Below are 72,089 nucleotides of genomic sequence, written 5' to 3' on the forward strand. Positions count from 1 at the left end.
AAAGATAAAAATAAAAGACAAATGCAACATTATTGTTGTCCTCAGACTTGGTAGGCAGCTGCATACAGATGGAATATTGTGGTTGATGAGAAGGAAGAGAGGCAGAATTTTACTGAATAAAAAAATTTAGAAAGTGAAGGGGAACTAAAAAGCCTCCTGAGGGTGAAAGACGAGGGTGAAAAAGCTGGCTAAAAATTCAACATTCAAAAAACTAATATCATGGCATCTGGTCCCATCACTTCATGGCAAATAGAAAGGGAAAATGTGGAAGCAGTAACAGATTTTATTTTCTTGGGCTCCAAAATCACCGCAGACAGTGACTGCAGCCATGAAATTAAAAGACACTTGCTCCTTGGAAGGAAAGCTATGGCAAACCTAGACAGCATATTAAAAAGCGAAGACACCACTTTGCTGACAAAAGTCTGTATAGTCAAAAACTGTGGTTTTTCCAATATTCTTGTATGGATGTGAGAGTTGGACCATAAAGAAAGCTGAGCCCCAAAGAATTGATGCTTTTGAACTGCGGTGCTGGAGAAGACTCTTGAGAGTCCCTTGGACTGCAAGATCAAACCAGTCAATCCTAAAGGAAATCAACCTTGAATATTCATTGAAAGGACTGATGCTGAAGCTGAAGCTTCCAATACTTTGGCCTGATGTGAAGAGTTGACTCATTGGAAAACACCCTGATGCTGGGAAAGATTGAAGGCAAAAGGAGAAGAGGGTGGCAGAGGATGAGGTGTTTAGATAGCACCACCAACTCAATGAACATAAATCTGAGCAAACTCCAGGAGATAACGAAGGACAGGGAAGCCTGGTTTGCTGCAGTCCATGGGGTCACAAAGAGTTGAATATGACTAGTGACTGAACAACAACAAAAAAATACATATTACTCAGAGATTCTTAAATGTGAGAGTAAAAATACCCCCAAACAATAGAGAGATAAGGGTAAAAGAAGAGATCAACTGTAATAATTCATTAATCCTTTCATTCATTCAACCTGGATGATTTTCAAAACATTTATCAACTAGTATGGCACAATGGGCTTCCCAAGGGGCACTAGTGGTAAAGAACCCGCCTGCCAATTCAGGAGACATAAGAGACTCAGGTTTGATCCCTGGATCAGGAAGATCCCCTGGAGGATGGCATGGCAACCCACTCCAGTATTCTTGCCTAGAGAACCTCATGGACAGAGAACCCCAGTGGGCTAGTCTATAGAGTTGCAAAGAGTTGGACACAACTGAAGTGACTTAGTATGCCTGTATGCACACATGGTATAATCAGAACATATAGTCTTGCCAATCAGAAGAGATATAGCTATAAGCAAATGGTACAATGTCATGGACACCTGTTACATGTGTGCTAACCACCTACCATTCCTGCATTCAGTAACTGAGTCATAAGAACAGTGTGTGAAAAAAACATATGGAATACTTCTCACCACATAAACTCTCACTTTATGTGACATCTTAGGTCCAAATTACTGTTAATAAAATTGCAAGACTGTATCTTTTCTCTTTTAAGAAAAACTTTGAAATTTGCATTTAATTTTAAAAATGCATTTTACTATAAACATTTGGCTTTATCCTACATTAGATTTGTTTCAAATAACCACAAGTTGTTCATACCAAGTTTCCCCAAGTTTCTTGGGCCACATCCAATAACTTTAAGTGTTTCTCACTGCTCTGCATACACGAGAATGATTTTCTCTTGCCTTTATACACAAAATACAACAAACAGGTATTAAATCTGTGAGGTCTCAACAGTTTTTTCATAGAAATTTTAACCCATTGTTCCACTGTTCTCTAGCATTTATCACTCCTCAGGAGAATTCTGAGCCAGCCAAAACTTTATTCCTTTGCAAGTAAACATTATATGCATTGAGATTTCTCTCTTCATCATCACTTTTCCAGTAAATAAGTAGGTGTGATTCTCTCTTTTTAGGCTTTAATTCTTTTTCATTTTTATTCCTTTCAGGAAACTTTTCCACTTTTATGTCTCTATTATTGCTTCAATTTCTCTAACCTTTATTTATGCTATTCCTTTGTTTCTCAAAACACTATAGTTCCTATTAACAAATAGTTTTCTAAAGTGCACATTGAATAGTTTGCAGATACACAAGCCTCAGCGCCCTTCCTTCCTTTTCTTGGCACTGCCACGATTCTTCCATTGGCTTCACGTTGTCATGGCAGATGTTGCTGAGGTGGTGGTGGTGGTTGCTTTCATCGTAAAATGAGAAGCAGTCTGTCCAGACGGCATGTTTGTCAACAGATAGGTTTGGTTTGTTCTTTTTCTATTTCCTTGACTTTACTCATTACACATATGGACACTGCTCAAATCCCCTCTCTGGGATCTGAAATGAAGGGCATGTTGATGTACGTGGTCATGGCTGGTAGATGGTAGATTGGGGATAAGGACACAGATCTTTTGACTCCATCCTTTTTCCTAATGCTACATCATAAAAAGAGTCAAATGTACCAAGATATGACATTGTGATAAAGCAGTGATGCTGATATCACAAATATATTTCCATGAGAGTGCGTATGTAAATAAACACATATAATTCATACTGACAGTCTACTCTATGCTCCTATTCTATAAGAGAGGAGGATTCAAAATAACACTTAAGCCAAAGATAATACAGTAAAATATATTGTTACCTTGATGGTGTAAACAAAGGGCTCGGTACAGCTTATCTAAAGAGTAATTCAAAGAGCACTCTATACAAAGGAAACTGAAGGACTTCTTACTTGTTCATGATACATATTTGATAATCCTCATCCCTTTGCCTTTCTTATTTGCCCAAAAAGAGCCTGCAGAATTATGTAACTGCAAAATGAAATGCAGCATGAAGCATGATTTTCCATTTTATGCCATCCACTGATTAAGTGATCCAGTTTATAGCAATGTCAACAGTCATTAAGAAAAGTCAGATTAGTTCATATAAAAACAAACTAGGGAAATGAATAAACAGCATTTAGAACCTGCTGATACTTAATAAGGGAATTTTATAATTAAATTAAAAACTAATTCACCTATAAATAATGATATTAGTAGTAAACAAAATTCTCACACTGCAGCATTTTTCTTGATTTCTTCTCTGGCCCTTCAATGGCATGATTTTAAAGTATATATATTTATAATCTTAACTCTTTAGGCATCATTGTCATATATGATCACTTTAAATGGTTCAACTTTATGGGAAAAAGTCTGAAAGTCACTCTCTGATACCATAGCCCTGCTCCTCAGAGGCTTGCTAAATAACTGATAAGCAATAGATTGTTAAAATGCCAATTAGCATGACCTCACAGTCCCTTTAAAAGTTTAAATGCAAGTTTCTATCATTTAATTGTAGAAAGATTACTAGATTTTTGTATCTGATTCTGTTACCTAACAACCCATCAAAAATTTGCTCCTTGATTCTAAGCAGATTATTTAGCTTATGTTTTTTCAGTTTGAATAGACATAAAATAATTCAAAGAAATTCCCCTCAAAATTATGTAGGCAAAAATCTCTTAGATTCAAATCCATTGATTTTTAATTATGTTTTGTTCTTTGTTTTTAATATAAAATATTAATAATATAAACCAAAGGAAATTTAGAGACTTTTACAAATTATGAATAAATTATCAGCAGTGCTTCCATCATTCAAAAATAATCATGGTTAACACAGACATTTACTGTGATTTTACCATATTCAGAATACTGTGGGACTTCTCTGGAGGCCCAGTGGTAATACTCCATGCTCCAAATGCACGGGTCCCAGGTTCAATGCCTGGTCAGGGAACTAGATCCCACATGCTGCATCTGAAAATCATGCATACCACAACAAAGATCCCACATGCTTTACCTAAGACTCAGTGCAGCCAAATTAAAAAAAAAAGAATATGGTGCTAAGTGCTAATAAATATGGCAGTGAGCAGGGACCAATCCTTGCCCTCATGGAAACTATTAAAAACAGTGTGATAGGAAAGAACAACGCTGAACAAAGTAGTTGAAAATTTGATCAACAGTCCCAAGGTAGTGGTTCTGGATACTTTGGTGCATTCAATCAAAGATTTAGACAATCTATGATTTAGAAAAGGGCTCCCTAAGGAACTGATGCTCTCTCCTCCCACCCGAAGGTAAGCTCCATACAGGCAAAGATCTGCTCACCACAATTCCTAGCACATGGGCGGCAAGATTAGATGAGAAACAACTCTTCAAATAGGTGGGATGGATGAGAGATAAAAGGGGAAGGAAAATGACAAGTTAACAAGTTCACTGAAGGGAGGTTTACAGAAGTCTTACTTGAAAACATCTACTTTCTCTGTGAAGTAGGGAACTTAATCTGCTGAAAATTTAAGAATTGGGAAAAGAAAATGTCAGAGGTCTGAAGGAAAGGGAGAAAGTATAAAACAATTGTAGAGGGCTAGAGTTTCAGCTGCTGAGGAAACTGGTAAGCATAGACCAGAGGAGGTTGGTAACCACAAATATACATTGACATCAGTGGGATCAGTTTGTGGCTTTTTTACTCACAGGACTAGAAAGTGAAAGTGAAAGTCACTCAGTCCTGTCCAACTCTTTGTGACCCCATGGACTATACAGTCCATGGAATTCTCCAAGCCAGAATACTGGAGTAGGCAACCTTTCCCTTCTCCAGGGGATCTTGCCAACCCAGGGGTTGAACCCAGGTCTCCTGCAAAGGTGAGTGCAAAAGAAGCAAAGCCGTTGGGCTCATCTAGGGTTTGGGTTTTGCCCCAAGAGACACATTCTAAGGACACTGGACGGGAGAATATAATGTGCTTCAGGTTTATCTAGTCTGTGGCATGTATCAGTAGCTTATTTCCTTTTGTTAATATGAGTATTATTCCATTGTATGTACATCCTATAGTTTATCTATTCATCAGTTAAGAGACATTTGGACTGTCTCTATTTTCGAACTATTATAAAAAAAAAATGCCACTATGAACATCTTCATACAAGCCTTTCCTTGGATGGATACATAGGAGTGGAACTTTCAGGACATCTGGAAAATGTATGCTGAATCCATGGAATTGTTTTTCAGAATGGCTACACCACTTTTCATTCCCACCAGTAATTAAGCCCCTTATCTTACAAGGCTACTGTTTTTCAGTAGTCATGTATTGATGTGAGAGTTGGACTCTAAGGAAAGCTGAGCACCGAAGAATTGATGCTTTTGAACTGTAGTATTGGAGAAGATTCTTGAGAGTCCCTTGGACTGCAAGGAGATCCAACCAGTCCATCTTAAAGGAAATCAGTCCTGAGTGTTCATTGGAAGGACTGATATTGAAGCTGAAACTCTAATACTTTGACACCTGATGGGAAGAGCTGACTCAGTGGAAAAGACCCTGATGCTGGGAAAGACTGAAGGTAGGAGGAGAACGGGACAACAGAGGATGAGATGGTTGGATGGCATCACCAACTCAATTGACATGAGTTTGGGTAACTCCGCGAGTTGGTAATGGACAGGGAGGCCTCACGTGCTGCAGTCCATGAGGTCACAAGGAGTCGGACATGACTGAGCTACTGAACTGAACTGATCTGATCTTACCAGGGAATTTTACTTTGGGACAGTGAGTTCTTTTGACCCACAAACTCAAATGGTTTTCCAGTGAGTAAAAAAATTTTAAAGCAACTTATTTTCCATTGATATTGTTGGTCTTTTGGATTACAGCCATTCTAGAGGGTGATATCTCATTGTGGTTTTAATTTGTACTTTTCCAATGGCAATTTAATGTGTGTCTTGGGACATCTACACTCTTTGCTTTGTTGGGATGGCTCCATTTTTAATTTAGTTCCTTGTTCTAACATCTCATCAATTAACTCTTCTCCCCAGATCTCATGTTTTCTTTAACTCATATAGTAAAGCACATCTCTGTTTCCTGCCAAAAATTATTCTCAAGAGTATTTTTCTTTGCTCCTTTCTATTTCATTTTTCTTATTTTAATTTTTTATAATCATTTAATCATTTGTCATACTCTCTTCTGTTTTGTTTTGCTTTGTTTCTATCCTTGAATAAGGATAACTTCAACCTGAGCTGTTCTTTACCCTAACATGATCTGGTTAATTTTTCCCTAAGTCCCATCCCTAGACACCATTACATTTCTCTTAAATCCTAAAATGAAGAAAAGTTCCATAAACTAGTCACCAGAGGAGGAGATCTGGGGCTGTGGGAAACCTCAGCAGTTATCCTGATAATCACTCCTTTGTTGAGAACCACAGCCACCTCTCCATGTCTGCATCTCTGCTTCTGTACTCATTCTTCCTCACATTACTGACTGTCATTTTTTTGGGTAACGTTCTCATTAGTGAAGAGTCATGCCAAGCAAAGGCCTGATACCTGCTGACTTCCTATTTGGTCTGCTGACATTACTGTTTGAGCCCCACCAGAGCCACTTCCAAATGGTACTGACCTATCGTGAGAAAAGGAGCTCCAGGTGACATGGCCCTCACTAGTGAGTCTTCCTTTATTCATGAAATGTATCCATCTTATCCAGGATTGTCACTGAAGGCACAATGAGTCCCTTTGATCTACAAGCTCAGGGGGCTTCCAGTGTGTGAAAAATTCTTAAAGCAATTTATTTTTCATTTGTTCAGACCTTTTTATAAGGTAATTATTCATATTTTAATATCTGCTCTGTTTTCCATTCCTATGACTTCTCTGTCATCTTCACATTTCCATATCCTTTTCTCCATATTCCCAAAAAAGCAATTCAAAATTGTCTTCCACATATCTTACATAACTTTCTAAAATCTCTTTTGCCTCGTGTGTTCCTAATTTTCATTTTAAATCTGAGGTTATGTTTTAATTTAATTAAACTCTAAGCCAGGTCTTTATTTCTATATGCCTTTCAAGAAGCTCTCTGTTCATCTGAATAGGCTATCTCATCATACTGTCTTTCATCTTTCATCATAAACTTGATGAAACACTACACATTGAGTTAATCCCATGAACAGATGCTATCAAATACTTTATAAATCCCATAAAAAATCTTTATCAACAAGTTTGTTTCCTCTCTGACATTTTCATTTTTACCATCCTATTTTTTGAAGAATTCAGTATTGGTTTTCCTTTACCTGCTAATACTGGAATGAAAAGAGGCCTGCCAAGGCCCAGGTTTCCCTTCACTGCCCATCTGGTTGTTGTTGTCTTCAATCTTAAGCACGAATTCTGTTTTACACAGCTTCACATAACAGTTCTATGCACAAATGGCAGCTGCAGCAAAGGAATTTCATGGGTCTCTTCTCCCTGTGTTTGCTTACACAGCTGTGACAGAGGCCAGCTTTCTTTTAAGAGCTTTACGCTTAGCCTGGCCTGTGTGTCAATTACATGGCTTGACCCTCAAAGGCCTCCCTCCTGGACCTGTTGCTGGGTGCCAAAGCCCTGCTGCGCCGCCTGCCCTGCGCCTGATTTAGCCGCTGGATGGACCCTAGGGTTGCTTTCAAGTGTCGTTGCTCCAGGACAGCAAGAGGGATTCCAAGCAGTTCATTCCCTTTCAACAACCCAACTCACTCGTTCCTCCTCACCCCAAAAACGGCATATAAGCACATTTCTACCAGCTGCTACTGTCTTAGAATGTATAGTGGTGAGTCAGCCTTTAGTTTTTCTTCATCTTCAATCCTTTTTTAACTCCCCAAAGCTGGAACAATTTGTTTGCTCTAAATTTATTCAGTCCCTTAAACTGTATTGATGGTTACTTATCCCATTCCACCAACCAACTAGAGACTCTCAGTACTCCTTTCATGTAATAAATTTGACACTGACATACGCATAAAGCACACACATGCACACATTCAGAGCATACACACAATTGCACATCATTCCATCAAAGTCAAGAACATAATAAGCTAAGTGAAGAGAAGTCGCTCAGTCATGTCCAACTCTTTGCAACCCCATGGACTGTAGCCTACCAGGATCCTCAGTCCATGGGATTTTCCAGGCAAGAATACTGGAGTGGGTCTATCACAATTATCAATGTTTGTGACATTCAATGCAATTAGGCAGGTAAACAAAATCAGCAGTGCAAGTATTTGCAAAACTGAGGTCTATTACCTGTTTGCGGTAGGTCTACCTGACGAATGCAAGAAAAGCAATGGTAAACTATAGGACCTGACACAAGAGTTCATTTAGATCATGATTTAAAACATGTGATGACTATTTTGACTTTGTTTGATCATCTGAAATAGGGTCTGTGTGTGTGTCCGTGTGTGTCTGTGTACACACACACGTAGAACAAGACCATCAAAGTGTCAATAGTGGTTGTCTCTGGCTGATAAGATTTCAAATGCTTGTTTTTTCCTTATCTATATTTTCCAAATTTTATACAGTCAACATGAATCATTTTCATAGTAAACAGATAAGTTTTTCAATGGTGAAATGACATAAAAGTGCCCATCTATATTTGCCACACCTTTCCTATGAATCTCCTTAGTGAATATTTAGGAATAGGTTAAGAAATCCATTCTTGAAATTATAACTTATGTAAAAATGATTATGTTTTATGACAAGGCCTTTAACAAAGTACATCTGAAGAATAAAACCAGACAAGCACAAATACAACTTGAAAAATGAAAGCAAGTATAAAGAACTAAAATCCTTTACAAAGACTGGCATATAATGAAATTCAGGTTTCAATAACAGAAAACAATTTCAAGGCAAGATGTGTACATTAACGTTGAGTTGGGATGAAATGCAAATGAGCCCAGCAGCTCTGTAGAGCCTCTCTTCTGCCCTCCTGATTTCCTTTCTCTCTTGTCCCTGAATAGCCTCGGAAAACACCGCACATCCTGAGTGTTCAACAAATATTGAAGAAGATAAAATAACTTTCCAAAGGTCATTCAGCTATTTTCCAGAAGTTAATACCAGGACAGATACCACCTGGTAGAAAGTTCTCCAAATAAATTTTCCAACTTTTAAGCTCACAATTATTTGTCAGACTATACCGAGTGCTCTTAGTATTTATACACACTTCAGCTAATATATTTTTATAGCATCCTAAGAGGTAAATGGGGCTTCCCAGTTGGCATTAGTGGTAAGTAATACACCTGTCAAAACAGGAGACATAAGAGACATGGGTTCAATCACTGGTCTGGGAAGATTCCCTGGAGGAGGACGTGGCAACCCACTCCAATATTTTTGCCTGAAGAATCCTATGGAAAGAGGAGCCTGACAGGTTATAGTCCATTGGGTTGCAAAGAGTTGGACATGACTGAAGCAACTTAGCATGCACGAAAGGTGAATATATACTCTCAAGTTGGAGATGAAGACTCTTAATGCTCATTAGAGTAAAGGGTTTTCCTCAAGTGAAGAGCAGGGTGAACAAAGCTGTCTGGTCTAACAAGTGAACAAAGTCGGGGCAGGGACAGTTGCTGTCACCAGGTGAGAATGATGTTAGAAAGGAAGTGGCTGATAGCATTGCTGAACAAGACCCAAGAGCTATGCTAGATGCCAGGGACACCATTGTTTTTTTACAAAGTAAAAATTCAGGCTTTTACCTTCATGGTGTTTACAGACTAGCTGGAAAAAATAAGCATTAAGTCAATGATCTCTTAGAACTTATTTTAATAGTGAAAGGGTCTATAACAGAAAAGCACAGGTGAAGAGGAGTTATCTGGGTAAAGAGTGTAGGTAAGAACATTCTAGGTAGATGGCACAACAGGCCTGAACACTCTGAGACAGAAAAAAGCCAGATGACCAACAGAATGAACAAAAGCCATGAGTGTGAGTGGATGGTGAACAAGAGCAGATAGTCCTAACAGATGAGGCTGGAGGGATAGGCAGGACCAGATGGAACCTGTAAGGCATGTTAAGGATTATTTTTATCTTTACCCAAGGAGCAAAGTGGGCTTAAATAATGGAGTGGCAAAACACAATTTCTCTTTTGAAAAGACTGCACTGCCTACACTGTGGTAAAAAGACTGAAAGTGTGAAAGTATTAGTCACTCAGTCGTGTCCAACTCTTTGAGACCCCATGGACTGTAGCCCACCAGGCTCCTCTGTCCATGGAATTATCCAGGCAAGAATACTGGAGTGGGTTGCCACTTCCTTCTCCAGGGGATCCTCCCCACCAGGGATCAAACCTGGGTCTCCCGCAGTGCAGGCAGACTCTTTACCAACTGCATCACCAGGGAAGCCTAGTAAAAAGATTAGAGGGAAGCAAAAGTGAATGGAGTGTCATGGATAACTCATATGTGCTTCACTGTACTTTCTTTCTCAGTTAACAAGTCCCCCCAAATTCCTTCAAGTTATTTCCCCTGTAACATTCTTCACCTTGGAGTTTGAATGGGATTCATCCTTCCTTAACTTTTAGTGTAAGCATCCAATGAGCAGAATCCATCCTTTTGACTACAATAATTGATTCAGGGGAAAAAAGTGACCCAAATTGGGGGTATGAATTATGGGAGGTGGGTATTTCTAAAGACTACCGGGAAGGAAGTTTTGTCACTCTTCTATGGGAGCTACTGGGAGAAATGTTTTCCCTTCCCAATGACCATGAACAAAGAAGCATGGGAATCTCCTGGCAGTCCCTTATTTGACAGAGTGATCCAATTTGAGGAGGAAGAATGCATAGGAGAAAGGAGAAACTGAAAGAAACTAGGATTTTGGTGACCCTGCTGACATACTCAATCAAGCCTTGCCCAAAGCCAACCCTAACTCTAGCCTTTTCGATTACATAAGGTAGTGAAAGTCCTTTATTGTTCAGGCTGTTTTCTAATCAGTGTCTCCAAAAGATTCTTTCTGGAGTTCTCTTCTAGGTGGGTGAATTCCAGGACAGAGTTACCATTAGCATGGGCTAGGGTTGTAGCAGTAAATGTGAGTAAATGTAATGAATCTGAGATTTATTTAAGAGACGCAGTCACCAGAATTTGTAATAAGAGGTTTGAGAAAGAAGTGTTAAGGATGATGGCTAGCTTTCTGGGTGGTGAACAGTGGTGGTATTTCCTGAATTCAGGGCCACTGAGGAGGGAATAGGCTTTGGGTTGGGTTCAGAGTTGAAACAGATAAGCAGAACTTTGTACACGTTGAATCTGAGGATCCTATGAGCTATCCAAATGGAAATGGCATAGGCAGTTTAACAAAGCACATATAAAAGAAATAATACGATAATACTACCCAACAAGTATTTTCTACCTCCATTTCTCACTCTCCTTCAAACAGATATAAAAGAGCAAGTCTATTTAAACTCCTCTAGTCAGCCTATTATCAGCCGCAGATATAATAGAAGAGTAATAAGAAAAAAGAGAGCAAGATATTATTTGCTTAACAGAAGAGGCAAAGGAGAGTCTTTCCCATTTTGTGAAAATGATAGAAATGCTAACAAAAGTGGGAATTGGGGGTGAGCTATAACATCTTCGGTTGATAGAGTAGGATCATGAAGGAAAAGACCTGAGAACAATAGTAAATTGATGATTCAGAATCATTTCACTTAACAACAATGCGAAGAAGTCTTTCCAGTCCATTAAAACATTTCAATGTATGTGAGGTCTGAACATGGCCAGGCAGGGGTAAAAATGTGCTGTGGTGAGCCTTGCTTGTTGAAGAAATAGCTTTGAGAATCCTAGTGAAGCAGACTCCATATGCAATGGGGCAGATGGCAGGGGAGGAGGTTAAACACCCCAAACTGGCAAACAGAGCCACTGGTGTCTATGGTTTCTTTTTCCTTTTTTTGTATCTGAATCCAAGATATTTTGATGTGGGAAGTAGAAAGGAAAGTACCTGAGTTTTGTTGTGATACACTCTTCAAAGCAGCATTTCTGGACCCTAAGTTTTCTCCCTAATAATGCAATTGATTTAAGGAATTAAATAATATACAAGGAAACTTTTTTCTGAGAAAATTATGTGATGGGAATAAAATGTTTTGGCAATCTTAACTGTATGTGAAGTGAAGTCACTCAGTTGTGTCTGACTCTTTGTGACCCCATGGACTGTAGCCTACCAGGCTCCTCTGTCCATGGAATTTTCCAGGCAAGAGTACTGGAGTGGGTTGCCATTTCCTTCTCCAGGGAATCTTCCCGACCCAGGGATTGAACCTGGTCTCCCGCACTGCAGGCAGACGCTTTACCATCTGAGCCACCAGGAAGCCCATGGAGGAAGGCAAATTCCCCTTTAAAGAAGAAAGGATACCCATTTGAAAAGAACAGTCTGAAATTGTTTTAAAAAATAGGAATAAGATTGCAATGGAAAAGGATGTGAAAGGACCAAAGTGCAACATCGGAATTAAGTTCAGCTCTGGAGGCAGTTAAGAGCAGAATCAATACTTCAGAAAATAGAATCAATGATGCGGAAGACAAACTTGAAAATTTTTCAACAAATGTAAAGGGAAAAGTGAAGCTAAGAAAATTAAAAATATGAGCATATGAGGAAGGCAAGCCAAAGAAACTGACTGACTAATGTAAGGAAAAGGGAATGATTTCAGTGGATTTCTAGGGGCTTCCAGAATCAAGAGAGGGCTGGAAATCCTGGGTCAGAAGCAGACAGGACTAAGGGATCTTCAGAGGGTAAAGATGGAAGAACTTTGGTCTACCTGTGGACAGAAGAGGTTCTGGGGCCAGCTGACAAGAGACCACCACCCACTGGCTCTATGCCACTTGCTCAAGTTGCAAAGTCCCAGGAGAGGGCATCCAAGTGTCCAAACTTGGAAAAATGACTTAAAAACAAAGCAATATTTCCTGGATCCTTAAATAAGTTCCCCTACACTGTAAGTTCCTTAAGGGTCAAGGCCAAATAATATATAAAATATAAACCATATGCACAGTCCCATCATACTTAAAATAGTGGGTTTTGCTTTTAAAGGAGCTACTCAATAAATACTTGTTGAATGAACATCTAAACCATGTAGACACTAAATAGATTGTACTTATATAGAGCATATTTTCAGAAAACTTAATGATGCAACATTAAAAATAATTCCTTCAACACTGTCTCATTCAATTATTCACAAATTCCCATTACTTCCTTGTCTAAGAGATCCCTCAATTTTACGCCTTTCTCTTCATTCTCATTTTCACCATCATAGTCCAGACCCTCAGTCTCACTCACCTTAACTACAGTGATGAATCTAGTAACTGATCCTCAGCGAGGCTGCCACATAGAAACCACAGGCATGCATTTAAACTTTTTAAGTTATTTTATCTGTTTATGCTTAAAACATTTCACTGACTCTTTCCCGGTGGCTCAGCTGGTAAAGAATCTGCCTGCTAATGCAGGAGATGTGGATTTGATCCCTGGGTCAGGAAGATCCCCTGGAGAAGGAAATGGCAATCCACTCCAGTATGCTTGCCTGAAAAACTCCATAGACAGAGGAGCCTGGCGGGCTACAGTTCATGAGGTCTCAAACACTCAGACACAACTGAGCAAGCACCCATACACACACACAAATGATTTTATCTGTTTCTGCTTAAAACATTTCAATGACTCATATTACCTACTTGAACCCACCCACACTTCCTGGCACAGCCACATAACCTATCACACAAATGTGTGCACACACACATACACAGAGGTACAACTTTTCAGCTTCTGTCAGCAAATCCTAAAAATTCTCTCCCTTCTCAAGTTCTGATACCTTTTGCCTGAACTGTACCTCCATTATTTGCAGCCTACTATCCACCTGCAATAGACTCACATATCCTTTACGACCCAGCTGCCCTAAGGTTTATGAGTCTGTACTCCACTGGAATCCTGTGAGCTTTGAAAGTGAGAACTATGTCTAATTCACTTTTTGATTCTCTCATACCTATCACAATTCCTGGCACATAGAAAGCCATCAGCAGAAGTTTTTTAATATATTAATTAATTAACTAATACAGGCACAGAGGTAGTTCATGATCATTGCTTCTATGACTTTCCCCAAAGTGTGAGCAAGCTACAACACTACTAAGACTGCCCATCACTGAGCTCTTGAAATCCATAGGGTAGATCTTAAAACAGAAAAAAACTACGTCTAACACAGAATTTCCTTTTTTAAGTGCTCTGGATTTACTTGATATGTATACACAAAACTGATTTGGACACAGTTGTATAAGACAGTTTGAGTGTTATTCTAAATACAGTGACTTCACACAACAACCACAGACTAATGATTGAAGATAATGTATAACTCACTGGCAAATGACAAATAAAAGCCAAGAGAGAAATTGGATTTTACTTCTCTCCAATGTTGAGATTCAATTCATAAGGTTTGTAGCTGAAAGTGATAGATATGCTCTTAGAGTCATTTATGCATCATTATCAGGCTCTCTGAATAACAATTTTCTAAAAGGAGGAGGTAGTGCTTGGTCTCAATATAAATAAAAATACAACAGTAGATTTATGGCTTTGAACAAACCTATCATTCAAACAAACAAACAAAAAGATGTATTGGAGATAGTTCTATATGCGGAATGAAACTCCAGAATTCCTGCTTTGCTCTTTATTGCCTGTTTGGCTTGGCTGCAAATTAAACTTCCTAAGCTTCAGAGATATCTATTTTATCCACCACACAGGATTATTAGGAAGGAAATCAACCCTGAACATTCACTGAAAGGGCTGATACTGAAGCTAAAAGTCTAATACTTAGGTCACCTGATGCGAAGAGCTGACTCACTGGAAAAGACCCTGATGCTAGAGAGACTGAAGGCAAAAGGAGAAGGAGGTGACAGGGGATGAGATGGTTGGATGGCATCATCAACTCAATGGACGTGAGTTTGAGCAAACTCTGGGAGATAGTGAAGGACAGAGAAGCCTAATGTGCTACCGTCCATGGGGTTGCAAGAGGCAGACACAACTGAGCAACTGGACAACAGGATTATTATAAGATACAGAGGCTTATTTTCGTTCTGAGCCACTGTTTACCAGTTGCTCACCAAATTCCCTTTTGTCACAGCAGCATAGGTGGGGGGGACAATCTTCTTCCAGGTAGGGCAGCAGAGTGGGGAGGACCACGGGCTCTAGAATCAGATTCCCTGTCCTGGCTCCCAGGTGTTACTGGACAAACCTTGACAACCTTCTTTCACTCCCCCACCAAGCCTCAGTCCCCTCATCTGTAACATGGCAATCATCCTCTGTATTATTTCCTATTGCTTCCATAATGAATTACTACAAACTTAATGGCTTAAAACAACATAAATTTATTACATTACAATTCTGAAAGTTAAAAGTCTGAAGTGGGTCTCACTGAGCTAAAATCAAGAGGTAAGCAGTTAGATCTTCTGGAGACCTAGAAAAGATTTTGGGGAGAATCAATTTCCTTGCCTTTCCCAGCTTCTAGAAGTTCCTTGCATTTCCTTGGCTCATGGTTCCCCCACCCCCTCACCTTCAAAGCCAGAAGTATAATCTCTCTCTGACCCTGCTTCTGTCTTCTCATATTTTTCTCTGATCACACCAGGGAAAGTTTTTATATTTTTAAAGATCTATGTGACTCTATTGGGCCTGCCCAGGTAGTCCAAAATGATCTCCTTGTCTCAAGGTCCTTCATTTAACCACTTCTGTAAAGTCCCTTTGACCGAGTAAGGTACTGTATTCACAGGCTCCAGAGACTAGGACACAGAAGTCTTAGGGGGCCATTTTTCAGCCTACCACAGTCATCCTCAGAGGATTACAGTAAAGACTAGATAAGTTAGCCTATGTGAAGTATTTAGAACAGTGTCTGGCATATGGAAAACATTATATCTGTGTTAGATATTGTTGTTGCGACTATTACTATCACAATGTTTAGTCCCTTCTAGGCAGTTAGCTAAACAGAGATGTAGACAAGGGGAAGCAGGGAGACAAACACAGCTCCAAAATAAATTGCTACAATACTGCTGAATTTCGCTCAGAAATAAGCAGATGAGGCCCACGGCCATGCCTCTCCAGCAGTGAGGTGCACATGAATCTGGCAATTTTCCAAGTAAAAAGAAGAAAGGACATTGACTGCTCACCCAGCCAGACACAGAAGGTTGAGGCTGCATAACATCAACTCGTAAGAACCTAACATGTGGAGGGGAGAACAAGATGACAGAGGAGTAGGTGGACGTGGAGTACATCTCTCTCCACGGAAAAGTCAGGAATAAATACACCTTCAGTCAGAGACATTCATGCAGAACACCAGCTGAGAATGGACAGGAGTACCTGACCAGAGGAAAAGAATATACAGAACCATGCAAAATCAGTAGGATGAAGGAACTAGGAGGGAAAACAGGAGTGTTAGTAGGACTGGACTTGCCCTTGGCAGGTGGGGGAACTGAAGCAAGGGTCCAATCCCCACATCGGGGCAACTGTCTGAGTCAGAGGAGAAACATTTAAGGCTAAGGGTGAAACAGTTGATCTGTGGCAGCCACGATGGAATAAGAATCAGACAGTCCATGCCGCAGCCATACATACCCTGGACAGGGACACAGGTGCCCCAGAAGGCGCAGCAGCTAGGAGCTGGAGTTTAGGGATTGCGGAGCAATCCCAGGGCGAGGGCTGCTGTTGGCCTCAGAGAGATGGATTGAGGGGAGGTGAGAGAGGAGACTGTAATGGGAAATGCCTGAGGAGGAAAGCCGCGCAGCCATGGAAGAAAAGCAATACTGCTGAGGGGGTGGAGCCATCACCATAGCCTCTCCCCCCACACACCAGCATCAGCACCTGAACAACAGAGAGGCTGGCCCATCAAACCCCAGACACACTCAACTACAAGGCAGGACGCCACCCAGGGTGATCCTTTAAGTATCTGATGCAACGATCTACAGGGTAGAACCCCAGCCATGGGGGCCCCTCTATGTGCCTGACACACGGAACAAGAGAGAAGGACCCCAGGCAAGGGAGTGCCTGAAAGGGCAGAGCTACGGAGAAAGACTGGCCAAAGAGGCCTTCTGATCACCAGCTACAAGAGGCTCGAAAGGAAGACTCTGATAGGGCCACGACTCCTGCGGTGGAGGCAGTCCATGTCCCTGCACACTTGGCACCGCCAGGGTCCCCGCAAGCCAAGCAGCTGTGCCATCTTCAAGCTCAACTCTCACTGGTTTTTTAGCCACAGCTAAAAAAAAGTCTTGCATCACTGCACCTGCAGGGCCGCTTCCGTCATGTCCCACTCTTTGTGATCCTGACTGTGGCCTGCCAGGCTTCTCTGTCAGGGGGTTCTCCAGGCAAGAATACTGGAGCATATTGGTCAACACTGGTTGCCATACCCTTCTAGAGCACTATATTTCCTGCTTCCCAAGCCACCAACTCCCCTGAGGACCTGGTCCTGCCAAAACCCCTGAGACCCAAGTAGCTGTACCACCTCCACACCTGGACCTCACAAGGGAAGACTCAAGTCTTCCAGGGTAGCCTCAGGAGCAAACCTCAGTGGACAATCCACATGCAGAGGTGGAAATAAAGCCACAATTGAAACCCAGGGGCAGTGTGGCAAAGGAAGAAGACCCGAAATCTTCCCACCAGCTGTTCAAGCTGCAGATTAAATCCACATGATCAACTAGGCAGATTCCATGTCTGTGGAATGTATAACATGATACTGAGAGCTGCGACAAAAGACAATGCATTAATTCTGACAGCTGTGAACATTGGAGGCAGGACCACACAGGAGTAGGACCAGATTAGAATCGGAGCTGCCCCACAGCAGGTCCAGAGATAAGCACAGTGTTGGAGGGCATCCTGGGGAGGTGAGATGGACTGTGACTCCCAGCGAGGGAAAGGGCTCTGACAGCAGCGACTCAAGAAAAATATTTGTTATTCATATGTTTTGACTTGTTCTGTAGAATCTTTTGGATTTTTTTCTTTTTTTTTACCCTTTTTTAAAATTCCCCCCCTGTTGTAGTTGCTGATTTTATTGGCACTATGAAACCTAATTAACCTTTTGAGCTTTTTTTTCCCTCAGTCACATTTTTTACTGCTGTTATAAACCTCTGCCTCTACATTGGGCTTTTGCAGTTCTGTGGAGTTTTCCTTTTTTTCTCTCTTTTTCTAATTTTAATTTTTTATTATTTTATCTACATTTATTTCTTTGTTTGCTTTTCTGACTTTTCTTTTCCCCTTCCAGTTAAACTTTCATGTATATAAATCTTTACCTCTATTTACTTTGCATATCTATTCTTTCCTTCTTTTCTTTCTTCCCTTTCCTCTCAACGTATTTCTTAGTTTTCTTTCATTGCTTTATTTCCCAATTGGCATCTTGCTTTGGTTTTGTTTTCCAGTTTGTGCTTTAGTAAGTTTTGTTCTTACTGGTAGATATAATTTTTGGTTTCCTTTGTTCACCGGGTCAATCTAATGTATTTTATTTTTGTTGGACTGTTGATTTTGTTTATGGGTATATATGTATATGTATATATTCAGTCACACTTTTTATTGTTGTTATAAACCTCTGCCTCTACATTGGACTTTTGCAATTCTGTGGAACTTTCCTCTTTTTTTCCGTTTTTCTTTCTTCTTCCATTTCTTTTCTTTCTATATTTTACATTTTTAATTTTTAATACTTTTAAATGCATTATATTTTTTCTATGTTTAATCCTTTGTTTGCCTTTCCTACAGTTCTTTTATCTGTAATGTATGTAAATCTTCTTCATCTACTTCTATTTAACTTTGGGTATCTGCTCTTTCTTTCCTTTCCTCTCAACATAGTTATTAGTTTTCTTTTTATTGCTTTATACCCAGCTTGGCACCTTTCTTTAGTTTTATTTTCCAGTTGGTGCTTTAGTTAATTTTCTTCTTAACTGGTAGATATAAATTTTTATTTCCTTCATTCTCTGCGTCAATCTACTGTACTTTATTTTGGGTGGACTGTTCTGACTAGCTCATGGGTGTATATGTATATGGGTATATTCCATTATTTTACTTATTATTTGCCTGATTTTGTAACTGCCATTTGTCTGGGGTTCATTATTGGTTTCTTGTTTAATCTCATTTAATGCCATAACAAATCACTTGTGGAATCTTTGTTCCTGACCAGCAATCAAGCCCTGAGCCTCTGGAGAGGGAACACTGACTCCAAGACCCTAGACACCAGAGAACTAACCCCAGGGGGCATCAAATAGTGAGAACTCACACAAAGGAGACCACTTGAATACAAGACCTGACATCACCCAACCACCAGTGGCACCCTGTGCAGGACGCCTCATCTAAACAACAAACAAAACAAAAATACAAACCCAGCATCAGCACACAGGATTACCACCTCACTCAGCCTTGCCCATCAGAGGAAAAACAAACAAAAACTCAACATAAACCTCACCCTATACAAAGCCTACACAAACCACTGGACCAACCTTAGGAGGGCAGAAACCAAAAGGAAGAAAGAATTCGACCTTGAAGCCTGGGAAAAGAAGACCTCAAATACAATAAGTTAAAAAAGTATAATGAAAAGACAGGGAAATACTACACAAATGAAAGAACAAACTAGAAACACAGAAGTCCAAATAAATGAAGAGGAAATAGGCAAACTACCTGAAAAAGAATTCAGAATAATGATAGCACAGATGATCAAAAACCTTGAAAACAGAATGGAGAAAATGCAAGAATCAATTAACATAGACCTAGAAGAATTAAAGAATAAACACACAGAGACAAACAACACAATTACTGAAATTTAAAATACTCTAGAAGGAATCAACAGCAGAATATCTGAAGCAGAATGAATCAGTGAGCTGGAAGATAAAATGGTGGAAATGACTTCTGAAGAGCAGAATAAAGTAAAAAGAATGAAAAGAACTGAGGATAGTCTCAGAGACTGCTGGGACAATATCAAATGCACCAACATTAGAATTATAGGGGTCCCAGAAGAACAAGAGAAAAAGAAAGGGTATGAGAAAATTTTTTAAGAGATTATAGTTGAAAATTTCCCCAACATGGAAAAGGAAATAGAAAATCAAGTCCAAGAGGCACAAGGAGTACCAAACAGGATAAACCCAAGGAGAAAAATGCCAAGACACATACTAATGAAACTAAAAAGACTAAACACAAAGAAAAAATATTAAAAGTAGCAAGGGAGAAACAACAAGTAACATACAAGGGGAACCCCATATGCTTAACTACTGATCTTTCAGGAGAAACTCTGCAGGCCAGAAGGGAATGGCTGGATATATTTAAAATACTGAAAGGGAAAATTCTACAACCAAGATTATAGTACCTGGCAAGGATCTTATTCAAAATTGATGGAAAATGAAAGAGCTTTTCAGACAAGCAAAAGTTAAGAGAACCAGTACCACCAAACCAGCTTTACAATAAACGTTAAAGGGACTTATATATTTAAGAAATACAAGAGAAGAAAAAAGATCTAAAAAATCAACCCCAAACAATTAAGAAAATGGCAATAGGAACATATATATCAATAATTACTTTAAATGTAAATGGATTAAATGTGCCAACCAAAAGACACAGACTGGCTGAATGGATACAAAAACAAGACCCACATATACTCTGTATACAAGAAACCCACTTCAGACCTCAAGACACATAGAGACTGATAGTGAGAGGATGGAAATATATATTCCATTCAAATGGAAAGCAAAAGAAAGCTGGAGTAGCAATCCTCAATTCAGACAAAACAGACCTTAAAGTAAAGAAGATTACAAGAGATAAGGAAGGACACTACATAATGATCAAGGGATCAATCCAAGAGGAAGACATGACAATTGTAAATATCTATGCACTCAACATAGGAGCACGTCAATACAAAAGACAAACACTAACAGACATAAAAGGAGAAATTGACAGTAACACAATAATAGTAGGAGACTTTAACACCCCACTCACACCAATGCACAGATCATCAAAACAGAAAATTAATAAGGAAACACAAGTCTTAAATGATACATCAGATGAGATGGATCTCATTGATAGTTTCAGGGCATTCCATCCAAATGTACAAGGATACACCTTCTTTTCAAGTGCACATGGAATATTCTCCATGATAGATCACATCTTGTGTCACAAATCAAACCTCAGTAAATTTAAGAAAGTTGAAATCGTATCAGTCATCTTCTCCAACCACAGTGCTATGAGACTAGACATCAATTACAAGAAAAAAAACTGTAAGAAACACAAACACATGGAGATTAAACAAGTTTCTAAATAACCAACAGGTTACTGAAGAAATCAAAAGGGAAGTCAAAAAATTTCTAGAAACAAATGATAATGAAAACACAACAACTCAAAACCTATGGGATGCAGCAAAAGCAGTTCTAAGAGGGAAGTTTATAGCAATACAATCCTATCTCAAGAGAAAAAAAAAACACAGAATAGACAACCTAACTTTATACCTAAAACAACTGGAAAAAGAACCACAAAACCCCAAGATTAGTAGAAGGAAAGAAATCATAAAGATCTGAGCAGAAATAAATGAAAAAGAAATTAAAGGAACAATAGTAAAGATTAATAAAATGAAAAGCTGTTTCTTCGAGAAGATAAACAAAATTGACAAGACTTTAGCCAGACTCATCAAGAAAAAAAGAGAGAAGAATCAAATCAACAAAATTAGAAATGAAAAATGAGAGGTTATAACAGACAATGCAGAAATACAAAGGATTGTAAGAGAGTATTATGAACAACTACATGGCAATAAAATAGATAACCTGGAAGAAATGGACAGAGTCTTAGAAAAGTTTAATCTTCCAAGACTGAATGAGAAAGAAATAGAAATTATGAATAATCCAATCACAAGCACTGAAATTGAAGCTGTGATCAAAAATCTCCCCAAATACAAAGCCCAGGACCAGATAGCTTCACAGGAGAATTCTATCAAACATTTCGAGAAGAGCTAATGCCTATCCTTCTAAAATGCTTTCAAAAAATTGTAGAGCAAGGAACATTTCCAAACTCATTCTACAAGGCCACCATCACCCTGATACCAAAACCAGACAAAGACAACACAAAAATAGAAAACTACAGGCCAATATCACTGATGAACATAGATGCAAAAATTCTCAACCAAACTTTAGCCAACAGAATTCAGCAACACATCAAACAGCTCATATACCACGATCAAGTTGGGTTTAATCCAGGAATGCAAGGATTCTTCAATATATGCAAGTCAAACAAAGTGATGCACCATATTAACAAATTGAAAGATAAAACCCATCTGATCATCTCAATTGATGCAGAATAAGCTTTTGACAAATTTCAGCACCCATTTATGATTAAAACACTCCAAAAAATGGGCATAGAAGGAACCTACCTCAATATAGTAAAGGCCATATATGATAAGTCTACAGCAAATGTTATTCTCAATGGTGAAAAACTGAAAGCATTCCCCCTAAGATAAAGAACAAGACAAGGGTGTCCACTTTCACCACTAATATTCAATATAGTTCTGGAAGTCCTAGCTACAGCAATCAGAGATGAAAAAGAAATCAAAGGAATCCAGATCAGAAAAGAAGAAGAAAAGCTGTCACTGTTTGCAGATGACATGATCTTGTACACAGAAAATCCTAAAGATAATATCAGAAAATTACTAGAGCTAATCAGTGAATTTAGCAAAGTTGCAGGATACAAAATCAATACACAGAAATCATTTGCATTTCTATACACTAACAATGAAAAATCTGAAAGAGAAATTTAGGAATCAATCCCATTCACCATTGCAACAGAAAGAATTAAATATCTAGGAATAAACTTACCTAAGGAGACAAAAGAACTAAACACAGAAAATTATGACACTAATGAAAGAAATTAAAGATGACATAAACAGATGGAGAAATATGGAATCAATAGTGTGAACATGACTACACTATCAAATACCATCTACAGATTCAATGTGATCCCTATCAAATTACCAACGGCATTTTTCACAGAATTAGAACAAAAAATTTCACAATTCATATGGAAACACAAAAGACCCTGAACAGCCAAAGCATTTCATTCTTTCTGAGAAAGAAGAATGGAGCTGGAGGACTCCAATCAATCTTCCTGACTTCAGATTATACTACAAAGCTACAGCCATCAAGACAGTATGGTACTGGCACAAAAACAGAAATATAGACCAATGGAACAAGATAGAAATCCCAGAAATAAACCCATGCACCTATGGGTACCTTATTTTTGACAAAGGAGGCAGGAATATACAATGGGGCAAAGACAGCCTCTTCAATAAATATTGCCAGGAAAACTGGACAGCTACATGTAAAAGAATGAAATTAGAGCACTTCTTAACACCATACACAAATATAAACTCAAAATGGATTAAAGACCTAAAGGTAGGATAAGAAACTATAAAACTCTTAGAGGAAAACATAGGCAGAACACTCGATGATATAAATCAAAGCAAGATCCTCCATGACCCACCTCCCAGAGTAATGGAAATAAAAACAAAAGTAAACAAGTGGGACCTGATTAAATTTAAAAGCTTTTGCACAGCAAAGGAAGCTATAACTAAGGTGAAAAGACAACTATCAGAATGGGAGAAAATAATAGCAAATGAAACAACTGACGAAGGATTAATTTCCAAAATGTACAAGCGGCTCAGACAACCTAATGCCAGAAAAACAAACAACCCAATCAAAAAGTGGGTAAAAGACCTAAACAGGCTTTTCTCCAAAGAAGACATACAGATGGCTAATAAACACATGAAAAGATGCTCAACATTGCTCATTATTAGAAAAATGCAAAGCTAAACCACAATGAGACATGACCTCACACCAGTCAGAAAGGCCATCATCAAAAAGTCTGCAAATAATACATGGTAGAGAAGGTGTGGAGAAAATGGAATGCTCTTGCACTGTTGGTGGGAATATAAATTGATACAGCCACTATGGACGATGGTATGGGATTCCTTAAAACACTAGGAATAAAACCACCATATGACTCAACAATCCCACTCCTAGGCATATGCCCTGAGGAAACAAAAATTGAAAAAGACACATGCACCCCACTGTTCATTGCAGCACTATTTACAATAGCTAGAACATGGATGCAACCTAGATGTCCATCGACAGATGAATGGATAAGGAGGTTGTGGTACATATACATAATGGAACATTACTCAGTCATAAGAAAAACACATTTGATCAGTTCTGATGAGGTGGATGAACCTAGAGCCTATTGTACAGAGTGAAGTGAGTCAGAAAGAGAAAGATAAATATCATATTCTAATGCATATATACGGAATCTAGAAAAATGGTACTGAAGAATTCATTTACAAGGCATCAGTGGAGAAACAGACAGAGAGAATAGACTTATGGACATGGGGAGAGGGAAGGAGAGGATGAGATATATGGAAAGAGTTACACAGAAACTTAAATTACCATATGTAAAATAGATAGCCAAAGGGAATTTTCTGTATGGCTCAGGAAACTCAAACAGGGTCTCTGTATTTACCTAGAGGAGTAGGATGGGGAGGGAGATGGGAGGGAGGTTCAAAAGGGAGGTGATATATGTATACCTATGGCTGATTCATGTTGAGGTTTGTCAGAAAAACAACAAAATTCTGTAAAGAAATTATCCTCCAACAAAAAAAATTAATTAAAAAAAAAAAAATCTAACCTGTGCCCAGAGGATCACTTCCTCATGTGTAATTTATCCCATGATTCCTTAAGTTGATCACTGATGCTCATCTTCAGAATAAAGTGGAAAGGAATAAACATTTATCTAGTACCTACTTTATCACTGTATTATGCCATGTATTTTACAAACAGTATTTCATTAAGTCTTTATACCACCCTGGGAAGTTGGTATTGCCATTCCCAGTTTTTAGAGGGAAAGTTAAATTTAGGAGAGAGCAAATAATTTGCCCACAACCTCAGAGATTTGTAATTGGCCAAGATGTGTTCCCAGTGTAGGTATGTATGTCTGGTCTGTCTTATTTGACTGCAATGCCCATGCTGATTCCACTGCCCGAATCTCCTCATAGGCACAAATTGTGTGTAGAGACACATCTTCCCGAGTTTTGACAGAAAGAAGATAGCAGTGAATTCGGCAAAATCATAGCAGCTGGGAGTCACTTTAGTGCCTCCAGAACAAGAAGTGTGACCAGTTTACCTCTGACATCCCTGTAGGGCAGGGTTCCTTAATCTCCATATTATTGACACTAGGGTTCAGATAATCCTCTGTTGTGGAGAAGGAAATGGCAACCCACTCTAGTAGTCTTGCCTGGAGAATCCCATGGAAAAAGGAGCCTGGCAGACTACAGTCCACAGAGTTGAAAAGAGTCGGACATGACAACAACAACAATCTTGAGTTGTGAAGGGCCATTCTGTGAATCTCTGGATTTTTATCAGTGTCCTTGAACTCCCAGGATCCTTGAACCACTGAGCAGATGCGGGCAGCACCCCACCACAGCTGCTACACAAAAAAACACCCCAGCCATTGTCAACTGTTAGCTCAGGGACAAAATGACCTCCCACGCCCAGAAACAATGCTCTAGGGCTAACATCACGCAATTCTGAGAACTGCAACACAAGAAAGGAATACAATTGCTAAATATACACAGTCTAGGTCACCATTAGTCTGAGCCCAATTAAGAACTGAACCTAGAGTAAAAATTAAGAGCTTTGATTCTGCTCTCCTGGCCTCTCTATGGGACAGTGAGCTGAATACTGAATTCCAAATGGTGATCGTTCCACACAGCAAAACCATGTTTTCTTTCTTTTTATAGCCATATTAATATCTGTCAAGCAAATTAATTAGAGAACTCATGGATCAGAATTCTTTTTTTATAATGTTATTTTACAACGAATATTCTCTTTATAAATGGTCAAAAGTAAAATATCACCTATATTCTTAACAATCATATGTAATGTATCTGCATATGTAGCTTTCAAAGGTTGTCTTTTTAGTCTGCCAGAAGCAGTGTTAGTTGTGGTTAACAGCTCAAGCTGTGGAGCAAAACTTTCCCCGCTGAGTCCCCGTGATGCCTAGTAAACTTGAACACGTTGTCTAAGCTTTCTGTGCCTGTGTCCTCATCTGTTAAATGGGAACAATAATCGTATCCTACAGAGTTTTGTCAAGGATTAATAAGCTAACGCATTTAGAGCAATTTGGACAGTGCTTGACATCCCAGTATGCACTCAGTAAATATTAACTATTATTATTATACCTGTATTAAACATACTGTTTAGTAATATATTTTTAATGAAAAGAGTCAATTATTTCTCACCCCAGTTCTTATACTAAGTAATGTATCATAATCATCTCTTTACCTCTATATCTTTTCCTACAACATAATTCTTAATAGTATAGTGTGTTATTCATTCAGTTGTATCTGATTCTTTGTGATCCCATGCACTATAGCCTGCCAGGCTCCTCTGTCCATGGGATTTTCCAAGCAAGAATACTGGAGCAGGTTGCCATTCCTTTCTCCAGGGGATCTTCCCAACCCAGGGATCAAGCCCTGGTCTCTTGCATTGAAGGCAGATTCTTTACCATCTTAGCAACCAGGAAAGCCCTGTTAATAGAATGGACATACCTCATTAAAAATAAAGAGCCTTCTATTTGGAAATATTTAGGAATGTTACAGATACTGGATGCTATAAAGTGTTGCAAATGGGCATGCTTGAACACTACTTCCTTAAGAAGTAAAATTGCTGGAATAAAACCTGTTGATACATTTTAGGTCTCAGTACTTACATCACAGAGTTCCTTGCAATATTTAACATTTGGCTTATTTTGAAAGGGGCTAGGAGATAGTTTCTGAGCAAAGGCAAATAATTGCCTCAAGTCAGGGTAATGTGCTCCTTAGCCATTCCGAACAGCAACATGATGTTGAAATAAAAGGCAACTTGCTGGTGGATGGTGGATGAGGGCTGGTGACCACACCAGCAGCTATCTCCATGCACAGGCTGCTTGGGGTATCAGCACTCTTCTGATACAACTAACTCCAGATATGGAAAGTATAACCTGGCCTGACTGTCAGGAATACTCAGTCTCAAGCTGTGTTGAATTTGGGGAACTGAGAGCAGCTGCGCTGACACACATTTCACAGGCTTTCTCTCTTAATTTATTCCATTCATGGAGAATTCCTCTTGGCAAGGTATTATGGCCTTTGTGTCAGCAAAACCTGGTATAATTTAGAAGTATGTTCCTAAAATAGTGAAACGGCTGAAATGTCTCAGAGGCAGAAAAATTACCTAAAAAAGATTCCACTGGAAGGAACTCTGCCAGAAGGAGCTAATCACACTGAATTGCAGGTGAGGAAGCAACATGACACAGAGGTTTGACCCGTTAGCTCAACATGTCATGCTTGCTACTATTAAAGGGAGAGGCCTTAAAATGGATCATTAATAAATATGTGCTTTAATATTTAGAGAAGGTGAAAATTGTGGATTCACAGAATCCCAAGATTACAGAGGTCTTCAAGGTCATCTATTCTAGCCCCATGGTCAGCTGTTATTTGAATTCCATTTACAACTGTCCTGGCAAGTGATCATCAGCCTGTTTGGACATCTCCCACAGTAGAAACTTGTCACTTCCTGCAAGCCGCTCTCTCCTTAGGACACCTGTTATAACTACTAAGTTCATTTTTATTAAGATCCTGAAATCCATCAGCCTAAATAAGCAAATAAATAGATGTTTTTCAAGCATTGATGAGTGACAAAAGTGTTGAGAACATTATATCAAAAAAACCAACAACCTGGTTAAACAATGGGCAAAGGACCTGATTTGATGTTTTTTCAGAGATAAACAGATGGCCAACAGGTACATGAAAAGATGCTCAGTATTGCTAATCATCAGAGAAATGCAAATCAAAATGCAAATGTTGGAGAGGGTGTGGAGAAGAGGGAACCCTCTTGCATTGTTGGTTAGAACATAAATTGGTGCAGCCATTATGGAAAACATAGAACTATCATATGATCCAGTGCATATCCAGATCCATATGACAATTCCAGTGCAGGATACAAATTCAAAGAATGCAAAAACACTAATTCGAAAAAATACATGCACCCCAATATTCACAGCAGCTCTATTCACAGCAGCCAAGATATGGAAGGAATCCAAGTGTCCATCAATAAATGAATGAGTAAAGAAGATGTGGTATATGTGTACAATGGAGTATTATTCAGCCATAAAAAGAATGAAAGTCTGCCATTTGCAACAACATGAATGGACCTTGAGGGTATTATGCTTAATGAAATAAGTCAGAGCAAGACAAATACTGTTTTCACTTTTATGTGGAATCTAAAAAATAAACAAATGAATATAACACAACAGAAACAGACTCACAGATAGAGAGAACAAACTAGTGGTTACCAGTGAGGACAGGGAAGAGTGAATGAGCAAGGCAGGGGTAAGGAATATGAGTTACAAATTACTATGTATAAAATGAGCTACAAGGACATATTGCACAGCACAGAGAATATAGCCAGTATTTTATTATAACTTCAAATGGAACATAATCTATAAAAATAATGAGCCACTATGTTGTACACCTGAAATAATATAATATTGTAAATCAACTATACCTCAATTTTTAAAAATCATCTTCACAGCTGCCTTCAGAGCCTTTCACTGAGAGGGAACTAACTTTGTTTAGAAAAATACTTTGATAAGCCACTTTGGGTGACAAAGATGAGGTCCTCCCGGGGGCTTAATGTAAGGAAAAAGCAAAAGCAAACCATCGTGCCTTAGAAATGAATGGAATGTTGAGGTGTGATGTGCAGTGAGAGGTTGGAAACAGGATTGGAGAAGGGAGAGAGGGAGATGAATAACATAGCCAGATGCTGACTCCTATGAAAGGAGCTGGGAAAGGCAGCCAGTTAGAAATTCCCTGGGCCTGGAAGTCTTTTAAGAACAATACTCCATCTTAAGTTCATTTCATTTCTACAATACAAAATTCAGATTGGCATAACACTTTTAGAAAGAAATTTGGCAAATACTAATATAAATCCAATTTGTTTTAGTCTGATAAGCCCAATTCTTGATATAAACCCTGAAAAATTAAACCAAATGTGGAAGTGCCAAAAACTGGAAACAACCTAGATCCAAAGACAAAGACTGCTAAATAAATCATGGCACAGCCCCTTGAGGGGATACTTTGCAACTATTATATATATGGTTATAAGAAAATGTAGATTACAATAAAATGCTAACAAGGTAATGCTCAAAATTCTTCAAGCTAGGCTTCAGCAGTATGTGAACTGAGAACTCCCAGATGTACAAGCTGGGATTAGAAAAGGCAATGGAACCAGAGATCAAATTGCCAACATTTGTTGGATCATAGAGAAAACAAAGGAATTCCAGGAAAATATCTATTTTTGCTTCAATGACTATGCTAAAGCCTTCAACTGTGTGGATTAAAACAAGATATACAAAATTCTTAAAGAGATGGGAATACCAGACCACCTTACCTATCTCCTGGGAAACCTGTATGCAGGTCAAGAATCAACAGTTAGAACCGGACATGGAACAATGGATAGGTTCAAAACTGGGAAAGAAAGTACATCAGGGTTGTGTATTGTCATCCTGCTTATTTAACTTACATGCAGAATACATCATGCGAAATGCTGGGCTAGACAAATCACAAGCTGGAATCAAGACTGCTGGGAGAAATATCAACAACCTCAAACATGCAAATAATACCACCCTAATGGCAGAAAGTGATGAGGAATTAAAGAGCCTCTTGATGAAGGTGAAAGAGGAAAGTGAAAAACCTGGTTTTAAACTCGACATTAAACTAAGATCATGACATCCAGTCCTATTACTTCATGGCAAAAGAAGAGGGAAAAGTAGAAACAGTGACAGATTTTCTCTTCTTGAACTCCAAAATCACTGTGGATGGTGACTGTAGCCATAAAATTAAAAGACACTTGCTCCTTGGAAGGAAAGCTATGACAAACCTAGACAGCGTATTGAAAAGCATTGAGACATTACTTTGCCAACAAAGATCTGTATAATCAAAGCTATGGTTTTTCCAGTAGTCATGTATGGATGTGAGAGTTGGACCATAAAGAAGGCTGAGTGCCAAAGAATTGATGTTTTCAAATTGTGGTGCTGGAGAAGATTCTTGAGAGTCCCTTGGACTGTAAGGAGATCAAACTAGTCAATCCCAAAGGAAATCAACCCTGAATATTGATTGGAAGGATTGATGCTAAAGCTCCAATATTTTGGTCTGCTCATGCGAAGAGCCGACTCATTAGAAAAGACACTGATGCTGGGAAATGTTGAGGGCAGGAGGAGAAGGGGATGACAGAGAATGAGATGGTTAGATAGTATCACTGACTCAATAGACATAAATCTGAGCAAATTCCAGGAGATAGTGAAGGATAGGGTGGCCTGGTATGCTGCAGTTCACAGGGTCACAAAGAGTCAGACACAACTTGGTAACTGAAAACAACAAGAAAGTGTATGAGAAAATGGCTTTCGAAAAAAAACATTTTAGGTTATAACATTAACCTACTAAGTAAACAAATAAAATGACAAAGAAGTTCTATGCATATAAGATATTTTAAAAGGAATACACTTGGGGAATCCCCTGGGAATCCACTGCCAAGCACACAGGTTTGATGCCTGGTCATAGAACTAAGATCCTGCAAGCCAAATGGCACAGCCGGAAAAAGTGAAAGAGAAATAAGCCAAAAATCTTAACAACAGTCATCTGTAAAGGTAATTTTCTCCCATCTATTTTCCCAAGTTTTTGAAATGCAGTATAGCAAAAATGCTTAATACCTAGTTTGGGAAAAATCTTTAAATAATGTGTATTTTTAAATCAATTTTAAACCTCATTTAAAATGTCTTTATTGCTGTGGTTGTTTGGCAATTAGATGAGGGAAACAGTTTCATGGTTATAGAAAAGTAGACAGCTGTCCTTTCTTTCAGACCTAACTCTGACCTTGGTCAAGTCACATTACCTTTCTGAGTGCTATCTGCAGGACAGGAATATAAAGACACCTCCCTGCCTCTTTTGCAGGATTGTTGAGCGGTACAATGCACTGGATAATATGAATGCCCTCTGAGTTCTACATCCATATAAAACCACAAAGAACTGTCACTGTTAGATGAGAATGTGACGGTAGTCAATTCATTCTTCCACCTTACAATCCATTCTTCTTTTGCATGTGGCCACTTAATACAATCTAGGAAAATATACTATATGTAAATCACATTTCTACAAAGTACATATTGGGATAAAATTTCAGTATACTACTTTGAAAACAAAATACACAAAAGATCCTGAAGCCACTAGTATAAGTCTCTTTTAGTGTGTATTTGTGTGTGGTATGTGCATGTATTTGAATTTGAGTGTGTGGTGCAACGAGCATGGTAGTTGTGTGTGAGTGTGGTATAACTACTGTGTCCACATGTATGGTGTGTGTAATATGTATTTGGTTGAGGATGTGTACATTCAGGAGACTTTGGGAGCCATGAAAAATTTAGAATCACTGTTGCCTTATAAATTTTGTCATGTTTTACCTGACTATCCATGATGTGTCTGGATTTTAAACAAACTTTTGAGACCAAAAATTATAGATACACGTTCTAGGGATATGAGCGTATCACATACTGAAGGAGACTGTTCAGTGGTCTGAATGGACCTGACTGCAATGCCTTAATCTTTGAGTATAATTCAAAGTAAGTGCATTTGGTTTCCTTCCAAAAGTCAGGGAATGAATCGCACTCAAAGACCAAAGGCAGTTTCCTCTCCTCCACTACCCAGACCAGAGAAGGGCATGGCAACCCACTCCAGTATTCTTGCTAGAGAATCCCATGGAGAGGGGAGCCTGGTGGGCTACAGTCCATAGGTCACAAAGAGTTAGACACAACTGAAGTGACCTAGCACACATGTACAGCTACCCTGACCAAAATATATAGGTATAGTGGAAAAAATACAAGACTTTAGTCAGAAGTTCAAAATCATATTCATTATATTGTACTTTCATTACCTATAAGCCATCTCTGGCTCAGCATGGTGCGACTTCACCCTACTCCACTCTGTAATTTCCTCAGATTCCCAGGGCCCACCTGATATCCTCTCCCATTGCCAATCCCTCCCAATTCATCACCAATTCTCATGGCTAGACCCCTCAGCTTCTCAGTTCTGACAGCTGTATCCTTCCCTACCCTGGCCGGTACCATTCAAATGAGATGAAGTTCCCAGCCTAGCCCATCTCCCTGTGATTATCCAGCCATATTAGAGGATGGGCACTAGGGAGCCAAGAGAACATTTTTAAGTTATTTAACCTCTCTTGATGCAAGTTTCAAGGCTAGTGGACTAAATTTAGCGTCCTTTCTTGATCTACATTGTATGATTCTGTCACATGATGATGTAATAAGAAAAAATATAATGATAATTACACCTGAAATCTGTACAGTGGGCGTGGTCTCAATACCTCTTTACTCCCATTGTCTTCTGACCTACACAATGTGACAGTGAAAGTCACTCAGTCATGTCTGACTCTTTGCGACCCCATGGACTTGAAATTCTCCAGGCCAGAATACAGGAGTGGGTAGCCTTTCCCTTCTCCAGGGGATCTTCCTGACCCAGGGATCGAACCCAGGTGTCCCGCATTGCAGGCGGCTTCTTTACCAGCTGAGCCACAAGGGAAGATAATCCAAGTATCATCATCTCCATTCTACAGATCCATTTGGGAGATTACATGATGTCTTCTACCAGGAGAGCAGGATTCATACCCACATTTTCAGACTCTAAGTTCTTTCATCCATAGAATAAGGTATAGCAAAATTCTACTGCTGTTTAATTCAGAGGAAACAAGGCATTTGTGTGATTATGGTAATTCCAAGATTCAAATATAAGTAACTTTTTCAGACTAGATTCAGCTCTTTAAGTGTATATCTCACTGCAGTTCTTGTGACACAAGCCATGTCTTCTGTCCAGAAGAGAAGCTGGTAGGATTTCAAATATTCTTACCAAGCTCAAGGAGACAAGAATTTAGCAGATACACCCTAATAGCTTGTCCAAATACAGAGATCATGGGCCTCATCCTTTTTACAGTGGCACAAATCCTTGATATTCTCTTTAATCATGTGTTAGTTTTCCATTATTGCTATATAAGAAATTCTCACAAACTTAGTGGCTTTAGCTATATAAACTTACTTTCTCACAGTTCTGTAGGTCAGAAGTTTTACATGAGTGTCATTGGACTGAAGTAAGGTGTTGTGGGGTTGTGAGACTCCCCGAGAGTCTCTAGGGGAGAAGCTGTTTCCTTGCCTTTTCTAGCTCCTAAAGGCTGCTTGCATTCCTTGGTTCCTGGTCCCCTTTCTTCTTCAAATCCAGCAATGTAGCATGCTGCTGACTCTGCTTCAGTTGTCACATTCTCTTTTCTGACCACAAAAGGGAAAGGTTCCTTTTAAGGGTCCAGGTGATTAGATCAGACCCACCCAGGTGACCCAAGACAAGCTCCTCATCTCAAAGTCCTTAATCATATTCACAAGGTCTTCCTTTATGCCATGCATGTGTGCATGCTAAGTCCCTTCAGTCCTGATGGTTCTTTGCAACACTACGGACTGTAGCCTGCCAGGCTCCTCTGTCCATGGGATTCTCCAGACAAGAATACTGGAAGGGACTGCCATGCCCTCCTCCAGGAGATCTTCCTGACCCAAGGATCAAACCCTTGTCTCAGGCATTTCCTGCATTGGCTGGCAGGTTCTTTACCACTAGCACCACCTGGGAAGCCCCCTTTTAGCCATGAAAAGTAACATATTCATAGTTTCCAAAGATTAGAATATCTTTGGAGGGTCATTATTCTGCCTATTACAATGATTATTTATTTTTCATTAATTTCATTAAAAATAATGGCTAAAATATATCAATGTTCCTTCTATATGTCAAATACCAGTATAGGAATTTTGTACATATTACAACAAATCTGTATAGAAATACCACAAGGTTGATATCACTATCCCAATTTTATAGACAATGAAATTGAGACTCTTGGGCTAAGTAACCCTATGAGGTGACCTAGCTAGTCAGAGGCAAAGCAGACCTCTAAAACACTGTAAAACAACTGTGTGCAGCAGGAATAGCCACTTTTCAGAGCAATCATTGGCTCCCAGGCATAAAGCTCTCATGGAGCTAAGCTTAGCTGGAAGCCTCACAAACATCTCTGCATGGGGGACACCCTCCCTATTCACAGACCCAGGTTTGCAGCCTGTGATTCCTTTGCTGTGGCAAGTCCCATCCATGGCCAAAGGGGAACCTAAAGATTAAGATGGCAGACGCTTCCTAAGACAAAAACTCTTCTAAAACCCCTGTAGACTCCATTTGAGATTTCTGGTAACACATGGCAAATGTGACAGGTTTCCTGAGCGTCTGCTAGTACTTGGCATCATCACACTCCACAGTCAATTTCAAAATTGTCATTTTTGGCCCACTAAGGCTTTAAATAGCACCTCCTAACAGCCGGGCCAGCTTTTGTAGATTTCGCTTTCTATTAAGAGCATGTAAGGGCTCACACGCTATTGAAAATAAATGTCACCAAGTAAATGCTTTTTATATTCTTTGTTTGTTTAAACGGCTTTGAGGACACTGAGAATGAAGACACATGGCTCAAAACGAAACTTTTGAGAAATAATGATGTCACATCTCAAAGCACCCAAAATATCTACTGCTACCCAAAAGAAGAGGCTGGGACAGCAATGCACTTGTCGCAGTAACGTCAGGGCCAAAAAGGGAGAGAAGAAGAGAACATTTCTAGAACACTAACATTTATTGAGTACCTTCTGTTTGCCAGGCGTTTTGGAGAACCAACGTCATTTAACCCATAAAATAGTTATAAGTAACTCAATTCTACTACTGAAGACCAGAGCGTTAGAGAGGTTAAGGTTCAGCTCCAAGGTCACCCTGCTCCACAGCAGTGAGACTGGGGTTACCTGGTTTTGAAAAGAATCCACTTCACTATATACCCAACCAAAGAGACCTGGTCAACAGTATAAGGCCAAAGTCAGCTCTGACTTCTTGAAAGGCAGCCTGACTAGGAAAATAATATTTCTGTGCTCACAGGCTGTGTAGGAGACCAGACGCATTGAAGCTGTAGGTAAAGACAGCCAAGTGCCACTGATTTAATTCCAGCCATGCAATCTCCACTTGCCTACGGGAGTGGTGATAGTAACACCTCATTACAGAGCATCCTTCTAGTGGAAGCTCAGAGCTCTTTACTGGCACATTCACATTCTTCTCCCCATCAGCTCTAGAATGTAGGAGACAGCACACTCATCTTTTTTTTTTTTTTTTAACAGAAAGAGAAGCTAATGCTTTTGCCCAAGGGCATTCAGGGAGACAGAGACTGGGAGACCACAGCCCTGGGTCTCTCATTCAGGCTGTTTACCCACTGGATCTCGGAAAACAAATTCAACACCCTTTCTCAAAGACCCATGCATGAAACAACTGCTGAGTCAGCCTAGCCATGTTCTATAAAATCACCATCAAAACAGCCCATACTACTTAAAACGTGACAAGAAGGGCCCTGTATCCTTCATCCCTACATATATTCACTTCTGATGGAGAGGGGATCCTTTTTTGGCTAAACAGCAGATTTGCACTGATGAAAAAAAAAAACCCATCTTGACCAAAGAAAGGCTTGTTTGTCAAATGATGGTCTATCCCAAAGAACCTCACATTCTTAAGTCAGGAAGATCCTCACCTTTCCAAGGATGGAATTTAGAATTAGTTTCTGATCTTAACTATGAGGAACACCAGCTGAAGAAAGTAAGATTTCAGAGGAAGACTTGGAGAAAGCATATGAATGGGAGAAATACCCTGCTGAGATGGGACCCTCCAGCTGGGCATCCACTGCATGGACCATCCCCAAGGTGAACCACATAGATGAGATAATGTGCTGTTGAGCCAAGCTCTGCACACCCCTAGTGTCTGAAGTTGGCTGCTGGTGTGACTGTGGGTTTTTTGAGGATTGTATTTATATGTTCTTCCAGATATCTCAGGACTTAATAGAAAGTATGCACAAGATTCAGAAAATGTCTCCCAAAGCAAAATAAAAGCATGAAGAATTCTATTGGTCTTAAACAAAAGTATGCATCTTATTCCAATTATCAGAGTTAACCAAATGCTCTTTTGCACCTACACAAAACTCCTCACAATTAAAGATACTCCTCAAGGCACAAGGCTTAGCACTGAAGATTTGTGATGCCAACATCCTCAGGTTTAATCCTGAACCCGCCACTGAGACACTCCCAACTCCTAGGGAAGTGGCTAAGTGCTACTGTCCCCTTCCTGAGGCAGAAACTTCACTGTTATGAAATTCTGAAAGTCAATACCAGATTTTTAGAAATTCTACTGTCTCAAATGTGAACTACCATGAAAATACCATGCAATTTTATTTTGCATATTGCTCTGAGATTTGAAGCACAGAACCAGGGGCTTTTGTATTAACAAAACATGTTTCCTACCCCTAACTTTCCTAGTGTCTGATGAATAAAATCCAAAGGAAAATAGAAAAGAAAGGAAAAAGAGAAGCAATCTGAATTAGAAGATGTTAGGAGAGAAGACTCAAGAACATTCTACCACACAAACAATAGATGAAGACAAAATAAAGGAAGGACAAGAACGTACCCTGGCTGAGAAGAAAGTAACCAGAACTCAAGGAAAAAGTCACCACCTTCCCCACAGCTCACAGATGCAGGGACTGGAAGCAAGAAAGACTTGGCCATGAAGTAATAACTGTGAAGGAAATTCACAGTCTCCTAGGCAATCTCAACTATAACTATAAATACATCTATCATTAATAAAACATTAGAAAATCAAATCTGTCAGGGTATTTAAAAAGTTACACACCATGACAAAGGAGGATTTATTCCAGAAATGAATGTAATTATAGCCAATATTGGGAAATTTATAATTCATCATATTAATAGGTCAAAGGAGAAAAGCCATCTGACTGCCTTAATAGATGTTTTTTTCAAAAGCAATTGATAAACTTCTAAACATATGACCTAGAAATAAAAGGGTATTCCTTCATGTGCTATGGAATATCTATGGTCAAGTTAATCAGCAATGTAATATTTAAAAGAAAATACTATGGACATTTTTAATTCATATAAAAATTAAACAAAAATGCCCACCATCAGAACCAGTATTTGAACATCCTTCCAATAGTTCTAAGCAATTCAAAAAGACCACTAGAATTAAAAATGAAGTATAAATATTAGGAAAGAGAAGGAAATATTATCCTTACTTGTATATAACAACATATCTACCTGAAAAAAAAAAAAACACCCTAACCATTCTAAATTCTAAGTATTAGAATTAAAAGGAAAGTTCATTAATACTGCTATTTAAAACACAAATATATATTTCAAATGATAAACTTTGTATATACCAGTTACATCCATTTTCCCCCCAGAGAAAATGGATGTAAATTAGGGTTTACTCATGTTGAATAATCCCAAAGAAAAATAAGGGTAAAAGAAAATAAGACACACAAACATTTCAGGAAACATAAAGATACCAAGAGAGCACCAGTTATCTATTATAGAACTTTTCACTACAATGGCAGGGTTCAGAAAAGGTGAGAGACATTTCAAGGATCAATACAAATGGTTACATACAAGTGAGAACAAGCAACATTCCCTTCCCTTTTGTTAAAGAATCCTAAATTTTCATAACAGATTGAGTCTTTACTATAGTGACCCACATCCATGCATCAACCTGCTTTATGAGAGCACACTTCTATCCACACATCAAGGTCAGAGACACCACGCCTACGTCATGATCCAGACCCCTAATCACAAGCAGGTAATCTCACTACCAGACCTTCACAGGTTCCAATGTTAGGTTCCTCTAATCTATATAGAACTGGCTGTCTTCCTGTCTTCCTAAAACTCTGGAATTACCTCTTATTTCACTTTTCAAACCCTGGTCCCTCATCAATTAATTCAATCCATTAACAAGGAAACCTCTGTCTTATTACTTTTACTTGGCAACTGAAATATTCCTACCCACTCAGGGTCTGCTCTGTGCATTTATTCATTCATATATCTATCCGACAAATGTTTATCAGTCCCAATGATGGGCCAGGCACTACTGCTGGTGACATAATAATAAATAAGCTGGATACATAGGGGCCCTAGCAGAGCTTATAACCCAGTGGAAGATTCAAACAGGTTGCAAAGCAATCATAATACAGTCAGTAAACGTGTGTTAGGGGAAGCACACCATGCTAACAGAATAGAAAGTAGGGTCATATAACCCACAGGGAGGAGTGGGGTGCAGAGAGACCTGATGAATGAGTAAGAGTTGAAAGACAAAATACAGGGTGGGATGGGGACAGGAAATAGCGCGGCTCATTTTATCTGTTTCTGGCATAAAAGACAGTCACACCTCCAATTAACATTCTCAGAGCCAACATGTGAGCTTCTAAAAGTTGTGACCATTTTAGCTGGTACAGACACTATATTACATGAGGTGTTTTATACCTCCTTGGAGATCTCTGACAGCACTCTAAATAATCCTCTGGAACTTACAGAAGTTTGAAGTAAATACAACGAATTCTGGGCAGAGTGTTTTTGAGAGCCCCTTTATCCTCTGGGGCTGAAACCCCTTTCAAGTCCTGCTTAAGCAATTCTAGTTTGTTAGATGACAACCCCCATCGTTACCAAGGGTGAAGACTGTTTTGGTCCTCAGTAAATGTTTGAACTCTGCTGAGTCTGACAGCAAAACCCCAAGGACAAAGATGAGTTTTATGATGTAGGCTTTTCCCATCAACGTTCATGATTAACTGAGTTCTTTCCAGGCTCCAACCAGGTTCTGCTACCATGGTCAGCACTTGAAGTATGTAGCACAGAAAAGAACAGCATTATAGATTTGGAAAATCTTACTATCTTTTGTCCAGGACAATCTGAATGCTACAGAGCAAAATTTTTTGCTAATCTCCTAAAAACCAGCACTATTTATCCAACTCTAGATGTTGCTCAACTACTACAAATGCCACTTTATGAAAATGCTGGTTTAGTCCCTTCAAACGCTGTTTAAATTTTAAATAGGAAAGACATGTTTAATACTGGAAAGTAGTTACTGACACCATCCTAATCTTAAATATTTACATGTATTCTGTTAGATCCTGAAAGGAAACAAACTCCAACATACCTATATAAATTATGGCAAAACTGGTTTGAAAGCTAATTTTTTATCGAACAATATATTTGTTGCCTAAAGTGTGACATAAATGATGATCTCTAGAAATAAGCAAACTTTGTAAATTCAATGACAAAGGAAACATCATTACTTTCCTCCTAAAATGAAGACTAAAACAAGGATGTCTGATTTCACCACCAACTATTAACATTGTATTAGAGGTTCTGACTAACGTAAAACTGCCTTTACCCAAAGACAACATGATTGTCTATGTAGGAAAGTCTGAGGCACTGAAAAAGAGAAAGGAGGGAAGGAGAGAGGGAAGAAGGGGAGGAGAAGAAAGAGAAAAGGGAAGGGAAGACAGAGAGAAAGGAGGGGAGGGAGAAGTGAGAAGGAAAAAAGAAAGGAAGGGAAGGAGTGACAGAAGGAGTGAGACTAGGAAAACTGTGGAAATCCAAGACAATAATAACCAGTAATTTCTTTAGTAATTTGCTTAAGATGATTTTAAAGACTGAGGCACAGTTTGGCCTTATTAAACCAAATACTGAGACATGCCATGTATTTTCCTCTGAAATGTGTGACTTTTAAAGTGTATAATTAATTATCTCTCGACTCTTAAGAAAATTATGTATTTCAAATATGTCAATAATTTCAATTCAGTATAATTGTCAATGTTTAAGAAAGTCATATAAATAGTAGAGTCACATTTTTATCAAGCAAATCATTTTTCAAGCATTTTAAAAATATTTCTGGGGATTCCAGTCTTGAAACTGCTGGCTGAATTCATCCCAAAGGTCTTATATGAACCTTGCTCTTTTTTTAATTTGAATACTAAGTAGAGAGATTCCAGTTAGCCACCAGCCACACAACTACTCTATTGTGTTACACATAATCCACTTCACTCAATTACACAGCTTCAGCCCTGTAAACATTTGAATTGGTGAACCTTGATTTTAAAGAAAATAAAACATTATTAAGTTACAAATGCATCCAATCTTTTACAGTGAGTCAAAGGAAACTCAACCTTGAGTGTGACTAGATACTGAAACATAACTGAAAGCTACACCCTGTGTAAACCATTCAAAATGTATTCACCATAACCAACAAATATTTATACTCAGTGCCTCCTGGATGGGAAGAAGGAAACAAGAAAATCCTAACAGAATGGGCTACGGTTTAAGATACAGAAAACACTAAACATGCTTGTAACTCTATATCTACTCATCTACACTTACTGCTTCAGCATCTCTTGTCTGCAAAGTAGAGATAAGGCTTCCCTTTACTATAGTGGAATTAGAAAAGCTTAGCCTGGAAGAGGATGGGACACTTCTGTGAAAAGGATACATGAAGACTCTTATTAGGTATTAGAGTCCTAATACTAATGTATTTAGGAAAATCCAATTTTAGGTATTAAGACTCTGCTACAGAAAATCCATTTCCCTTTTCTTAATCAAAGGACAATTTTCAAAGGAAAATTTCTTTTATTCCTAAATAATCCTTCCAGGCCCCTCTCTGTCTTGTGAGATGTCAGGTCTCACAACTGTCAATGTGAGTTTCTCTAGGGTAAGAGTTTCTGTCTTTAGGGACATTCTGTAGAGCTCCTCAGATGCCATAGGCAACATGAAGAATTCCTAAGGAAAGCCTTTTTCAGAAATACACTATTGCCAGTAGAACCACAAGCCCACAAAACTGGTGGGGGAGGGGGAGGTTGCAGGGGGTGGAGTCCTAAAGGAAGGGATGAGAAGCTTGATACTTTCTAACTACCTGCCAGCTACTTCCTTTCTACACTCTCAAGTTGCCATGGCAATGAAGAGACTTATCTACCAGCTAATAAACAGGTGAAAAAATATCACCAGGGAGTTATTTATTCCATAGATTTATAGGAACTTAACCCACTGGATATGTTGGCAGCACTGGCTACGTCCTGCCACTGATTCTACTTCAATAAATACCAAGTAGTTCCCAAATATCTGTGTGTCAGGAAGCTAAAACCACTTCTTGTCACATTCATTTTTTCAAGCCTTTTCCAGCTGGTCTCAGATGGGGAGACTCTGCGGAAAAGGCAACTGGAAAAGAAGATATTTACCTTGCTCAAAGGGTTTCAACATATATAATTATTGGTCAAGCAGTGGCAAAGCCGTCAACCCTTTTCAATTCATACTAAGTGTTAACGTAAAGAAATTCATAGAAAAATATAAAACAGACACAGAAATCAAAATTCTTGGAATTTTTTCAATTTAATTCAAACATGGCAATGGATATTTCACTACAAAACCCTAGGGCTCACATTTGAAAAGTGATCCTAGAGTATAAAGAGGTGGAACTCCATTTGACCATGAAGCAAACTGTGTAAAACTGATTCAGGGATAGGAAAGAGGATTTCGTCTCTGTACAGCAAGTCTTTAAACTTATTTCGAGTAAAAGGGAAAAATGTGAAGAAGAGAGTTTACCATCAGGATATCTGGAATTGTAACAAAATCATGCTACAGCTTTCCAGCATTGTCTGTTTTTCAGTCGCTAAGTCCTGTTCAACTCTTTGTGACCCTATGAACTGCAGCATTCCAGGCTTCCCTGTCCTCCCACTATCTGCCAGAGTTTGCTCAAACTCATATCCATTGAGTCAGTGATGACATCCAACCATCTCATTCTCTGTTGTCCCCTTCCCCTCCTGCCCTCAATCTTTCCCAGCATCTTTTCCTATGAGTTGGCTCTTCCCATCAAGTGGCCAAAGTATTGGAGCTTCAGCATCACTCGTTCCAATGAATATTCAGGGTTGATTTCATTTAGAATTGACTGGTTTGATCTCCTTGCTGTCCAAGGGACTCTTAAGGGTCTTCTCCAGTACCACAGTTCAGTGCACTGGGAAAGAATCTGGATAAAAACCTAACTAGTTTTTGAGAGAGTTCCTTGTTAATTGCTCCATTTTGGAGGGGAACAAAAATATTTTCTGAGGAATTTATGAAATTAGCAGTCTAATTTGGAGATACAGATTCTTAATTCTCCTTTTTACTTGCACCAATACAGAATATGAGTTTATGAGTCACATTTACTCATTAATACAGCAATGACTTTTCTCTTTAACTACAGATCGAAGCACTTTTATAAGCCCACAGCAAAAGGAGTCCTCCCACATAGAGAAATCACAAAGCAGAAGGCTGACAGGCTTGGCTCCAGTGTTCTGTGCAGGAAGCCTTCCTGGAGTAGTGAATATTTTTACAAACCAAAGAGGTGATGAAGAAAAGTTCCTCGCTAATAATGCAAAAGAAATAATAGAATCTTAAAAATCTCTATGTAAATCCTAATGAGTATGAATAAAGGATGAAAGTGAAAATCGCTCAGTCTGTCCAACTCTTCGCAGCCCCATGGATTCTCCAGGCTGGAATACTGGAGAGGGTAGCTTTCCCTTCTCCAGTGGATCTTCCCAACCCCGGGATCAAAACGAGGTCTCCCACATTGCAGGTGGATTCTCTACCAGCTGAGACACAAAGGAAGCGCAGGAATAATTAAGTGGGTAGCCTATCCCTTCTCCAGCGGATCTTCCTGACCCAGGCATCAAATGGGGGTCTCCCGCATTGCAGGCAGATTCTTTACCAACTGAGCTATCAGGGAAATCCTGATATGAATGAATAAAGGATCTGGACCTCAGTTATCAATGGATGCTAAGACCATTATGTGACAGGTTGACAGTGAACATTAAAATACACACTCTGGCTTAAATCACCTGAACCCAATAACCAACCTTAAACTACAATGAAAAGTGGAACAGTTAGTCATTGTGTGCTTCACCACCTATGAATTATTCTTGACCAAATAATTGAATCTAAATCTAGTTGAGCCTCTAGATCAAGTTACCAAGCTATAAAAAACAAGATTGAGCTTGATGTTAAATGACACCATGAGGATACAATCAGCCAACTTCAAAATAAGAAAAACCTTGCCAGAAAAATGTCCTGGATTCCTTAAGAAATAAACAGCGTGAAAAAGTGGAGGGGTGGGGCTGGGAGAGTTAGAAATCAAGAGACATTAGTAAGATGGCAAACAAATGTAATGTGTGAACCTTGTTTGGATCCTTATTCAAACAAAATGATTGTAAAAGGGCACTTTGGAGACTAATATGAAATTTTTCAGAAGTATTGTTTAATCAGATAATGTCAAACCTTTGTTAATGTATAGATAATAGTTCTTATCCATTATAAGCACTCTGGTGTATCTATGGATGAAATAATATGACATCATGGATTTGTTATAAATATGCTACCAGAAAATAAAGATGTGGGGAAAATAGATGAAATAAGATGAGAGAAATCTGACAACTCTTTAAGCTGGTCAGTGGGTACAAGGTACATTTTACTATTCGATGATGGATGTTTGAAATATTCCATAATAAAAAGATCCAAAAGAAGAGAGAACTGCTGTAGCAAGTTGTTCCCCTAGTTTAGTTACCATTAACACAACCCATGGAATGTACAGGATGTTCACAGAAGGGAAAGTTGACAACGTGAGAGGAGAAAGAAGCAAAAAGGGAGGGGATGTATGTCTACCTATGGCTGATTCATGTTGAGGCTTGACAACAAACAACAAAATTCTGTAAAGCAGTTATCCTTTAATTAAAAATAAATTAATTTAAAAAGTAAGGAAACTGCAATAGCTGGTCAAGAAGCTGCAGGTTATTTTGGTTTCTACAGAGAAGACTTGGATTTACCCTTGTGATCGATTCTACCTTTTTTAAGGAAAAATCTCATTTGGGATTTCCTTAGGGTTTTAGTGGTAAAGAATCTGCCTGCCACAAAGACAGAAATATAGATCAATGGAACAGAATAGAAAGCCCAGAGATAAATCCACGAACCTATGGTCACCTTATCTTCGACAAAGGAGGCAAGGATATACAATGGAAAAAAGACAACCTCTTCAACAAGTGGTGCTGGGAAGACTGGTCAACCACTTGTAAAAGAATGAAACTAGAACACTTTCTAACACCATACACAAAAATAAACTCAAAATGGATTAAAGATCTAAATGTAAGAACAGAAACTATAAAACTCCTAGAGGAGAACATAGGCAAAACACTCTCCGAAATGAATCACAGCAGGATCCTCTATGACCCACCTCCCCGGAATATTGGAAATAAAAGCAAAAATAAACAAATGGGACCTAATGAAACTTAAAAGCTTTTGCACAACAAAGGAAACTATAAGTAAGGTGAAAAGACAGCCCTCAGATTGGGAGAAAATAATAGCAAACGAAGCAACAGACAAAGGATTAATCTCAAAAATATACAAGCAACTCCTCCAGCTCAACTCCAGAAAAATAACTGACCCAATCAAAAAATGGGCCAAAGAACTAAACAGACATTTCTCCAAAGAAGACATACAGATGGCTAACAAACACATGAAAAGATGCTCAACATCACTCATTATCAGAGAAATGCAAATCAAAACCACAATGAGGTACCATTATACGCCAGTCAGGATGGCTGCTATCCAAAAGTCTACAAGCAATAAATGCTGGAGAGGGTGTGAAGAAAAGGGAACCCTCTTACACTGTTGGTGGGAATGCAAACTAGTACAGCCACTATGGAGAACAGTGTGGAGGTTCCTTAAAAAACTGGAAATAGAACTGCCATATGACCCAGCAATCCCACTTCTGGACATACACACTGAGGAAATCAGATCTGAAAGAGACACGTGCACCCCAATGTTCATCGCAGCACTGTTTATAATAGCCAGGACATGGAAGCAACCCAGATGCCCATCAGCAGATGAATGGATAAGGAAGTTGTGGAACATATACACCATGGAATATTACTCAGCTGTTAAAAAGAATTCATTTGAATCAGTTCTAATGAGATGGATGAAACTGGAGCCCATTATACAGAGTGAAGTAAGCCAGAAAGATAAAGAACATTACAGCATACTAACACATATATATGGAACTTAGAAAGATGGTAACGACAACCCTATATGCAAAACAGAAAAAGAGACACAGATGTACAGAACAGACTTTTGGACTCTGTGGGAGAAGGCGAGGGTGGGATGTTTCGAGAGAACAGCATTAACATTATCTACAGTGAAACAGATCACCAGCCCAGGTGGGATGCATGAGACAAGTGCTCGGGCCTGGTGCACTGGGAAGACCCAGAGGAATCGGGTGGAGAGGGAGGTGGGGGGGGGGATCGGGATGGGGAATACATGTAACTCCATGGCTGATTCATGTCAATGTATGACAAAACCCACTACAATATTGTAAAGTAATTAGCCTCCAACTAATAAAAATAAATGAAAAAAAAAATGTAAAAAATCTTCCTGCCAATACTGGAGACATGGGTCCGGACTCCTGGGTCAGATTTCAATAATTGTGTTGTTTGTCTCTGTATGTTTATTCATTAATTCTTCTGGATCTTTGTTCACTGATCCTTGCATTTTCTCCATTCTGTTTTCAAGGTTTTTGATCATCTTTACTATCATTATTCTGAATTATTTTTCAGGTAGTTTGCCTATTTCCTCTTCATTTATTTGGACTTCTGTGTTTCTAGTTTGTTCTTTCATTTGTGTAGTATTTCCCTGTCTTTTCATTATACTTTTTTAATTTTTTGTGTTTGAGGTCTCCTTTTCCCAGGTTTCAAGGTTGAAATCCTTTTTCCTTTTGGATTCTGCCCTCCTAAGGTTGGTCCCACACAGCATGGCTTAGTTTCATTGAGTTAGTCAAGGCTATGGTTTTTCCAGTGGTCATGTATGGCTGTGAGAGTTGGACTGTGAAGAAAGCTGAGCACCGAAGAATTGATGCTTTTGAACTGTGGTGTTGGAGAAGACTCTTGAGAGTCCCTTGGACTGCAAGGAGATCCACCCAGTCCAGCCTAAAGCAGATCAGTCCTGGATGTTCATTGGAAGGACTGATGCTGAAGCTGAAACTCCAATACTTTGGCCACCTCATGCGAAGAGCTGACTCATTGGAAAAGACCCTGATGCTGGGAGAGATTGGGGGCAGGAGGAAAAGGGTACAACAGAGGATGAGATGGCTGGATGGCATCACCGACTTGATGGACATGTGTTTGCATAAACTCCGGGAGTTTGTGATGGACAGGAAGGCCTGGCATGCTGCAATTCATGGGGTCGCAAAGAGTCGGACACGACCGAGTGACTGAACTGAACTGAAAGTTGGTCCAGTGGTTTTGTGTAGGTTTTGTACAGGGTGAGATTTGTGCTGAGTTTTTGCTTGTTTGTCTTTCCTCTGATGGGCAAGGCTAAGTGAGGTGTAATCCTGTGTGCTGATGATTGGGTTTGTATTTTTGTTTTGTCTGTTGTTTAGATGAGGCGTCCTGCACAGAGTGCCACTGGTGGTTGGGTGATGCTGGGTCTTGTATTCAAGTGGTTTCCTTTGTGTGAGTCCTCACTGTTTGATACTCCCCAGGGTTAGTTCTCTGGTTGTCTAGAGTCTTGGAGCCAATGTTCCCACTCCAAAGGCTCAGGGCTTGATCTCTGGTCAGGAACAAAGATTCCACAAGTGATTTGTTATGGCATTAAGTGAGATTAAAACAAATACCCAAAAATGAGAATCAAAAGTTGAACCCCAGGCAAATGGCAGTTATAAAATCAGGCAAATAATAGTTAAAATAATGGAATATACACATATACATATACACCCATGAGCAAGTCAAAACAGTCCAACCAAATTAAAGTACCTAGATTAACCCAGAGAACAAAGGAAATAAAAAATTATATCTACCAGTTAAGAACAAAACTCACTAAAGCAGCAACTGGAAAACAAAACTAAAGAAAGGTGTCAAGTAAGGTATAAAGCAATGAAAATAAAACTAAAAAATATGTTGAGAGGAAAGGAAAGAAAGAAAAAGAAAGAGAGAACAGATATTAAATAGAGGGAAATGAAGATGATTTATATACATTAAAGATAAACTTAAAGGGGAAAAGAACAGTTGGAAAAGCAAAGAAAGGATTAATTGTAGAAAAAATATAATTGATTTAAAAGTATAAAAAATAGGGGGGGAAAGGAAGAGAGAAAAAAGGGAAAAAATAATGGAAAATTCCACAGAACTGCAAAAGTCCAACGTAGAGGCAGAGGTTTATAACAAGAATAAAAAGTGTGACTGAATATACACAAATACATATACACCCATAAACAAAATCAATAGTCCAACAAAAATAAAGTATAATAGATTGACCCAGTGAACAAAAGAAATCAAAAATTATATCTACCAGTAAGAACAAAACTAACTAAAGCACAAACTGCAAAACAAAATTAAAGCAAGATGCCAACTGGGGAATAAAGCAATGAAAAGAAAACTAATCATTATGTTGAGAGGAAAGGAAAGAAAGAAAATAAGGAAAGAATAGATATGCAAAGTTAAATAGAGGTATATAAAGATTTATATACATTATAGATTAACTGGAAGGAGAAAAGAACAGTAGGAAAAGCAAACAAAGGAATAAATGTAGAAAAATAAGTTTAAAAAATTAAAAATCAAAATTTAAAAAAAAGAAAAAGGAAAACTCCACAGAACTGCAAAAGTCCAACTTAGAGGCAGAGGTTTATAACAACAATAAAAAATATGACTGAGGGGAAAAAAAGCTTAAAAGCTTAATTAGATTTCATAGTGACAATAAAATTGACAACTACAACAGAGGGGGACAAAAAAGGAAACAAAAATTTAAACAATCCAAAAGAATCTACAGAACAAGTCAAAACATAGGAATAATAAGTGTTTTTCTTGAGTCACTGATGTCAGAGTCCTTTCCCTTGTTGGGAGTCAGAGTCCACCTCCTCTCCTTAGGATGCCCTCCAACACTGTGCTGATCTCTAGACAGCTGTGGGGGCAGCTCAGATTCTAATCTCATCCTACTCCTATGTGTTCTTGTCTCCAATGTCCATGGCTATGACAACCTGTGCCAGTGGACAACCCACATGCAGAGTTGGAAATAAAACCACAATTGAAACCCAGGGGCAGTGTGAAGGAAGAAGACCAAAACCGTCCCACCAGCTGTACAAACTGCAGATTAAATCCACATGATCAACTAGGCAGACTCCATGTCTATAGAATATATAAAAGGTCATTAAGCGCTCCCACAGAAGAAAACACAGAAGTTCTGATGCTGGTGTGGGGGGAGAGAGGCTATAGTGATACTCCACGCCATACACGTGACTCAGCAGTATCGCCTTGCTTCCATGACTGCCCGGCTGTCCCCCACAGGCATTTCCCCTTACAGTCTCCTCCCTCACCTCCCCTCGATCCATCTCTCCACAGTCAACAGCAGCCCTCACCCTGGGATTGCTCCACAATCCCTAAACTCCAGTTCCCAGCCACTGCACCTTCCAGGAGACCCGTGTCCCTGTTCGGGGTATGTATGGCTGCGGCAAGGACTGTCTGATTCTCATTCCATTTAGGCTGCCACAGATCAGCCTTAAATGTTTCTACTCTGACTCAGACAGTCGCCCCAAGGTGGGGATCGGACCCCTGCTTCAGTTCCCCCACCCACCGAGGGCAGGTCCAGTCCTACTAATACTCCTGTTTTTCCCCCTAGTCCCTTCATCCTAACCAAATTTCGTGTGGTTCTATATATTCTTTTTCTCTGGTTAGGTACTCGTGTCCACTCTCAGCTGCTGTTCTTCATATATTTCTGTGTCCGAAGGTGTATTCCTGATGTATCCGTGGAAAGAGATGTACTCCATGTCCACCTACTCCTCCACCATCTTGTTCTCTCTACAATAGGACAGATTTTTAATATGGGACTGAGCATCTGGGTTTTCAAAGAATCTCGTGAAGACCGTATTTATTGCTGGAAGCCAGGGTAGAAGTACAAAGACTTGGTAATACAGGATATTAATGCAAATATCTTCTCACAAACTGAGGCATATAACCAGTTAAAAGTATAAAAGGAAATTTTAATTTTAGTTTGGAATAAAAAAAAACAAAAAGCAAAAAGCAGTGCATTCAATTTCAAAGAAAAACGTGCTACAGCTGAAGCTCCAACAAAAAAGAAGCTAAAAAAAATTAAATTTGCCAGATTTGCATGCATGTGTGTGTGTGAGAGACAAAGAAATTTCATCAGCCTTTAATATACCCATATTTATTGACACCAAGGAAATGGAGAAGAATTTTTTTAGACATTAAAATTGGTATCAGATTCTGTTTTTTGCTGGTGATCAGCTGCTCTGAATATGAAATTTTGATTCAATTTGTGGTGTCTATCAGTTGACACCTTCAGGCTTCAGGACACATTCAGTTCAGTTCAGTTCAGTCACTCTGTCATGTCCGACTCTTTGCAACCCCATGAATCGCAGCATACCAGGCCTTCCTGTCCATCACCAACTCCCAGAGTTTACTCCAACTCATGTCCATCAAGTCGGTGATGCCATCCAGCCATCTCATCCTCTGTTATCCCCTTCTCCTTCTGCCCTCAATCCCTCCCAGCATCAGGGTCTTTTCTAATGAGTCAACTCTTTGCATGAGGTGGCCAAAATATTGGAGTTTCAGCTTCAGCATCAGTCCTTCCAATGAACACCCAGGACTGATCTCTTTTAGGATGGACTGCTTGGATCTCCTTGCAGTTCAAGGGACTCTCAAGAGTCTTCTCCAACACCACAGTTCAAAAGCATCAATTCTTTGGTGCTCAGCTTTCTTTATAGTCCAACTCTCACATCCATACATGACTACTGGAAAAACCATAGCCTTGATGAGATGGACCCTTGCTGGCAAAGTAATGTCTCTGCTTTTTAATATGCTATCTAGGTTGGTCATAACTTTCCTTCCAAGGAGTAAGTGTCTTTTAATTTCATGGCTGCAGTCACCATCTGCAGTGATTTTGGAGCCCAAAAAATAAAGTCTGACACATTAACTTATGATAAACAGTAATAACTGAGCTCTTCCAAAAGAAGATAACGGTGTGAGTAAAAGGGACCAACTTCCCCAGCAGACACCAACTAGAATGACTCCAACCAGATTTGACTGTCGTTACAACTGAGACCATATTTTGGGGTGTTCTCAGGCATCTGGTCCTGCTCTGCATTAGATTCCTTACCCCTACCTTCCCAATAGTCATGTATGGATGTGAGAGAGTTTCTTTCTATAAAGAATGCTGAGCACTGAAGAATTGATGCTTTTGAACTGCAGTGTTGGAGAAGACTCAAGAATTCCTTGGTCTGCAAGGAGATCCAACCAGTCCATCCTAAAGGAAATCAGTCCTAAATATTTATTGGAAGGACTGATGCTGAAGCTGAAACTCCAAAACTTTGGCTACCTGATGTGAAGAACTGACTCACTGGAAAATACTCTGATGTTGCGAAAGATTGAAGGCAGGAAAAGAAGGGGACACCAGAAGATGAAGTGGTTGGATGGCATCACTAACTCAATGGACATGAGTTTGAGTAAACTCTGGGAGTTGATGAAGGACAGGGAGGCCTGGTGTGCTGCTGTTCATGGGGTTGCAAAGAGTCAGACACGACTGAGCAACTAAATTGACTGACCTCTCCAACGCCAACCAAGAGTCATTTCCTGCTAGAATCTAAGATTGAACATTAGTAGGTAGAAGTGACTCCCTCCCAGTGCTTGACTCTAAACCCATCCATCCACCTGTCCTCATTCATTCCAATGTCTCTCATTCATTCCAATGTCCCCTACTCTTATCAACATGTGCTCAGCCAAGGTTAAATTATCCTTTATCCTATCACCTTCTGATTAATACCCACTATACTTTTTTCTGGGTCCAAATATATCTAGCAGGTGAGTAGGTCTGTCTGGTTGGCTCCAAACAGATCCCCTAACAGATCTAATTTCTCAGTGGAACCCACTACCACTATATAGACTTTATAGGAATCTTCAACTGAATAATTTAACAAACGTTTATTGTCCACTCTGTGCCCAACACCATGTCAGACCCTAATTACATGTCCCAAAATATACCAACTTTAGGAATAATTTTTGTTTAGTTAATAATTTCATATTTTACTAACCAGTCACAAACATTTCTTATCATGTTCTAGGATTTGTTATAAGTGCTGTTTCATAGACTGACTCATTTAATCCAATTAACTAATATTTATTGACTGCCTACTGTGTACATAAACATTAGACACTATAATATTAAATTCCCAAAACTTAAAGATCTTAAAATGTCATCAAGGAGATAAGTCTTAAATTCAGAAAGCCAAAATACATCAATCACCATATAAGTGGATCACACAGCATGTTTTATTGGAGCTTAGAAGCAGGAGAAAGATATAACTGACACACAGTAAATGTGCAATCAATGTTTGAATTCAATTGAACCAGGGAATTTAATACTGAAAATAAAGACAGGTGGAATGACATGAAAATTTTATAAATCTAAAAATGTACAGAAAAATTCTGAGATTACATGCATGTTCTCTTTTAAGCAAGTTTTTACTTAATGTAAAACATATTAAAAAGGACATACTTTATTGGACAATATCACCACTGCACATGGGAATCCCTACAGGTGACATGTCTGATAATGTGCTAAAACTATGATCATAATTTTAATTTACTCTGTTTTTTGACAAAAGATGGTTGGTATATATCTTATAGAGTTTTCCTTAATTTGAGCCTTCTAAATAAATATGGTGTCATTAGATAAATTTCTTCCCTACTGCTAAATTGTTGGGTTTCTTTTATTTCAAGTAGAAGAAAAAAGCAGAACATGACGTCATTCTGAAAGATCACAATGAAAACTCTCATGTAGAGGAACACTACACAGAAGGTACTATATACATGAAAAAGTAGTGACTGGAATCTGTCTCACTCCTTTCCTGTGACATCAATCCATAAGCCAAGATCAGCACGCCTAAACCATCACTTTCAGTTTTAACACACTGGTATGATTTTTCAAGGCAGAATCTCAGAATTAAAATATTAACATTAAAATGGTAGTCCCATAGAGAATCCAAATGCTCCTATTGAAGTGGGAGGCTCACACACAAAAAAGAAAACTACAGGCCAATATCACTGATGAACATAGATGCAAAAATCCATAACAAAATTCTAGCAAACAGAATCCAACAACATATTAAAAAAATCATACACCATGACCAAGTGGGCTTTATCCCAGGAATGCAAGGATTCTTTAATATCTGCAAATCAATCAATGTATTACACCACATTAACAAATTGAAAGATAAAAACCATATGATTATCTCAATAGATGCAGAGAAAGCCTTTGACAAAATTCAACACCCATTTATGATTAAAACTCTCCAGAAAGCAGGAACAGAAGGAACATACCTCAACATAATAAAAGCTATATATGACAAACCCACAGCAAGCATTACCCTCAATGGTGAAAAATAGAAAGCATTTCCCCTGAAATCAGGAACAAGACAAGGGTGCCCACTCTCACCACTACTATTCAATATAGTTTTGGAAGTGTTGGCCACAGCAATCAGGGCAGAAAAAGAAGTAAAAGGAATCCAGATAGGAAAAGAAGAATTGAAACTCTCTCTGTTTGCAGATGACATGATCCTCTCCATAGAAAACCCTAAAGACTCTACCAGAAAATTACTAGAGCTAATCAATGAATATAGTAAAGTTGCAGGATATAAAATTAACACACAGAAATCCCTTGCATTCCTATACACTAACAATGAGAAAACAGAAAGAGAAATTAAGGAAACAATACCATTCACCATTGCAACAAAAAGAATAAAATACTTAGGAGTAGATCTACCTAAAGAAACAAAAGACCTATACATAGAAAACTATAAAACACTGATGAAAGAAATCAAAGAGGACACAAACAGATGGAGAAACAGACAGTGTTCATGCATTGGAAGAATCAATATTGTCAAAATGGTTATACCACCCAAAGCAATCTATAGATTCAATGCAATCCCTATCAAGCTACCAACGGTATTTCTCACAGAACTAGAACAAATAATTTCACAATTTGTATGGAAATACAAAAAAACCTCGAATAGCCAAAGTAATCTTGAGAAAGAAGAATGGAACTGGAGGAATCAACCTGCCTGACTTCAAACTATACTACAAAGCCACAGTCATCAAGACAGTATGGTACTGGCACAAAGACAGAAATATAGATCAATGGAACAGAATAGAAAGCCCAGAGATTAATCCACGAACCTATGGACACCTTATCTTCGACAAAGGAGGCAAGGATATACAATGGAAAAAAGACAACCTCTTTAACAAGTGGTGCTGGGAAAACTGGTCAAACACTTGTAAAAGAATGAAACTAGAACACTTTCTAACACCATACACAAAAATAAACTCAAAATGGATTAAAGATCTAAATGTAAGACCAGAAACTATAAAACTCCTAGAAGGGAACATAGGCAAAACACTCTCCGAAATGAATCACAGCAGGATCCTCTATGACCCACCTCCGCAGAATATTGGAAATAAAAGCAAAAATAAACAAATGGAACCTAATGAAACTTAAAAGCTTTTGCACAACAAAGGAAACTATAAGTAAGGTGAAAAGACAGCCCTCAGATTGGGAGAAAATAATAGCAAATGAAGCAACACACAAAGGATTAATCTCAAAAATATACAAACAACTCCTCCAGCTCAACTCCAGAAAACCCAATCAAAAAATGGGCCAAAGAACTAAACAGACATCTCTCCAAAGAAGACATACAGATGGCTAACAAACACATGAAAAGATGCTAAACATCACTCATTATCAGAGAAATGCAAATCAAAACCACAATGAGGTACCATTACACGCCAGTCAGGATGGCTGCTATCCAAAAGTCTACAAGCAATAAATGCTGGTGAGGGTGTGAAGAAAAGGGAACCCTCTTACACTGTTGGTGGGAATGCAAACTAGTACAGCTGCTATGCAGAACAGTGTGGAGATTCCTTAAAAAGCTGGAAATAGAACTGCCATATGACACAGCAATACCACTTCTGGGCATACACACTGAGGAAATCAGATCTGAAAGAGACACGTGCACCCCAATGTTCATCGCAGCACTGTTTATAATAGCCAGGACATGGAAGCAACCCAGATGCCCATCAGCAGATGAATGGATAAGGAAGTTGTGGAACATATACACCATGGAATATTACTCAGCTGTTAAAAAGAATTAATTTGAATCAGTTCTAATGAGATGGGTGAAACTGGAGCCCATTATACAGAGTGAAGTAAGCCAGAAAGATAAAGAACATTACAGCATACTAACACATATATATGGAACTTAGAAAGATGGTAACAATAACCCTATATGCAAAACAGAAAAAGAGACACAGATGTACAGAACAGACTTTTGGACTCTGTGGGAGAAGGCGAGGGTGGGATGTTTCAAGAGAACAGCATTAACATTATCTACAGTGAAACATATCACCAGCCCAGGTGGGATGCATGAGACAAGTGCTCAGGCCTGGTGCACTGGGAAGACCCAGAGGAATCGGGTGGAGAGGGAGGTGAGAGGGAGGATCAGAATGGGGATACATGTAACTCCATGGCTGATTCATGTCAATGTATGACAAAACCCACTACAATATTGTAAAGTAATTAGCCTCCAACTAATAAAAATAAATGAAAAAAATAATAAAGTGGGAGGCTCGTAAATTAAGGCATCAGCTTTACAAACCTGAATCAGGTCTTGGAATTCCCATTTGCAGTCAAGATAGAAAAGATCTCCTAAAAGAATTAAGAGTGCCTTCTAAAAGAGAAATGAGTAATAACAAACAAAAACACTAAAGCATATTTAGACTACCTGGATGAAGACAGGGCAACTACAAGGAGCAGGAAGCATGGAGCAGGGAAAGTTCGAGTCAGGGCACTGCTGCTGCCTGCAATGAATGGACGAGGGGCCCTGGGCAGCTGAGCAGCCACGAGGAGGGCTAGATGATACTGCCCACAAAGATCTCTCTACACTTCCTGCTGTGGACTGGCCCCCAAGGAGCCCCAGTTTTACCAGACTTCCCTTGAAGTTGTTACACTGACCCACCGAATGTGGGTAGCTGCTCTTCCTGTTGCAGGAGTTCTCTTTGAAATAATTTGAAATAAATGCAATGTAGTTCCCACATTTTCTTCTTGAAATCTGGTTACTGTCTGTCCAGTTCTCCAGGGTAGAATCACAGTGTAGCTGACATTATTGGGCTGTGTACAATGTGGGACTACTTGAATAATAACAATCACAAAAACTAATATTTATGGAGTTTCCACCCTATGCCAGACACTGTGCTCACAACATCTATGTCTCCCCAGAAGTGAGAAAACAGCTGCAGGAGTACTGATTCCAAGCCCCAAACACAGTAAATATTTGTTGAATAGGAGAACAAGGAAACATAAACACCTAGGAAATTCCTAGCCCTGCCTTTGGGGAAAGGTGTTCATAGGTGGGGAAAGAGTACTGGTTCCTTAGTGCTTTAATTATAACAGGTTAATGACAAACACATCCCTACATTTCTAGACAGCATCTCTACCTTGGTTTTAATTTCAACCACCTCCTTGTCCATTAGTTCTAAAATATGAATAAAAGGAGTCTAATTCTTACTTCTTCATATATCACACGGAATAGTCAGTATTCCATGCATGACAAATAAATGTAGAATTGAAGTGGCAGTTAAAAAAAAGTCAAAGCAAGAACTAAGATTCATACATAAAACAAACTTAAAAACCTAACTGTAAAGGGCCTTAATAATAGGACACCACAGCTCCTTTTTCACCAAGTAAGTGAAGAATTGGCATGTGGTTTTAGTTTTACAGGTTGAGGAAGAGCCAAATTGGAGTATTATCACAGAGCCAAATGCCAGCTTTTCCAATAGGCACAAATCTGCGTCTGAAACACTCTTTTGGCCAGAAAACCCATACCAAAAATGAAAAGGATTTCTCTAGATTTAGTTTTCCTTAGGGATTATTCTCGGAGAAGGCAATGGCACCCCACTCCAGTCCTCTTGCCTGGGAAATCCCGTGGATGGAGGAGCGTGGTAGGCTGCAGTCCATGGGGTCGCTAAGAGTCGGACACAATTGAGTGACTTCACTTTCATTTTTCACTTTCATGCATTGGAGAAGGAAATGGCAACCCACTCCAGTTTTCTTGCCTGGAGAATCCCAGGGATGGGGGAGCCTGGTGGGCTGCCATCTATGGGGTTGCATAGAGTCGGACACGACTGAAATGACTTAGTAGCAGCAGCAGCAGCAGGGATTATTCTGAGATAACGGCAAGAGCAAGCCAAAAGAATGACTATAGGAAACCCATTCCCCCCAGAGTCCAAGCATTCATATATTCAGTTACTTAATAGGCACTTACTGTATACCTATTATGATACCCTGCAGAGAACAGGGCCTTGCAGTCTAGTAGGAAAGACATGGAGAAATAAGGAGTACATGACCCGTGCTTCCTGTAGGAAGCTACAAAGCAAAGGAGATCACCTAACCCAGCTGGGGCCCCATGTATGAACTAGATTACCTGCAGAACCACTCTGCAAACAAATACTTCAGTAGGCTCTCCAAGGCAAGGGTGGCATTTGAAATATCTTCTCAAGCCAATGTTGAAGACCTCTGGTTGAAAATCATTGGCGGGTAGAGAAAACCCTCCGCTGGCCCAGCATATCTACCTGGAAGTCTGTGCTAAACTAATTCAGTGTATCCTAACAGTAAGATAGCCAAGCTATTAAATGCTCCTCACTTTATAGTAATGTGCTTAGTAATATAATGATTTTGACCACCTAAGAAAGATGCACTCCTATGAAAAATTAGCTAACCTAATCTTAAAATAACCTGATAGTTTGGCAAAACGGATCAAATTTATCTTCTTTCAGTGTGACTTGAAAAAACTTTCCTGAGGAAAAAAAATCTCATCAGCTTATTGTCTTTATAATCTCCTATCTTATACTATTCTTGAATATGTTTTTAAATGCAGATATTTCTTTATCCAAAAGTATACCGTGGTTCAGGTGGTAAACAATCTGCCAGCAGTGTGGGAGACCCACATTCGATCCCTGGATCAGGAAGATTTCCTAGAGAAGGAACTGGCAACCTACTCCAGTATTTTTGCCTGGAGAATTGCATGAATAGAGAAGCTTGCAGAGCTACAGTCCATGTCACAAAGAGTCAGATATGACTGAGCAACTAACACACACACATGCCATGAAAAAAAAAAGAATAAAAACACTATAAACACAATTTTGTACACTTACAGGTACCATTAAGTATTTACATACTATAATAATAATGCCAGAATACAGATTCTCTCCTACTGAGGAAGAAAAACTGAAAAACTATATAACAAAGATTTTACAATTTAATTGTGTTTTCCCATTAAACCCTACAGATTTTAATAGTTTAACCAGCATATGTATGGATTTTCTCTTTTTTACCCAATTAGCCCTATGATTGCATTAAGCAGGTTACTAATGCAGTTGATTAAATGAGGTCTCTTGAAGGTTTGGAACTGATGATTTTGATGCTCCTGGCTAAACAATAAATATCACTAATATTAAAGTATGATTGTGTGTCAGGGGAAACAAAAGTTCATCAAGGATTGATCTAATGGAGAATGGATAGCTCTCCGTTTGTTAAAAATCATGTGTTAATACTAAGAAAGAAAGAAATGGAAAGTCAAAATGAAAATAAATGAATATTTAGAAGTCAATGTTGTATAAAGTTTACCAAGAGGACAGGAAACTCATCTATTTTTTTAAATATTATCATGGTTCTTAAATAAAGCTTATTTCCACAAGTTTCAAATATTCCCATTTAACATTTAAACACCAGAAAAATCTCACTTTATAGTTACACTGAAGTTTCTTATATCAGAGTGAATGCCAAAAATACAGAGGAAAAATATTAAAGAGTAAATAAAGATTACTAGAATTTCCATTTATGGCACTATGGTGGATGAGAATGAACAGCCCTCTTGGAGTTGAAACAGTAACATGCTGGATAAAATTATGAAATATTTTTTAAATGCAATTCAGTGTAAAACTGAGCAAGTAAGATACAAAGCCCCAAAATGCAATGAAAACAGGCTAGGCAGGTAAGCACATCAAGCTGTTGTGTTTTTTTTTTTTTTTCCATTTATTTTTATTAGTTGGAGGCTAATTACTTTACAACATTGCAGTGGTTTTTGTCATACATTGAAATGAATTAGCCATGGATTTACATGTATTCCCCATCCCAGTCCCCCCTCCCACCTCCCTCTCCACCCCATCCCTCTGGGTCTTCCCAGTGCACCAGGCCCGAGCACTTGTCTCATGCATCCAACCTGGGCTGGTGATCTGTTTCACCCTAGATATACATGTTTCGATGCTGTTCTCTTGAAACATCCCACCCTAGCCTTCTCCCACAGAGTCCACAAGTCTGTTCTATACATCTGAGTCTCTTTTTCTGTTTTGCATATAGGGTTATCGTTACCATCTTTCTAAATTCCATATATATGTGTTAGTATACTGTAATGGTCTTTATCTTTCTGGCTTACTTCGCTCTGTATAATGGGCTCCAGTTTCATCCATCTCATTAGAACTGATTCAAATGAATTCTTTTTAATGGCTGAGTAATATTCCATGGTGTATATGTACCACAGCTTCCTCATCCATTCGTCTGCTGATGGGCATCTAGGTTGCTTCCATGTCCTGGCTATTATAAACAGTGCTGCGATGAACATTGGGGTGCACGTGTCTCTTTCAGATCTGGTCTCCTCAGTGTGTATGCCTAGAAGTGGTATTGCTGGGTCATCAAGCTGCTTTTATCTTAAGGTTTCTGCTGAACTGTAGGGACCTTAAGTGTCTGCTTTGGTGGCCACATGAATCTCAACTGAAAGAAGATCATTCCTAGGGTCTACTGTTCATGCTGTGATACAAGATCTTATTCCATTTTGGAATGGAATATATGGAAAACCTATTGTCACAGCAATTGTTTACTATTACAACTTATTAAAAATGAGTAAGCAAATAAACTGTGTGAACTGCGGTGCTTTTGAACTGTGGTGTTGGAGAAGACTCTTGAGAGTCTCCTGGACTACAAGGAGGTCAAACCAGTCAATCCTAAAGGAAATCAGTACTGAATATTCATTGGAAGGGCTGATGCTGAAACTGAAGCTCCAAATGTTTGGCCACCTGATGTGAAATACTGACTCATTAGAAAAGATTCTGATGAAAAATTAGAAAAGATTGAAGGCAGGAAGAGAAGGGGACGACAGAGGACAAGATGGTTGGATGGCAACACCAACTAGACGGACATGAGTTTGGGCAAGCTCTGGGATTTGGTGATGGACAGGGAGGCCTGGCGTACTGCAGTCTGTGGGGCCACAAAGAGTTGGCCATGACTGAGCAACTGAACTGAAACAAATAAAAAATTACACACAGAGCTGGCATATCTCAGTCTCAGCAAAATGAGCCCCACTGCACAAAAGGGTAGAAAATCCTGCCTGCTTTAACTCTAGTACTAGATAGAGGGAATTAAAAAATTCCCTGATAATTAATAACAAACTAGCTTGCACATGAGTTTATATATAGTCCAAATTTACACCACTTTGGGGACAAAATCCTCAAGAAGAGAATTTAACTCGAGTCCCAATTTGGTAGTTTCACTAAGCAACTGGCAGAAACCAATGCTAATCCTGCCTAAAGGAACTCAGTTTCAATCCAGAGCTCATCTATTTCCCAGATATAAAATTCCAAAGAAAATGAAAAGACCACAGTAGAAAGAAAAGTTACTAAACACATAAGGAAAATAAGGCAATATGGGTGAGAAACATATAACAGATCTGCAAATGGTATTCTCCAGCACCAAAAATAAAACAACCATATTGAATATAATTTAAACAAATAAAAGAGAGGCTTGAAAATACAAGAAACAAGATCCCAGAAAGAGTAATTAAGCATATAGAATTGGAACTAAGTAGAATTCTAGAAATAGATATTAAAATAAATGAAATTAAAACTTCAATTAAGTTTTATCTAGTACCAAAGTTTGACTTTGATACTAGACAGAAGGGGTAAAAAAAAAAAAAAAGCAAGACACAGCTAAAAAGAGAATTAATGGAAAACAAAATAGATATTTTTAAATGATCTAAAGTGAAATTCATAGATAAAGAGATGAAAATAATGAAAACCAGGTTAATGACATCAAGATAGTGACACAGGTTGTTCTTGACCTCAGTCACTGACACAAGAAGACCAGCTAGCATCTATCCATAGATAGTTCCCCATTGTGAAAATCCAAGAAACTGGGGGTAAGGCTGAAACCTGGACCACAGAGACCAAGAAAGACCATTTTAGGAGGGAAAGAGGAGAGGTTTCACTTTAAACACATTGCCCCTCCCTCAGGCTGGCACAGTACTGCACTGGGAGGGCCTACATTTTCTCCAGTTGCTAAAAGAGATCCCAAGGTGGACATGTGGCTTCCCCAACTTTGCAGGACACTCTTCAGGAGGCCCACTCAGGCCTCATAAAACAGGAATCACTGGGGGAATCTACTGGACCCAACCACTGGGGGACAGAAAAGAGAACGGGGTTTATAGCAACCAATGCTCAGACTGGACACTACAAAAACACACAAAAATCAAACCTACTACTATGGACAGTTATACGCCAATAAACTGGACAACCTAGAAGAAATAGAAAAACTTCCTAGAAACATACAACCTACTCAATCATACAAAGACTCAATCATAAGGAAATAGGAAATCTGAACGGATCAAAGATGAGAAAGGGGATGAATCAGTAATCGAAAGCCTGCCAACAATAATAATAGGGCCTGGGATTAGAACATTTCACTGACGAATATCACCAAATATTTCAAGAAGAGTAGATGCTAATATTCTTCTCAAACTCTTCCAAAAACAAGTCAATATTCTTCTCAAACTCTTTCAAAAACATAAAGTGGGGAATACACTCAAGTTCATTTTACTACCCTGAAGGCAAGGACACATAAGGACACTATAAGAAAAGAAAACCATAGGCCAATACCCCTGATGAATACTAAAATTCTCAACAAAATACAGCAAACTGAATTCAACAGCACATTAAAAAGATCATACAATATGACCCAGTGGGACTCACCCCTGGGATACAAGAATTCAATACACACAAATCAATAAATGTGCTACATCACATTAATAGAATGAAAGATAAAATCAAATGATCACTTCAATAGATACATAAAGAGCATTTTATGCAATTCAACATCCTTTCAAGGTAAAACCTCTCAACAAATTGGGTACAGAAGGATGTACTTCAATGTAATACATATGATATATGACAAGTCCACAGGTAGTATCATACTAAACAGTGAAAGGTTGAAAGCTTTTCCTCTAGGGTCAGAAATAAGACCAGGGTGCCTACTCTCATCAATGCTATTCAGCATAATATTGGATGTTCTAGCCAGAGTAACCAAGGAAGAAAAATAAATGAAAGGCATCCAAATAAGAAAGGAAGAAGTAAAATAATCTCTGTTGTCAGAACCCTAGAGTCCACCAAAAAACTATTAGAACTAATAAATGAATTTGGTAGAGTCCCAGAATACAATATCAACATACAAAAATCAGTTGTGCTGTTTATACTAGCATGAATTATCTGAAAAAATAAAGAAAACAATTCAATTTATAATAGCATCAAAACAATAAATTACTTAGGAATAAATTTAACCAGGGAGATGAAAGATCACTACACTGAAGAGACAGACATGAAAGAAACTGAAGAAAGCACCCCAAAAATGGAAATATCTCCTGCTCATTAATTGGAAGAACTAAAGTTTTTAAATGTCCATACTACCCAAAGCCAACTCAAGATTTGATTCATGTATATGTATGGTTAAGTCCCTCTTCTGTTCACCTGAAACTATGAAATCAGATATATCCCAATACAAATTTTTTTGGTGTTAAAAATAAATAAATAAAATTTTTAAAAATAAAATATATAAGGAACTCATAGAACTCAATAGGAAAAACAACAAATAATCTAATGAAAAATGGGCAAAGGACCTGCACATAAGTAATATAAAACCAGTGGAACCATCTAAAACAAAGCTCTACATATAACAAAATATGTAGATTATCTTCAAAGACTGAAAGTTTTTTAAAAAACTCTAAAAGATGCACTTTACTGGAAAGGAGACAATCTCAGGTAGAAGAAAGTCTGAGAAGAAATGTTGAGAAAATATATTAGGAAGTATGTGGTTATACTTAAAAACATATTTACTATAAAACCGAGTTAAGAATATATTAAATGACAAAATGTCATTTCCAATTAGTGAGGAGAAATGATGTGTTACTCAATAAATGATACTAGGGAAACTGGCCAGACACTAATCAAAAATAAATAGACAAATTTTACATATCACATTTCTTAAAATCCAGATTAAATAAAACTTAAATATAAAGCTACAATGACAAAACTATTAAAATGTATAAAACATTTTGAAATTTTTTGACTGATAGCAAAGATATTTCTATCATGATAGCAAAGTCAGAAATCACAAAGAAAAATACTGATTTAATGCTAATGAAAAACTGGCAAAAAACATAAGAAAGGTACTGTAAAATAGCACATAGAAACTGTCTGCAATATAAAAGGATGATGATTCCATTTTTTAAATGAGCAAAGCACAGGATCTGACATCACATAAAAGAATGAAAATACATACTTAATAAACATCCTCATTAATGAAGGCCACAAATATTATAATTATGAGCTATCAATTTTTCTTCTGGCACAGTTATGATTAAATTGAGTAACTGTCACCGTCTAAGAGGATGCATAGGCACATTTGGCAATATGTATCCTATCCTTTGGCTTCATTCCCTAACTTGTGGGAATTTAGCCTAATAAATTAGAAAAGAATATAATGACATATATATAAGGATGTTCATTATAGGTCTGTTTAAAAGAGCTAAAAAAAAATTTAAAGGGCACAACTTGTTTGGGAGTACAAGACTCCTTAAATACATAAGAGAAACTCTACAGTGGAATACTACACAGTCTTTATAAATACTGGTTCATAAATTGGCCTCCATACATGAAGGGCAAGGAGAGCCTTGAAGAAAGAGGCAGACCATTACAGATTGGCAGCTGGCAGTTTTAACAAGCAAGGGAACTTACAAGGCTTATCTTGGGCAGCTGCAGGATAGTAACCTCCGTATCTGCCCACCAGTATGGAGAATCTTAAAAGTTTGTATAGCAGCCTTAACTGGGTTCAGCGGATGGTCTCAAGACTACCTCCTAGAAACAGCTCTGGCTATGGCTAGTGGTAAAGAATCTGCCTGCCAACGCAAGAGACATAAGAGACCCAGGTTTGATCCTTGGGTTGGGAAGGAGGAGGACACAGCAACCCACTCCAGTATTCTTGCCTGGAGAATCCCATGGACAAAGGAGCCTGGCAGGCTATAGTCCACAGGGTTGCAAAGAGGCAGACATGACTGAAATGACTTAGCATGCATGCATGCATGGGAATGATTGATAGGATGTACATTCCAAGGACAAGGAAAGAGGTAAGAAGCTTCCAACTGCCCAGATTTAGCTTGGGAGTCACACCCTCTTAATGACCTCCTCCAACAACAAATTCTCATGACAAAGAAAGATGCCAATATAACACTGGTAAATGAATGCCATCTCAGCACAGCTTCTTTGGTGGCTCAGCAGTAGAGAATCTGCCTACCAATGGAGGAGACCCAGATTCAATCCCTGGGTCAGGAAGATCCCCTGGAAAAGGAAATGGCAATCCACTCCAGCATTCTTGCCTGGAAAACTCCATGGACAGAGAGGCCTGGCAGACTACAGTCCATGGGGTCACAAAGAGTCAGACACAACTTAGCAACTAAACAATAACTATCTTGGGCTCCAAAATTACTGTATTTGGTGACTGCAGCCATGAAATTAAAAGACACTTACTCCTTTGGAGAAGGGAATGGCAAACCACTTCAGCATTCTTGCCCTGAGAATCCCAAGAACAGTATGAAAAAGCAAAAAGATAGGACACTGAAAGACGAACCTCGCCCCCAGGTTTGTAGGTGTTCAGTGTGCTACTGCAGAATAATGGAGAAATAGATCAAGAAAGAATGAAGAGGCTGAGCCAAAGCAGAAACAAAACCTAGTTGTGGATGATCTGGTGCTGAAAGTAAAGTCCAATGCTGTAAAGAACAATATTGCACAGGAATATAGAAGGTGAGGTACATGATTCAGAGTAAATTACAAGTGGTCAAACAGGAGATGGCAAGAGTGAACATCAACATTTTAGGAATCAGTGAACTAAAATGGACCTTGGATGAGCAAATTTAATTAAAATGACCATTACATCTACTACTGTGGGCAAGAATCCCTTAGAAGAAATGGAGTATCCCTCCTATTCAACGAAAGAGTCCAAAGTAAAGTACTAGGGTGCAGTCTCAAAAACAACACAATGACCTCTGTTCGTTTCCAAGGCAAGCCATTCAATATCACAGTAATCCAAGTCTATGCCCCAATCACTAATGCTGAAGAAACTGAAGTTGAATGGTTCTAGGAAGATCTACAGACCTTTTAGAACTAATACCAAAAAAAACAACAAAAAAAAAAGATGACCTTTTCATTATTGGGGACTGGCATACAAAAGTAGGCAGTCAAGAGAAACCTGGAGTAACAGGCAAGTTTGGCCCTGGAGTACAAAATGAAGCAGGCAAAAGCTAACAGGCGGCCAAAGTATTGGCCACCTGAGGCGAAGAACTGACTCATTGGAAAAGACCCTGATGCTGGGAAAGATTGAAGGCAGGAGGAGAAGGGGATGACAGAGGATGAGATGGTTGGGTGGCATCACCAACTCAATGGACATGAGTTTCAGTAAGCTTTGGGAGATGGTGATGGACAGGAAAGCCTGGCATGCTGCAGCGCATAGGGTCACAGAGTCGGGCATGACTGAGCGACTTAACTGAAAAGCTAACAGAGTTCTGCCAAGAGAACACACTGGTGATAGCAAACACTCTCTTCCAACAGCACAAGAGATGACTCTACATGTGACAAACCTAGACAACACATTAAAAATAGAGACATCACTTTGCTGACAGAAGTCCAGATAGTCAAAGCCATGGTTTTTCCAGTAGTCATGTATGGATGTGAGAGATGGACCATAAAGAAGGCTAAGTGCCAAAGAATTGATGCTTTCAAATTGTGGTGCTGGAGAAGACTCTTGAGAGTCCCTTGGACTGCAAAGAGATCAAACCACTCAATCAATCTTAAAGGAAATCAACCCTGGATATTCATTGGAAGGACTGATGCTGAAACTGAAACTCCAATACTCTGGCCACCTGATACGATGAGATTAATTGGAAAAGACTCTGATGCTGGGAAAGATTGAGGACAAGAAGAGAAGTGGGCAGCAGAGGATGAGATTGTTGGATATCATCGACACAATGGATATGAGTTTGAGCAAAATCTGGGAGAGAGTGAAGGACAGTGAAGCCTGGAATGCAGCAGACGATGGGGTTGCAGAGTTCAGATGGAGATTAGTGCCTGAACAACAACATCTTGGTAGTGAACAAAAAGCTAAAGAAACTGTAGTAATGTATGACAAAAACCACTGCAATGTTGTAAGGTGATTAGCCTCCAACTAATGAAAATAAATGGAAAAAAAAAAAGAAAGAAAGAAACTGTAGTAACAACGTGACATCAACATGTTTACTTGAAAAATAATATTATGTGTGTGCTCAGTCATGTCTGACTCTTTGCAACCCTGTGGACTATAGCCCACCAGGCTTCTCTTATCCATGGAATTTCCCAGTCAAGAATACTGGAGTGGATTGCCATTTCCTTCTCCAGGGGATCTTCCCAACCCAGGGACCAAACCTGTGTCTCTTGCATCTCCTGCACTGGCAGGCAGGTTCTTTACTACTAGTACCACATAAATATATGTATATCATATGGGGCTTCCCTGGTAGCTCAGCTGGTAAAGAATCTGCCTGTAATGCAGGAGACCTGGGCTCAATTCCTGGGTTAGGAAGATCTGCAGGAAAAGGGACAGGCTCTTTTGTCTCCTGCAATGACAGGCAGATTCTGTACCACTAGTGCCACATAAATAAATACACATATAACAGAATGGGAAAGACTAGAGATCTCTTCAAGAAAATTAGAGATACCAAGGGAATATTTCATGCAAAGATGGTCTCAATAAAGGGCAGAAATGGTATGGACCTAACTGAAGCAGAAGATATTAAGAAGAGGTGGCAAGAATACACAGAAGAACTGTACAAAAAAGATCTTCACGACCTAGATAATCACGATGGTGTGATCACTCACCTAGAGACAGACATCCTGGAATGTGAAGTCAAGTGGGCCTTAGGAAGCATCACTACGAACAAAACTAGTGGAAATGATGAAATTACAGTTGAGCTACTTCAAATGCTAAAAGATGATGCTGTGAAAGTGCTGCACTCAATACGCCAGCAAATTTGGAAAACTCAGCAGTGGCCACAGGACTGGAAAAGGTCAGTTTTCATTCCAATCCCAAAGAAAGGCAATGCCAAAGAATGCTCAAAACTGTTGCACAATTGCACTCATCTCACACGCTAGTAAAGTAATGCTCAAAATTCTCCAAGCCAGGCTTCAGCAATACGTGAACCGTGAACTTCCAGAAGTTCAAACTGGCTTTAGAAAAGGCAGAGGAGCCAGAGATCAAATTGCCAACATCTGCTGGACCATCGAAAAAGCAAGAGAGTTTGAGAAAAACATCGTTGTATTGACTACGCCAAAGCCTTTGACTGTGTGGATCACAACAAACTGTGGAAAATTCTGAAAGAGATGGGAATACCAGGCCACCTGACCTGCCTCTTGAGAAACCTGTATGCAGGTCAGGAAGCAATAGTTAGAACTGGACACGGAACAACAGACTGGTTCCAAACTGGGAAAGGAGCACATCAAGGATGTATATTGTCACCCTGCTTATTGAACTTATATGCAGAGTACATCATGAGAAACGCTGGGCTGGATGAAGCACAAGCTGGAATCAAGATTGCTGGGAGAAATATCAATCACTTCAGATATGCAGATGACACCACCCTTATGGTAGAAAGTGAAGAAGAACTAAAGCCAACTTTTTCACTCTCCTCTTTCACCTTCATCAAGAGGCTCTTTAGTTCTTCTTCACTTTTTCTCAAGAAGCAGGTCAGGTGGTCTGGTATTCCCATCTCTTGCAGACTTTTCCACAGTTTATTGTGATCCACACAGTCAAAGGCTTTGGCGTAGTCAATAAAGCAGAAATAGATGCTTTTCTAGAACTCTCTTGCTTTTTCGATGAGCCAGCGGATGTTGGCAATTTGATCTCTGGTTCCTCTGCCTTTTCTAAAGCCAGTTTGAACTTCTGGAAGTTCACGGTTCACATATTGCTGAAGCCTGGCTTGGAGAATTTTGAGCATTACTTTACTAGCGTGTGAGGTGAGTGCAATTGTGCAGTAGTTTGAGCATTCTTTGGTATTACCTTTCTTTGGGATTGGAATGAAAACTGACCTTTTCCAGTCCTGTGGCCACTGCTGAGTTTTCCAAATTTGCTGGCATGTTGAATGCAGCACTTTCACAGCATCATCTTTTAGAATTCACAATAGCTCAACTGGAATTTCATCACCTCCACTAGCTTTGTTCGTAGTGATGCTTCCTAAGGCCCACCTGACTTCACATTCCAGGATGTCCGGCTCTAGGTGAGTGTGAGTGATCACACTTTTGTGATTATCTGGGTCGTGAAGATCTTTTTTGTACAGTTCTTCTGTGTATTCTTGCCACCTCTTCTTAATATCTTCTGCTTCTGTTAGGTCCATACCATTACTGTCCTTTATTGAGACCATCTTTGCATGAAATATTCCCTTGGTATCTCTAATTTTCTTGAAGACATCTCTAGTGTTTCCCATTCTACTGTTTTCCTCTATTTCTTTCCATTGATCACTGAGGAAGGCTTTCATATCTCTCCTTGCTATTCTTTGGAACTCTGCATTCAAATGGGTATATCTTTCCTTTTCTCCTTTGCTTTTCTGGTCCCATCACTTCATGGCAAATAGATGGGGAAACAGTGGAAACAGTGGCTGACTCTTTTTTAGCTCAAAAATCACTGCAGATGGTGATTGCAGGCATGAAATTAAAAGACGCTTGCTCCTTGGAAGGAAAGTTATGACCAACCTAGACAGCATATTAAAAAGCAGAGACATTACTTTGCCAGCAAAGTTCTGTCTACTCAAGGCTATGGTTTTTCCAGTAGTCATGTATGGGTGTGAGAGTTGCACTATAAAAAAAGCTGAGCACAGGAGAATTGATGCTTTTGAACTGTGGTATTAGACAAGACTCTTGAGAGTCCCTTGGACAGCAAGGAGATTCAAGCAGTCCATCCTAAAGAAGATCTGTCCTGGGTGCTCATTGGAAAGACTGATGTTGAAGCTGAAACTCCAATACTTTGGCTACCTGATGCAGAGAGTTGACTCAACTGAAAAGATGCTGATGCTGGGAAAGATTGAGGGCAGGAGGAGAAGGGGACGACAGAGGATGAGATGGTTGGATGGCATCACCAACTCAATGGACATGAGTTTGGGTGGATTCCAGGAGTTGTTGATGGACAGGGAGGCCTGGTATGCTGCAGTTCATGGGGTCGCAAAGGGTCGGACATGACTGAGCGACTGAACTGAACTGATAGCATATAAATTCATATAATCTGAGTAAGTACTGAAGAATATTTTTGTCATTGTATCTGTGCCATAAGAAGATACCCCCTGCAAAACTAACTCCAAGCCACATTTTTGACAACGTAATTATCCAAAGTTTTGTACATTTTAGAGTTCATTATGTTTGATGGCAAAAGCTGAAAAAATATGTTAATTCTTCCTTATCATCATCATGTGCAAATTACACATATTCTTGATGAATGCAAATGTTACTAAATTCTGCATGTAACTGATACTTAAGCTTTGATGGTTTCACTGATTCTTTAGATAGTATATCTCCACAAATTATATACTGCATACCTAGAACTCATAACATAAAATTCAAAATTTCTAGAATCCAATTAAAAATTACCATACTTACAAAAGACAGGAAACTATACTGAGGATTTACACAGAGGAGAAAAATCTATCAAAACTGATACGAATGTTAGCACTAGTAGACAAGGACATTAAAAGAGTTATAACTGTAATCCACAAATTTAAAAAGTCAAGTAGAGACTTAGAAGATACTTTTAGAAACCCAAACTGAATTTCTAAAAATTATAACTACAATGCATAAGATGAAAATACACTGATGCATTTAATGGAAGAAAAGAAATTGCACAATAAATGATTAGTGTCCTTGAAGACATACCAATATTCAAAAAGAAAAACAAAGAGAAAAGGAGAATTTTTTAAAATAACATAGCATCTGTTATGTGATGTCCTTCCTAACATAGTGAACTGAAGGACAAATTCAATCATCCTTAATATATGTTTCTAGGGTACCTGAAAAACAGGGGGAATAAAAAGAGGACAAAAAATATTTGAAAAACTTGTAACTGAAATTTCTCCAAGTTTGATTTTGAAAAACTATCAAGCTACCAAGAAACTCAATGAACTCCAAATAATAAAGAGGAGAAAAAAATTATACCAAAGTACATCATGATCAAATGATTTTTTAAAAAGGCAAAAAAGATAAGTTTAAGAGTAGTCAGTAAAAAAAGAAAGACAATATTTTAAAGAGTGAGAGATTTACAAATGTCTGTTAGGACTCTTGAGGGTGATAGATATGCTCATTATCTTGATTCAAGCTATGGTTTCACATTGTATTATACATATCTAGGTATGGTTGCATAGTTGTGCATACAAGTCAAAACTTATCAAACTGTACAGAAGAAATGTGTACAGTTTGTTGTATGTCAATGATACCTCTCTAAAGCTGTTTTAAAAGGGCAGCTCAAATACAAGAGCATAGGTTTTCATCTTGGCCTCAGATCTGAGGATCCCTTTTCATTTTGTTTGGTTTTGCCTTTGCTTCTCTGTACTGCTCTACTTAGTCATTCAGTTGTGTCTGAGTGACCCCATGGACTGTAACCCACCCAGGCTCCCCCATCCATGGAGATTCTTCAGGCAAGAATACTGGAATGGGTTGCCATACCCTCCTCCAGGGGATCTTCCCAACCCAAGGATCGAACCCAGGTCTCCCTCATTGCAGGCAGATTCTTTACTGTCTGAGCCACAAGGGAAGGCCTCAAATGATACAGTCCTCTCTGTAACATGGTATTATGAGAAGAGAACTGGGTTAGAAACCAGAACCAAATTTTTATCTCGTATTAAACACTGTGTGACCCTGAATGTATTACTCAAACCTTGGACTGTTTTTTCATCCAAAAAAATAAGGAGGTATATTGGATAATCTCTGAAATATTTTCAGGACCTACAATTTCCTGTGAATCAGATTAGAGGTAACACAGAAAGTTTCCTCCCCTCAAGAGTGATTTCAGAGCAGTATCAGGACTTGCATCTGGGCACAACTAAATCACAATTCAAATGGATACAGAGACACAATGGCAGAAGAAAGAAATATTTGGTACTCCATAGGTTTCCATCTGTTGTTATGCTGGAGGGTTGCCAGGAAACTCGGGGAAATCATGAGGGCAACAAAAACAAAAAATCTCTGTCCTGTTTTCCTCTGTAAGACATGGACATCTTCCCATGGGACTGGCACTAGGGGGCCCAATTGAGGGTTCACAAATGAGAAATCACAAATGAGGGTTTTCAACTAAACAATCTGTGAAGGCCTGCCTACTTGCTCCAAAATTCTATGATTTACATTTTTATTGTAGAATGAGGATTAAAATGGAAACAGATGAACATTTTTCACACCCAGCCCCAGTTTCATACGAAATGTTTCTGCACAAAAATGTTTAATTGCTTTGCAGAAGTCACAAAGATGATTCAATGCCTCTTTCCTCTCCAAATGTATATAACTATTAACAACGCTTGTACAATATAGGAAACATGGTGTTTTGGTATAATCTGGGAATGAACAAGGATAATAGTCTCTGAAGTAGCTACCACTTGGATCTAAGTCAGTAGGTACTTTGTGGAATCTTGCTGTGTTTATTTCCCCTTTTGGCTTTGGCCTTTAAGAGTATCTGTGTCTTTTTTAAAGTGTATTTAAACAAAGAAAAAAGTGGAGCAATTTTTCTCAAAAGAGTGTTTCTCACATTTACGGGTGGGTGTAGTAGATAAGCCCAACAGCCATTATTGACTGCCATTCCTCTGCCACTTGCCTTCTTCCTTTGTTTAAGTTTGAATATGTTCCCAGCTTACTCTTCAAGCTAGCAGTGGCCATATGACACAATTTCAGCCTTTGGACAGGGCTTCCCAGGTGGCGCTCGTGGCTAAGAACCTGCCTGCCAATGCAGGAGATATAAGAGGCATGGGTTTGATCCCTGGGTCAGGGAAGATTCCCTGTTGGAGGGCATGGCAATTCACTCCAGTATTCTTGAATAGAGAAGCCCATGGACAGAGGAGCTTGGTAGGGTATAGTCCATGGGGTCACAAAGAGTCAGACCCTACTTAGTCATTGGGACACAAACAGTGGCTTCTGGGAAGTTTTGCTTATTCTAATGAGATTTACACATTCTCCACAAACTCATCCCAACCCACCCCCATAGCATTTTCATCCATCCCTGAACACGCATGGTATGTCTGAACCTTCAATAGCTATAATGCAACCATACCAACATACCAACAACTAAGGGGACAAAGATAGAAAAGGCTGAGGTCCTTAAGAACAGAGTTGAGTCAAAAAGATAAACAAATTAACAACTATTGCTTAAGCCTCTGTTAGCCAGGCTGTCAGTAGTTGCAGCAGAACATATTCCGTGTTAATACAGTAAGTCTGGGGCAAAGAACTGTGCTGTGCTGTGCTTAGTCACTCAGTCGTGTCTGACTCTTTGCAACCCCATGGACCACAGCTCACCAGGCTCCTCTGTCCATTGGGGGATTCTCCAGGCAAGAATACTGGAATGGGTTGCCATGCCCTCCTCCAGGGGATCTTCCCAACCCAGGGATCTAACCCAGCTCTCCCACATTGCACACAGATTCTTTACCATCTGAACCGCCAGGGAAGCCCAGGAAAAGGATTAGTTGCCTTTTAGTTTGAGAATAAGTGCATCACTTGAAAAACAAATGAAATTAATTCTTGACCATTTCTTAACATTAAGAACACCACCATTCTTTAACAGGGCTATTACACATTGTCTTGATTTCCGTCACCATTACAAGGAAGAAATATTAGCATCATATCAA

The sequence above is a fragment of the Odocoileus virginianus genome, chromosome 31 (genome assembly GCF_023699985.2).
Source record: "Odocoileus virginianus isolate 20LAN1187 ecotype Illinois chromosome 31, Ovbor_1.2, whole genome shotgun sequence".
Taxonomy (NCBI): domain Eukaryota; kingdom Metazoa; phylum Chordata; class Mammalia; order Artiodactyla; family Cervidae; genus Odocoileus; species Odocoileus virginianus.